Genomic DNA, 72,089 nt, shown 5'->3' with positions numbered 1-72,089 from the left:
TTATGTCATATGGTATTATTTTTTGGGATAATTCTTCTGATTCAAAAAGGGTATTTTTGGCTAAAAAACGGGCTGTTCGAGCTATGTGTGGAGTAAGTTCGAGAACCTCTTGTCGACCCCTATTCAATACTCTGGGAATTTTGACATTGCCCTCACAGTATATATTTTCTTTAATTTCGTTTGTTGTTAGCAATATTAGCTTATTCCCAAGAGTTAGCAGCTTTCGCTCAGTTAATACTAGGCAGAAATCAAATCTGCAGGTGTAATGCACTTCCTTGACTCTTGTGCAGAAAGGAGTGCAGTATTCTGCTGCGTCCATTTTCAATAAGCTACCACAAGAACTCAAAAATCTTAGCAGTAGCCCGAACACTTTTAAGTCCAAACTGAAGAGTTTCATCATGGCTCACTTCTTCTATTCCGTCGAGGAGCTCCTGGAAGAGCTAAAAAATTAAGCAAATTCCAATGTTACATTGTTGATTTTCTTTATTTAAACTTAAGACTTGTCGCCTGAATATGTTTCTTATATTTCATTTTTTCTGTTTCTACAATCGTGTTATAATTTAATGTATTGACTCGTTCCACGACCATGGAGACTTCTCCTTAATGTGGTCCCACGGAACAATAAATAAATAAATAAATAAAACATAAATAAGCATACGGGCCCTAACTGTAAGGTGGCGTAAGGTCGTCACATTGAACGGAGATTATTTTGAAAAATAGAGTTCTGTAGCCAAAGGGTGGGGAATAATGTGGTATATTGAAACCATGAGTAAAACCATCCCGCTTTCAGAAAAAAATGAACATACCTCGCAATTTATACCCTATAAAACCAATTTCGTCTTCAGTGCAGGTTCAATATATAAATAAAATAGTATTCCACAACACCGAATCTTTATTTTAAAACCTTTTAAAACATTTAATGGAAGCACAGAATATTTTAAAATGTTAATTAACTTCTGGCGTGATTAATCACAAGAAACATTTCAGAAGAGCCGATATTACGCACACCCTTAGTCACAGATATAATACGCAAGCGTCACAGTACAACCATTACAACAACAAGAAAAGATTCGAACAGCGTTATTGAAACTCATGCCACAAAGGCAACTTAAATTGCGTTTTGTTCCCACTAAGAAAATCCAAGAGTAAAAAAATAAAGAAAAATGAAGGGCAATAAAGTAATGAAAAATGACAATGAGTAAGCTGTAGACAGTGGAACAACGTCTCAATGTAGCCAGTCTCGACGCCAATCAGGAATACTAATTTGATGCTGAATCAGCTACATTTATTACTTCCAATGTGACTGAGTCACGTAGGCACATTTAATGCAGGCTTGACGCAAATATAGGGCATAAAACACTTTCGGTCATAAGGGAATCTCAATCTTTAGACGAGCCATTAATTCGGAGTGTGTCAAGCAAACCCACCATGCTGTCAAAGCGCTTGCATAATTGGTACAAGAAAGCGTTACAATAGCTCAGCGTAACGCTCTGAAGTGACAATCACTCTGATGATCTCATTTTCGAAGGAGAGTTATGACTCCCTTCCAGCGGCAGTTTATCGTAGGTCGCTGTAACAAGGAAGGGTAGCAACCGACTGGGGAAAAGAAAAGCTCAGCTAGTTCCTGATTTCAAGAAGCGTCATCAGACAGATACACGAAGTTGTATGGCCATATCGCTGACGTTCGTCAGGTGCTTAAATACGGAACATATTCCACGCTCACGCACTATGACGTTCCTGGAGAACGAAAATCTCCTCTATAAAAAGCAACATTGATTTCGTAAATAGAGATCTTGCAAAACATAGGTCGTTCTTTTCGTCCATTATAACTCGAGAGTCGTGGACAAAGGACCCCATGATGATACCATCATACTTGACTGCAGCAATACATTCGTTACAGTCCCGCACTGTCGAGTAGTGAAAGAAGTTCGCGCTTCCAGAGTATCGAACTAGATTTGTGCCTGGATTCAGATCTCAACACGTTTTCCTTACGGAATTGAAGGTGACAGACGTAAATGTAACTTTGAAGTACTGTAAGGGAGTGTTATAAGGCAGTTACTGATGTACGGGGTGACTATATACAAGGGGCCTTTTGAAGACAGTACAGTTCAGAATTGATATGCCAATCAGGCAAAACCGTCGTGAGCACTGAGGCAATCGTCCCACCGACGCACCAGGTTGAGTAAACCCGCTTTATAAAACACCACGTCCTGCTGCTTGAAGAAGTCCGTAACTGCTTGCTGCGTATTCTCGTTCGACAGGAATCGTTGACCCTTTAAGGCCCTTTTAAGGGACCATTGGCCTGATAAATGCTTGGGGAGAAACCAGGACTACAGGGCGGGTGCTCGAATGCCTCCCCATAGAGCTGGCGTTAACTTCCCCGTAACTCTCAGATCGACCAGTGTCTCTGTCGAACTGCAACCAGCACAGAGCTTGGTGCATCATCCCACAACGGCAGACAAGCTGCCCAATACGCATTTTTCATTCTCCAGTGGGTGTCTACCAGTGCTTATCCTTCAGAAGCCAAGAAAAAATAACAACACGTTGGTGTTGTTTGGATGCATTTGGTAATAATGTCGCCATAGTTCAAGTTTGCACATTTACCGTAAGAACTTGAGGAAGACACGAATGCCACACTAACTCGTTGCCTACTTGTCGGTGCTTATATACCAGCATGGGAGTCGAGCTACGTTTCATGTACGCTGCAACAACGCTCTCAAACGGAAACGGTTTGATCGTCCCTTTCCCCATATAATTACAGTTCCAAAAAACTTTAAAAAAATAAAAATAAAATAAAACCCACTCAGAACGAAGTTAAAATGTGAAAGAATATAATCGATGAAGATGCAAACGTTATGGGAGAAAACGAAAACTTTCCTACCAGACGCCGCTGTAAGCGTCATACCGTAAATGTGTTCGGCTACAAATGACAGATGAATCATGCTGCGACGACTATGATGCGAGTTGCGCAGCCTTTGGCTCGCGTTTAATCCTTACTGCTCTCCCATATTCAATTTTTGTATCGTTCTCTTTATCGGTTTTAGAAAACCAAACGAAGAGCACGCTTGGTGACACTGACTCTGGCGGGCTGTTTGAATTTGCGCACAACGGTTGAATGGTTAACTTCAGTGCTAATTATTTCTGAAACGACATAACATATCCACTTCTTTTTCTTTTATTTCTCATCACAACGTACTCTGTAACACTGTTACAGGGTACCGTTCCATACGTCTTGTCGTATAGAATCTTTATCTTTTATTCTACATTTTCATCTACCGGATACTTCTGCTTTTCACAATAAACTGCCTGGGAGAGGGTTCAATGGACCACCTTCAAGCTGTCTCTCTACGGTTCCACTCTTGAGCGGCGCGCGGGAAAAACGAGCACTTAAATTTTACTGTGGCAGCCCTGAATTCTCTTATTTCATAGCGATGATCATTTCTCACTCTACAGGAGGGTGCCAACAGAGTGTTTTCGCAATCGAAGGAGAAAACTGGTGATCGAAATTTCATGAGAAGATCCCGTAGCAACGAAAAACGCCTTAGTTTTAATGATTGCCACTTCACGCATCGTGTCTGTGGCCCTATCTCCCCTATTTCGTGATAATACAACTGCCCTTCTTTGAATTTTTTTGATATCATCTGTCAGTCCCACCTTACGCGGATCCCACACCGCACAGCAATATTCCAGGATAGGGTGGACAAGCGTGATGTAGGCAGTCTCTTTAGTAGACCTTTTGCACTTTCTAAGTGTTCTGCCAATGAATAGCAGTCTTTGGTTTGCTGTACCCACAACATTATCTATGTGATCGTTCCAATTGAGGTTATTTGTAATTGTAGTCGCAATTTTTTAATTGAGTTTACAGCCTTCAGATTTGTGTGACTTATCGCGTAATCGAAATTTAGCGGATTTCTTTTAGTACTCATGTGAATAACTTCACACATTTTTTTACTCAGGGTCAATTGCCACTTTTCGCAGCGTACGGGTATCTTATTTAGATAATTTTGAAATTCGTTTTGGTCACCTGATGACTTTACCAGACGGTAAATAACAGCATCATCTGCAAACAATCTAATAAGGCGACTCAGATTGTCTCCCATGTCATTAATATAGATCAGGAACAATAAAAGGCCTATAACACTTCCTTGGGATATTACTTCTGTTTTACTCGATGACTTTATTATTACGAACTGTGACCTTTCTGACAGGAAATCACGAATCCAGTCGCATAACTGAGGCGATATTCCATAGGCACGCAGTTTGGTTAGCAGTCGCCTGTGAAGAACGGAGTCGGAAGCTTTCTGGAAATATAAAAATATGGGATCAATTTGACATCCCCTGTCGATACCGCTCATTACTTCATGAGTGTAAAGAGCTATTAGTGTTTCACAAGAACGATATTTTCTGAATCCGTGCTGACTACGTGTCAATAAACCGTTTTCTTCGAGGTAATTCACAAAGCAAATCATAATTTCCCATCAGGACGTACCCTGTAACACCGTTACAACTTTTTCAGACTGTTTCTGACCATCCTATACACAGGGTTATTTTATTTAAAGTTCTAATTTGAAAAACGGTGTAAAAAATGAACCACTGCTCGGAATGACGTCAAATTTGAACGGAATGTTGTCGAAGCAGAGGGAAATGTTAATGAAACAAAAAGAAATTAACGAAAATTTTACCACTAGTTGGTGTTGTGAGCGCTAGAATGTGCAAAATAAAAGAGGCGAGGTAGACGGCTGTTTCTTTGTTTGCGTCTGAGAAGCTCAGCATGACTGTCTAAATGCCGGATCGATGGCTGCTGGTGAAGCTCTTTTAACGTTAACTGTGCGCCAGTAGCTCTGCAAACGTTCCTGACACTCAAGGGTACGACAAAAGGCGTTGGTCCGACGTCTGCCAGGGGTCTGGAGAAAATGATGAAGAAATTCGAACAGACAAATTCTTTTGAAGTGTAATGCAGAGGAGGGAGTACAAGATGTGGCCACAGCATTGCAGTAGACTGCACAGAGAATTGCCTGATCTTTGAAAACGGCTACGAGCAAGGCGCATAAAAAGATGGCTCTGAGCACTATGGGACTTAACTGGTGAGGTCATCAGTCCCCTAGAACTTAGAACTACTTAAATCTAACTAACCTAAGGACATCACACACATCCATGCCCGAATCAGGACTCGAACCTGCGACCGTAGCGGTCGCGCGGTTCCAGACTGTAGCACCTAGAACCGCTCGGATACTCTGGCCGGCAAGGAGCATAAAATTTTGCGAAACATCCCGCATTGCTACCCGTACAAAATTAGAATTGTTTCAGGTTGACTCGTCAGTTAGAGAAACCTTTGTTCAAGAACTTCTTGCTCGCATGATAGTGGACAGTGAATGGCCATTGGACGTTCTGGGCAGGCAAAGCCCATTTTCATCTCCAAGGACACGTCAATCCACAGAACTGAAGAACACGGGCATAGGGAAATCGCACTCAAATCAACCGGTACCACGCGATTCCGTAAAGGTGACTGTGTAGTGCGGGTTGACGGCATCATTTATCGTAAGGCGTATTTTTTCGAGGATATGAGTCCTGCGGGTCCTGTTACCTGTAGCGCCACTGGTAAACGCTGTGACAGTCTTTTTGAGCACCAACTCTTATACACCGTGGATGGGATACTATTCTGCGCAAGATAGTGCTTCTCCGCACACTGCACAACTAGTGACACAGAAGATGAAGAGACATTTTGGAGCCGTTAGAGTTATCATCTGTCGTTTCCCCATAGACTGGCCGTCCAAATCACGTTATCTTAATACGTGTGACTTCTGTAGAGGGGTTATCTGAAATATGCTATGTACCATCTCTAACAGGGGCTGAACAGAAGGCGAGAATTGCGTAATGCGTTCTAAACGTTGATGAATTTCTTATCTGTCAATCAAAGAAAGGAATATATGTGAAAATTATGTCAGTTTTGTTTTGTTGGAGAGCAATCAAAATCGATCTGCAATAACATCTTGTTCAGTCGGCCAATTTGTTCAAACTAATAATCACTGATAGCAAAAAATTATGATTAGAGTCAGAGTGCTAATAAAGTAATACTAAATATTTTACATACAATAACACTGACAAACTAAAATTATACTTTTTCAAACGTTTCATGATTTATTTTTTCTGTAAATGTTTCTATTGCTTGCTTGGACTTTCATATCATGTTTCAAATGCGCTGAAATTTGATTTTTGTTATTATTATTATTATTAGTTCTAAATTATTTAAAACAGTGAGGTCCTATAATTTCTATTTGTTAACTTGATGAGTTTTCCCGGTGTGAGGAGATGTTAGTGAGAGTGGCGTAATTTTAACTGTAGTAGTAGCAGCAGTAGTAGTAGAAGAAGGAGAGAGAGAGAGAGAGAGAGATTGGTTGGTTGGTTGTTTCGGGGAAGGAGACCAGACAGCAAGGTCATCGGTCTCATTGGATTAGGGAAGGACGGGGAAGGAAGTCGGCCGTGCCCTTTGAAAGGAACCATCCCGGCATTTGCCTGGAGCGATTTAGGGAAATCACAGAGAGAGAGAGAGAGAGAGAGAGAGAGAGAGAGAGAGAGATAGCGACCACTATTAACTATTTTTGCAACGGTTATTTCCATTTTTCAAATTATTAATTTTCATTTTCTTTAGTGATCATTTGATTTTATTCAGCAATTTAAAACCATAGTAAACGTTTCTGTTTTCTACTACGTAAAGTGATTCTGTTGATTTTGTGTGTGAACTGTTTCGGCAGCATACATTTGTTCAGATAAGATCGGTAGTAATTACTGCTCTTATAACCAAGTAGTTAATGAAAAGAGTTTGTTCAGTTGAAACGAAGACTTGTCTGAGGTGCTTTGAATAATAAAAACTTAACGATATGTTTGTTTATTATTAACTTCATATGATCTTCACTAGTGTTGCCTTACTATTACTCAGAAACGAATATTCAAAATATTATCTGGAACTGTCAAACAAAAGTGCCTCTTGTTGCTCCCGTTAATCTTCGAACAACATCCGAAATGCCCTGAAAAAAAAAAAAAAATTGCCAGCCTCACCTGAGACAGCTGCTTTTGTAATAGTGGCTTGTGGCGATAACGAAGCCCTTTGTCAAAACGACAACGAGCCGTATGAATCAAATCATAATTTGTACAATTTCAAATGACAGTGAAGGCCAATTTTCAACTTCATTCAGTGAATCAATAGAATTCAGTAACCATTAGAGATCGCCAGTTCTCTCGGATGCAAATCGTGTTCATAATGTGTTGATCGAACCTCTCTGATACTGGTATGGAAGGGTTAAAAACAGAAATCACTATAAAATGTCTCAATAATAATTGAATACAAAGTATTGATACGCACGTCAAGTGATTGCTTTTGTTTAGTAGAAAGTAAATATGGAATTAAATTTTGTCAGCCAAAACCTATAGATACATTTTTCTGTCAGCGTTCAACGCTTTAATTAATTCATGCTAATAAAAACAGCTCTTTGAGATGAAAGAAGTGACCTACTTGAAGATATCTTGACCTCTTATATCGATTGTGAAACCTCAAATGCTTCAGAATGTTATCTGTCTGAAAGTAAGCTTAGCTGTGTGCTTAGAGTAGGCATCGTGGGAATAGTTCATGGAAGCTACATCTCACAAAACCTGTTACGTCACTGCGAATACGACTTTGTTCTAACTTGCAATAAATGTCAATAATGTTTCGGAAAATTTGTTTGTTGGTGATAATTCCTTGACAGGAAACAAAGTGTGAAAACTTAAATTATGTGTGAAAACTTAAATTATAAGATGATAGCTGATAATGTAAATGTAAGTGGAAGTCTGATAATTTCGACCGGTTTTATATTGTAGCCCAAAGTATGTTGGGCTTCATCAAAACAAAATTTTACTACACGATAATTTAGGTTATAATGAACAAAGCTCCCCCAGTCTCAAGAAATTAATTAAATGTCAATTGAGAGTTCGCAGTAGTAATCAGACTAGTAAAAAGGATGGAGCATTCAAAGGAATTTTAACACTAAAGACTACAACATGTGTGATAATAGAACAGGACTAGCGCAATTCGTTGATCATGATCATGATCATATGTCGCCTAGAACTTTCATACTGTCCTTGGATGAAAGGGATTTCCTTCTGATCGCTGCGCAACTTACACAATGGGAAACAGATGTGGTGAACCTTTAAATAAACTCTTTCTTGAATAGTATCGTCTTCTGCAGCAAGTGGCGGTGAGCGGATGCTGTGGTTGTGATGTTCCTGCAGGAAGCGGAGGTGGGTTGTTTGTTCGTTTTACTTTATCTCTTGTTATATCCCAGCGACAATTTTTAGATTTCCTGGTAAACCGTCGCTCTTAAAGTAAACTTCTCAGCCAATGTTACCAGTCCTAATTTTTGGTGCTACATTGTTCGTAAATCAAGTGCAATTATGGCCAGTAAACACTGCAGTATATGTTACCACAATTACGAGTAATTAGAACGGTTGTTGTGTAATGCCTATCGTCTCTGTGGGGTCGCAGGCCTTCAAATTTTTGTCGTTTCCTAATCGTCCATTCACCACTTAGTATTGGTTCTCGACGTTTTGTTTCCTTTAACGAGCCGAAAATCAAAATCAGTTTCAACTGCGAATACTAGTCTTTAGTCCACCCACGCAACAAACGCATATAAACTATTGAGAAGGGTAACCTGAAAGTAGTCGTAAAAAGTTACCTGCAGTCTTGATTCTGCTTACTGACATTTCAGCTTCCCGAAGCTGAAAAACTCTTACTTAATAGTGGAGAGAGGCAACGAGGAAATTTTTCACTGAAATGATAACCAAACTTCCAAGAAAATGCCCATGTATTACTATAAGTTAACCCTTTTGCTCAAACACACAAGATAAACAGTGAAAGTTTATACTAAAGAGGTTCTCTCTTCAGCACCTGGCACAATTACGATTCAAAATTGTAGCAAAGGTTAATTAACAGCAGTTGCTGTTTCTATTAAGCAACGTCAATATCAAACACTTATAGTTTTGTTTGCCTATAAAGTGGAAGCTAATGGTCCGCCCGCCACACGGATTTTGGATACAGGTGGCACAGAAAAACTCAAGAATTCCGGAGAATTAAGACAATAACATCACGTAGTGTTTTAGATGTCCTTGAGGTCTACACGAAAGTTCAGATTCATTAAATGAAAGTGGAATACCAACAAAGTTCCTCTCACGAATACGTAGGCCTTTTTTTGGTACACAGCTACCCGAGGCTCGCGCTCTGATTATAACAAAGTATACGATCGCGTATTCACAACCTCCATCACTGCAGACTGGTGCGTTTTTGTTCTTCGATGCGGGGGCAAAAGAAACGCACTAGGCCTATTTGCTGCAGTTAGCAAAAAAAAAAAAAAAAAAAAAAAAAGAAACTGGTTCAAATGGCTCTGAGCACTATGGGACTTAACAACCGAGGTCATCAGTCCCTTAGAACTACTTAAACCTAACTAACCTAAGGACATCACACACATCCATGCCCGAGGCAGGATTCGAACCTGCGACCGTAGCAGTCGCGCGGTTCCGGACTGAGGCGCCTAGAACCGCTCGGCCACCGCGGCCGGCTGCAGTTAGCACACACATCTGTATACTCAAAAGGCATCGCTGCGCTGCACCAAATCTCATGTGTTTCCCAATTAGGATTCTACTCCCGTCTTATCTTTTCACCCTACTCCCGTCTTCTCTTTTCACGTATTACATTACTGTTTATGGAATATACTGTTTAAATTTGGAACCCTTATTAAAACAAATATGGCTTCTACAAATTTTTTAATGGTACTATGAGTAGTCCTTTTCCTCCAAACTGGTCACGTTCTCACTTTTGTACCACTCAGTGTAACACTGATTTTCGCAGAAACTTTGCAAGCCGACGCTTGCTTTAACCGCAGATACACGTCTGAGTGAAGCTAAATGTTATTATCTTTTCATATTATCTTGTCAGAAACCTTCAAATGGTGTGCTGCTCACATGAGTCTTCTACATGAATTAGTGAATTTACTCGTGGCACTTCTGTTGCCCTAAGCATGTCATCACTTTCAGAAGTCGAGTTAAGAATCAAATTAATTCATTTAATAGCATTGAACCTTAAATTGCTGGTGTATCCATGTACCGCCAAGATAAAATTAAAAACAGTGAACAGTAGAGGGAGTATGAATGAGAACAGTGGTGTATTTAAGTTTGCAAAATAATCACAAGTTTTATTAAACCTTTCGTACCTACAGCTTTCTGGAAAACCAGCTGATAAATCTTGCAGAAAAATGACAAACACAAGTCAGTTATTGAATGGTGTTTGATAGGCAAAGCATATATTGGGGTGGAAGCTTTACTAATTCTCCTCTGAACTAACTCCTTTTACAAGACAGTCTGACTTCGTTTGGATGAATCCACTATGAGACCACTGCATGTATCAACTGTGATCACCTATACCACAAAGTACACTTCATGTGAACAGGCAGCTGTGAATATCACTTTACAACACAACGCCAATGCAGCAGTACGTTACCCTGTCACCTTGGCTCAGGCAGCTGCAGAAAACGACGCACTGTGGACGAGGAGCGGTGTGCTGCGGCAGCAATAATGTTTGACATGTCCATGAAAGTTTGTAAATTACGTGGTCCGTCTGATTATCAGAACGCTGGAATCTTCCCTATCAGAGCCCTGAAATCCTGGCAGATTTCAGTGTGAGTTGCACCCACTCGCTGGTCTGGCCAAACCAATTTGACTCTTAGGCATGAGGGTGTGTGCTGGAATTGTCAAACGTCAGATGGCCGAGTCAGGATGATTCAGTTCACCCTCGTGACACACTATATGTCCGAGATGATACGCAGTTCCACTGTCGCTACTGTTGGAAACTGCCAAAAGCTTTTAATCAAACACCAGATACAGAGCACAAGTCTCACACACTACGGAAAGACTTGAAGTTCTCCACCAGGAGGAGGACCAGAAGACTAAGTTCTCTGAAGAATCACAACCATTTTCCACCAAGCTTGATATGGGAGCTGAATTAGCAAAACCAAACAGCCCCCACATAGCGCACACTAAACAAACTGTATTCTACTGATTGAATCTCCTCTCTTCATTGTTCTGTTGCCCTGGTACCCAACCCAGACACAGCACTGGGGCTCCCATGCTTGGGAGGAAGCCTCTTCTTTGCGTATACTGAGAGGAGCCAATAGCGCCACCAGATATCTCTTGCATGAAAAAAGAAGATTTTAGACTGGGGATGAGTCATTCTCTTGTAAGCATGGCCATCTTTTGGCAAAAAACATCTACCTAAATGGGATCATAGTCCCTCATTTATAGAGTGATCTAATCTCTCTGGGCTGAAAAATTTCCAAGTTCTGAAAGAATGCTGTTAAGCTTTGTAGACCGTCTTGCCTGGGAAATATGTTTTTTGCCGCTCACTATAAAGAACCTGACGACTTCCTAGTGTAACATTCCAGAATTCGAATCGAGAACAGCTGCCAACATGAGTAACGTAGAAGTAAATATCCTCGGAGTAGTGAAGCAACTTAAATCACTTAATAAAATCAAGTCTTCTGGTCCAGACTGTATACCAGTTAGGTTCCTTTCGCAGTATGCCGATGCATTAGCTCCATATTTAACAGTCATATAGAACCGTTCGCTCGATGAAAGATCCGTACCCAAAGACTGGAAAGTTGCACAGGTCACACCAATATTCAAGAAAGGTAATAGGAGTAATCCACTAAATTACAGGCCCATTTCGTTAACGTAGATATGCAGCAGGATTTTAGAACATATATTGTGCTCAAACATTATGAATTACCTCGAAGGAAACGGTCTATTGACACAAAGTCAACATGGGTTTAGAAAACATCGTTCCTATGAAACACAACTATCTCTTTATTCACATGAAGTGCTGTGTGCTATTGACAAGGGATTTCAGATCGATTCCGTATTAATGGATTTCCGGAAGGCTTTTGACACTGTACCACATAAGCGGCTCATAGTGAAATTGCGTGCTTATGGAATATCATATCAGTTATGTGACTAGATTTGCGATTTCCTTTCAGAGAGGTCACGGTTTGAAGTAATTGACGGGAAGTCATCGAGTAAAACAGAAGTGATTTCAGGCGTTCCCCAAGGTAGTGTTATAGGCCCTTTGCTGTTCCTTATCTACATAAACGATTTGCGAGACAATCTGAGCAGCCGTCTTGGGATGTTTGCAGATGAAACTGTCGTTTATCGACTAATAAAGTCATCAGAAGATAAAACTGCAAAACGATTTATAAAAAATATCTGAATAGTGCGAAAAGTGGCAGTTGACGAAAAGTGTGAGGTCATCCATATGAGTGCTAAAAGGAATTCGTTACACGATAAATCAGTCTAATCTAAAAGCCGTGTAACTTCAAGTAAATACCTACTTATTACAATTACGAACAACTTAAATTGGAAAGAACACATAGACAATGTTGTGGGGAAGGCTAACCAAAGACTGCGTTTTATTGGCAGGACACTTACAGAATGTAACAGGCCTACTAAGGAGACTGCCTACACTACGCTTGTCCGTCCCCTTTTAGAATACTGTTGCACGGTGTGGAATGCTTGCCAGATAGGACTGACGGAGCATATCGAAAAAGTTCAAAGAAAAGCAGCACGTTTTGTATTATCGCGAAATATGGGAGAGAGTGTCACAGAAATGATACAGGATTTAGGCTGGAAATCATTAAAAGAAAGGCGTTTTTTGTTGCGACGGAATCTTCTCACGAAATTCCAATCACCAACTTTCTCCTCCAAATGGGAAGATATTTTGTTGACACCGACCTACATAGGGAGGAACGATCACCACGATAAAATAAGGGAAACCAGAGCTCGTACGGAAAGATACAGGTGTTCACTCTTTCCGCGCGCTATACGAGATTGGAATAATAGAGACTTGTGAAGGTGGTTCGATGAACCCTCTGCCAGGCACTTAAATGTGATTTGCAGAGTATCCATGCAGATGTAGATGTAGATGTCAGGACGTTGTTATAGTCCTTCCGTATCGTCCCATATTCTAACATGAGAGTACACGGAGTTCCATGACCTTTCCACAATTTGCAAGAAAGCTCAGTTTACAGCAGTCTCTCTTAAAAGACCTCCTCCACCCAGTTTCAGCCATCCAGCCATCTTCTGCAATGGACTAGCGCTTGGCCCAGGAAAATGTTTTGTGAACCTTCCATCCCACCCTAAGCGGAAGGAGGAGAGAGTTTCGGCCAGAAGTCCCTCTGCAGGTAAAATACGCTGAACACTTTCCCAGAACTACTCGCATGGCCAGGTCACTGCGCTCGGCATTTATGGCCCCCAATTTGACTCGCTCTTTGTTCTCGGTCACCTCTGCTACAGCCCCCTAGGTACAAGCTCTCTACAGGTTACACTGCTATGAACTGGCACGAAAAAATACACAATATTTTAACATAATTTCAAACGTGTTAGTAATAACTAGCATTATGCTATTTAAGGGGAGAAAATCTACATAGAATAAGTGCGTTAAAAGAAATAATAGTACTAATACTAATAATACACCCCCCCCCCCCCTCCCCCATGAACCATGAATCTTGCAGTTGGTGGGGAGGCTTGCGTGCCTCAGGGATACAGATAGCCGTATCGTAGGTGCAACCACAACGGAGGGGTATCTGTTGAGAGGCCAGACAAACGTGTGGTTCCTCAAGAGGGGCAGCAGCCTTTTCAGTAGTTGTACGGGCAATAGTCTGGATCATTGACTGATCTGGCCTTGTAACACTAACCAAAACGGCCTTGCTGTGCTGGTACTGCGAACGGCTGAAAACAAGGGGAAACTACAGCCACAATTTTTCCCGAGAGCATGCAGCTTTACGGTATGATTAAATGATGGTGGCGTCCTCTTGGGTAAAGTATTCCGGCGGTAAAACAGTCCCCCATTCGGATCTCCGGGTGGGGATTACTCAGGAGGACCTTGTTATCAGGAGAAAGAAAACTGGCGTTCTACGGATCGGACCGTGGAATGTCAGATCCCTTAATCGGGCAGGTAGGTCAGAAAATCTAAAAAGGGAAATGGATAGGTTAAAGTTAGATATAGTGTGAATAAGTGAAGTTTGGTGGCAAGAGGAACAAGACTCCGGTCAGGTGAATACAGGGTTATACACTCCTGGAAATGGAAAAAAGAACACATTGACACCGGTGTGTCAGACCCACCATACTTGCTCCGGACACTGCGAGAGGGCTGTACAAGCAATGATCACACGCACGGCACAGCGGACACACCAGGAACCGCGGTGTTGGCCGTCGAATGGCGCTAGCTGCGCAGCATTTGTGCACCGCCGCCGTCAGTGTCAGCCAGTTTGCCGTGGCATACGGAGCTCCATCGCAGTCTTTAACACTGGTAGCATGCCGCGACAACGTGGACGTGAACCGTATGTGCAGTTGACGGACTTTGAGCGAGGGCATATAGTGGGCATGCGGGAGGCCGGGTGGACGTACCGCCGAATTGCTCAACACGTGGGGCGTGAGGTCTCCACAGTACATCGATGTTGTCGCCAGTGGTCGGCGGAAGGTGCACGTGCCCGTCGACCTGGGACCGGACCGCAGCGACGCACGGATGCACGCCAAGACCGTAGGATCCTACGCAGTGCCGTAGGGGACCGCACCGCCACCTCCCAGCAAATTAGGGACACTGTTGCTCCTGGGGTATCGGCGAGGACCGTTCGCAACCGTCTCCATGAAGCTGGGCTACGGTCCCGCACACCGTTAGGCCGTCTTCCGCTCACGCCTCAACATCGTGCAGCCCGCCTCCAGTGGTGTCGCGACAGGCGTGAATGGAGGGACGAATGGAGACGTGTCGTCTTCAGCGCTGAGAGTCGCTTCTGCCTTGGTGCCAATGATGGTCGTATGCGTGTTTGGCGCCGTGCAGGTGAGCGCCACAATCAGGACTGCATACGACCGAGGCACACAGGGCCAACACCCGGCATCATGGTGTGGGGAGCGATCTCCTACACTGGCCGTACACCACTGGTGATCGTCGTGGGGACACTGAATAGTGCACGGTACATCCAAACCGTCATCGAACGCATCGTTCTACCATTCCTAGAGCGGCAAGGGAACTTGCTGTTCCAACAGGACAATGCACGTCCGCATGTATCCCGTGCCACCCAACGTGCTCTAGAAGATGTAAGTCAACTACCCTGGCCAGCAAGATCTCCGGATCTGTCCCCCATTGAGCATGTTTGGGAGTGGATGAAGCGTCGTCGCACGCGGTCTGCACGTCCAGCACGAACGCTGGTCCAACTGAGGCGCCAGGTGGAAATGGCATGGCAAGCCGTTCCACAGGGCTACATCCAGCATCTCTACGATCGTCTCCATGGGAGAATAGCAGCCTGCATTGCTGCGAAAGGTGGATATACACTGTACTAGTGCCGACATTGTGCATGCTCTGTTGCCTGTGTCTATGTGCCTGTGGTTCTGTCAGTGTGATCATGTGATGTATCTGACCCCAGGAATGTGTCAATAAAGTTTCCCCTTCCTGGGACAATGAATTCACGATGTTCTTATTTCAATTTCCAGGAGTGTAGTTTGGTGCTGGACAGTATAGCTAACGGTCGCGATGGCTAGTGGAGTGTAAATACTAAATCAAATAGGGGTAATGCAGCAGTAGGTTTAATAATGAATAGGAAAACAGGAATGCGGGTAAGCTACTACAAACAGCATAGTGAAGGCATTATTGTGGCCAAGATAGACACGAAGCCCACGCCTATTACAATAGTACAATTTTATATGCCAACTAGCTCTGCAGATGACGAAGAAATTGAAGAAATGTATGATGAAATAAAAGAAATTATTCAGGTAGTGAAAGGAGACGAAACTTTAATAGTCATGGGTGACTGGAATTCGGTAGTAGGAAGAGCGAGAGCAGGAAACGTAGTAGGTGAATATGGATTGGGGGAAGAAACGAAAGAGGAAGCCGCCTTGTAGAATTTTGCACAGAGCATAACTTAATCATAGCTAACACTTGATTCAAGAGTCATGGAAGAAGCCTGAAGATACTGATAGGTTTCAGATAGGTTATATAATGGTAAGACAGAGATTTAGGTACCAGGTTTTAAATTGTAAGACGTATCCAGGGGCAGATGTGGACTCTGACCACAATCTATTGGTAATGAACTGTAGATTAAAACTGAAGAAACTGCAAAAAGGTGGGAATTTAAGGAGATGGGACCTGGATAAACTGACTAAACCAGAGGTTGTACAGAGTTTCAGGGAGAGCATAAGGGAACAATTGACAGGAATGGGGGAAAGAAATACAGTAGAAGAAGAATGGGTAGCTTTGAGGGATGAAGTAGTGAAGGCCGCACAGGGTCAAGTAGGTAAAAAGACGAGTGCTAATAGAAATCCTTGGGTAACAGAAGAAATATTGACTTTAATGGATGAAAGGAGAAAATATAAAAATGCAGTAAATGAAGTGGGCAAAAAGGAATACAAACGTCTCAAAAATGAGATCGACAGGAAGTGCAAAATGGCTAAGCAGGGATGGCTAGAGGACAAATGTAAGAATGTAGAGGCGCATATCACTAGGGGTAAGATAGATACTCCCTACAGGAAAATTAAAGAGACCTTTGGAGAAAAGAGAACCACATGCATCAATATCAAGAGCTCAGATGGAAACCAAGTTCTAAGCAAAGAAGGGAAAGCAGAAAGGTGGAAGGAGTATATAGAGGTTCTATACAAGGGCGACGTTCTTGAGGACAGCATTATAGAAATGGAAGAGAATGTAGATGGAGATGAAATAGTAGATATAATACTGCGTGAAGAGGTTGGCAGAGCACTGAAAGACCTAAGTTGAAACAAGGCTCCGGGAGTAGACAACATTCCATTAGAACTACTGACCGCCTTGGGAGAGCAAGGCCTAACAAAACTCTGGTGAGCAAGATGTATGAGACAGGCGAAATACCCTCAGATTTCAAGAAGAATATAATAATTCCAATGCCAAAGAAAGCAGGTGTTGACAGATGTGAAAATTACCGAACTATGAGTTTAATAAGCCACGACTGCAAAAATTACACGAATTTTTTACAGACGATTGGAGAAACTGGTAGAAGCCGACCTCGGGGAAGATCAGCTTGGATTCCGTAGAAATGTTGGAACACGTGAGGCAATACTGTCCCTACGACTTATCTTAGAAGAAAGATTAAGGAAAGGCAAACCTACGTTTCTCGCATTTATAGACTTAGAGGAAGCTTTTGACAATGGTGACTGTAATACTCTCTTTCAAATTCTGAAGTTGTCAGGGGTAAAATACAGGGAGCGAAAGGCTGTATACAATTTGTACAGAAATCAGATGGCAGTTATAAGAGTCGAGGGGCATGAAAGGGAAGCAGTGGTTGGGGAGGGAGTAAGACAGGGTTGCAGCCTACCCCGATATTATTCAATCTGTATATTGAGCAGGCAGTAAAGGAAACAAAAGAAGAATCCGGAGTAGGAATTAAAATCCATGGAGAAGAAATAAAGACTTTGAGGTTCACCGATGACATTGTAATTGTGTCAGGGACAGCAAAGGACCTGGAAGAGAAACTAAACGGAATGCACAGTGTCTTAAAAGGAGGGTATAAAATGAACATGAACAAAAGAAAAACGAGGATAATGGAACGCAGTCGAATGAAATCGGGTGATCCTGAGGGAATTAGATTAGGAAATGAGACAGTTAAAGTAGTAGATGAGTTTTGCTATTTGGGGAGCAAAATAACTGATGTTGGTCGAAGTAGTGAGGATATAAAATGTAGATTGGCAATGGCAAGGAAAGCGTTTCTGAAGAAGAGAAATTTGTTAACATCGAGTATAGATTTAAGTGTCAGGAAGTCGTTTCTGAAAGTATTTGTATGGAGTGTAGCCATATATGGAAGTGAGACGTGGAAGATAAATAGTTTAGACAAGAAGAAAATAGAATCTTTTGAAATGTGGTGCTACAGAAGAATGCTGAAGATTAGACGAATAGATCACATAACTAATGAGGCGGTATTGAATGGAATTGGAGAGAAGAGAAATTTGTGGCGCACCTTGACTAGAAAAAGGGATCGGTTTGTAGGGCATATCATGAGGCATCAAGGGATCACCAATTTAGTACTGAAGGGCAGCGTGGAGGGTAAAAATCGTAGATGGAGACCAAGAGATGAATACACTAAACAGGTTCAGAAGGATACAGGTTGCAGTAACTACTGGGAGATGAAGAAGCTTGCACAGGATAGAGTAGCATAGAGAGCTGCATCAAACCAGTATCTGGACTGAAGACCACAACAAGAACAACTAATAATAATAATAGCAATTAAAAAAGTCTGCGTGCTACGATTTGACCATCTGGCGTACAGATATCTGTTCTTACGAGTCCAGAAGGGACACACTACTGGTCTGTTATACTATGCACTTGTGGTAGACCGCAAATTTATTAATTTATAATTGTGGTCTACACTACACGACTGTACTTGGTGCTGCATCTGTCATTTGTCTGGATGGTCAGCCCCTGGTGCGCTGAGGTGCAATTCAGGATTCACAGGGGCTGTACTGCTGTGGCACCCGAGGTGTTAAGATCGGGAGATGGGTATCAAGCTTCTCAGGAAATCCTTCCTGATCCTCCAGAGCCTCGTCTCCTCACTGCTTCCAGAAGGTTGTTGTAGGTGGGTGTTCTGCTATGGCATGTCTTGTTATTATGACGTAAGGCCTCGTCTTGGTTGTCTTTCAGACATTTAGGCTTGAAGTTCATAAGCTGATAGCTGTAAGCGAGATCAGTTCCTCATTCTTTATTGTATTATAGACTGTTCCATTTCCAAAAGCAGTGTGATGGTCTGTAAACATCTTGTCTAAGGGGACACTCCCAGACGACGTGGTCCGGGTTACTGAATGCTCCGGGTGTTTGTGGTGTGCTGTCGTAGTTTAGTAAGTATCTGGACTACGGAAAACGGAAAAACGACTATCTATATGGTTACTACGAGCCCTGATTTCACTATCTTTACTTGCAGTCCTTACGTGATATGTACGTTTGTAGTAGTAGAATCGTTCTGCAGTCTGTCGCAACTGTCGATTTTCGAATTTTTGCCAGTAGTATTTCACGAGAGGGTCATCATCTTCCCTCCAGGGATACCCCTTTCAGTTCACGAAGCATTTGCGTAATACTCGCATGTTGGTCGAACCTACCGGTAACGAATCCAGCAGCACGCCTCTGAATTTCTACGGTGTCTTCCTTTAATCCAGGATCCAGCCAGCGATGACAGTTCATCTGGTGAGCCAACGGTAACTGAATTTTCTTCATCAAACGTATGGAACATGGCATGTTGTGACATAATGTAAATTTAAATATTATATTTAGAACACAAGGAGATGTTCCCAGTGCGACGACTTCCTGGCTATTATGTGCCTTAAATTTACTATGTTCAACAATCAAGATAAAGATTTACCAATTCTGGGCGCTCTGTTCACAAACTGCATCACAAATTAGCAAGCACATTGTGGGAAAATTTTCGATACTCTTGTATACTGATAATAATCACTTCTGCTGCTACCTTCTTTAGGCAATGCACTAAGTACCGTCAGTTCCGCACTTTTTTTAAAGAAACTTATTCTGAATTTTCTGACTCGTGTTATTACACAACGGTGAGGTGGCTCAGGTGCTGCAGAGTCTTAATTATGTTTATTATTGGTTCTTTATACTTCCTATTTATAATACACATAGTAATCTTGCAAAGCAAAATATAAAACATTTACAGAATTACTGTATTGGCTTTACATTATCTAATTTACTTGTTAAAATTCTGATAGATTTTTAGATACATCTAGTTGACGTTACTTACACTACAGTCTTGGAACGCTTTCCTCAGTACTTAAAATTTGAGCTTGACTACGTTACACATTAAATAAAAATGCAAAAAAGGATGTTTGTGAAGGCACATACGGCTGTTAAATGTTTCACGTTGTATCACGGAGTGCATCTTAGTTACAGTGCCAATTCCGGTAAGAAACATAACTGAAAAATGTTCAAAAAATGTGTTCAAATGTGTGTGAAATCTTATGGAACTTAACTGCTAAGGTCATCAGTCCCTAAGCTTACACACTACTTAACCTAAATTATCCTAAGGACAAAAACACACACCCATGCCCGAGGGAGGACTCGAACTTCCGCCGGGACCAGCCGCACAGTCCATGACTGCAGCGCCCTAGGCCACTCGGCTAATCCCGCGCAGTTGAAAAATGTTGTTTCCCTAAATTATAGACAGACGCTGCTGAGATCATGTGATCTGAAGGTGATAAGTATCTACAGGAAGAACTTGTCGGATCCCACTGTGACAACATAATCTTTCGGATCTCAGTGGTCTATGGCATCCACCATGATTCCCTTCCAAAACTTTTATCCTATACCGCTGGTCCAGTTCCCTAACACACTCCTGTCATACGACATTTGCCCCCCTTCTTCACTTCATGCAAGACTCTTAACTGATCACAGCGAACTATCTACTATTCACATTTCTGTTTATTTTTAGTGTTCTGTGGACCAATAATCTAATGGAAGAACTGCTATACGTTTGTTGCTGTTGTTGTTGTTGTGGTCTTCAGTCCTGAGACTGGCTTGCTGCAGCTCTCCATGCTACTCTATCCTGTGCAAGCTTCTTCATCTCCCAGTACCTACTGCAACCTACATCCTTCTGAATCTGCTTAGTGTATTCATCTCTTGGTCTCCCTCTTCGATTTTTTGCCCTCCACGCTGTCCTCCAATACTAAATTGGTGATCCCTTGATGCCTCAGAACACATCTTACCAACCGATCCCTTCTTCTAGTCAAGTTGTGCCCCAACCTCCTCTACTTCCCGATTATATTCGAAACCTCATTAGTTATGTGATCTACCCATCTAGTCTTCAAAATTCTTCTGTAGCATCACATTTCGAAAGCTTCTATTCTCTTCTTGTCCAAACTATTTATCGTCCATGTTTCACTTCCATAGATGGCTACACTCCATACAAATACTTTCAGAAATGACTTCCTGACACTTAAATCTATACTCGATGTTAACAAAATTCTCTTCTTCAGAAACGCTTTCCTTGTCATTGCCAGTCTACGTTTTATATTCTCTACTTCGACCGTCATCAGTTATTTTGCTCCCCAAATAGCAAAACTCCTTTACTACTTTAAGGGTCTCATTTCCTAATCTAATACCCTCAGCATCACCCGATTTAATTCGACTACATTCCATTATCCTCGTTTTGCTTTTGTTGATGTTCATCGTATATTCTCCTTTCAAGACACTGTCCATTCCGTTCAACTGCTCTTCCAAGTGCTTTGCTGTCCCTGAGAGAATTACAATGTCATCGACAAACCTCAAAGTTTTTATTTCTTCTCCATGGATTTTAATACCTACTCCGAATTTTTGCTTTTGTTTCCTTTACTTCTTGCTCCATATACAGATTGAATAACATCAGGGATAGGCTACAACCCTGTCTTACTCCCTTCCCAACCAGTGGTTCCCTTTCATGCGCCTCGACTCTTATAACTGCCATCTGATTTCTGTACAAATTGTAAATAGCCTTTCGCTCCCTGTATTTTATCCCTGCCACCTTTAGAATTTGAAAGAGAGTATTCCAGTAAACATTGTCAAAAGCTTTCTCTAAGTCTACAAATGCTAGAAACGTAGGTTTGCCTTTCCTTAATCTAGCTTCTAAGAGAAGTCGTAGGGTCAGTATTGCCTCACGTGTTCCAATATTTCTACGGAATCCAAACTGATCTTCCCCGAGGTCGGCTTCTATCAGTATTTCCATTCGTCTGTAAAGAATTCGCGTTAGTATTTTGCAGCTGTGACTTATTAAACTGATAGTTCGGTAATTTTCACATCTGTCAACATCTGCCTTCTTTGGGATTGGAATTATTATATTCTTCTTGAAGTGTGAGGGTATTTCGCCTGTCTCATACATCTTGCTCACCAGATGGCAGAGTTTTGTCATGACTGGCTCTCCCAAGGCCGTCAGTGGTTCTAATGGAATGTTGTCTGCTCCTGGGGCCTTGTTTCGACTCAGGTCTTTCAGTGCTCTATCAAACTCTTCACACAGTATTGTATCTCCCATTTCATCTTCATCTACATCCTCTTCCTTTTCCATAATATTGTCCCTTGTATAGACCCTCTATATACTCCTTCCACCTTTCTGCTTTCTCTTCTTTGCTTAGAACTGGGTTTCCATCTGAGCTCTTGATATTCAAACAAGTGGTTCTCTTTTCTCGAGAGGTCTCTTTAATTTTCCTGTAGGCAGTATCTATCTTACCCCTAGGGAGATAAGCCTCTACATCCTTACATTTGTCCTCTAGCCAACCCTGCTTAGCCATTTTGCACTTCCTGTCGATCTCATTTTTGAGACATTTGTATCCCTTTTTGCTTGCTTCATTTACTGCATTTTTATATTTCCCCCTTTCATCCATTAAATTCAATATTTCTTTGTTACCCAAGGATTTCTACTAGCCCTCGTCTTTTTATCTACTTGATCCTCTGATGCCTTCATTATTTCAACTCTCAAAGCTACCCATTCTTCTTCCACTGTATTTCTTTCCCACATTCCTGTCAATTGTTCCGTTATTCTCTCCCAGAAACTCTGTACAACCTCTGGTTTGGTCAATTTATCCAGGTCCCATCTCCTCAAATACCAACCTTTATGCAGTTTCCTCAGGTTTAACCTACAGTTCATAACAAACAGATTGCGGTCAGAGTCCACATCTGCCCCTGGAAATTTCTTACAATTTAAAACCTGGTTCCTAAATCTCTGTCTTACCATTATATAATATATCTGATACCTTATAGTATCTCCAAGCTTCTTCCATGTATACAACCTTCTTTCATGAATCTTGAACCAAGTGTTAGCTATGATTAAGTTATGCTCTGTGCAAAATTCTACCAGGCGGCTTCCTCTTGCATTTCTTAGCCCCAATCAATATTCACCTACTACATTTCCTTCTCTTCCTTTTCTTACTGTTGAATTCCAGTCATCCATGACTATTAAATTTTCGTCTCCCTTCACTGCCTGAACAATTTCTTTTATCTCATCATACATTTCATCAATTTCTTCATCATCTGCAGAGCTAGTTGGTGTATAAACTTGTACTATTGTAGTAGGCGTGGGCTTCGAGTCTGTCTTGGCCACAATAATGCCTTCACTATGTTGTTTGTAGTAGCTTACCCGCACTAATATTTTTTGATTCACTATTTTTATTCATTACCAGCCAAGAAGAACTTGGGTTATACTCAATAGAAGTGTTCATGGCAGAAGTGGCGAGATGCTCTGCAGATGTGGCATACGAGATTCACCACAGTGCGATTGTGGACATCCAGAGCAAACGAGCCAGCACATCAATCAGGAATGCTCTAAACGTGCGTTTAAAGGATCCATTCGATAACTTTATGCAGCCTCCCCTGCAGCCGTCGAGTGGATGGAAAACCTGGACATAGAACTTTAAAGTATAGATTCTATATATATGACTGCTGAATGACCTTATAGCAACAATTTCTATATGATAATTTTATCTTGTCTCTGAGAAGATACCTTATTGTAACAACCTGTGTATGCCTACTTTATCCTTAATTGAATGTCCGTAAGACGAGACATTATTTATGTGTTATAATGTTTGTTGATTTTATCTTTATCTGTCTGTATGTATCTAAACATGAAACCATTTGTACTTGAAAACCACGTACGCTAAAGAAATAAATAAATAAATTCATTATTAAACCTACTCCTGTGTTTGCCCTATTTGATTTTGTTTTTATAACCCAGTATTCACCTGACCAAAAGTCTTGTTGCTCCTGCCACCGAACTTCACTAATTCCCACTATATCTAACTTTAACCTATCCATTTCCCTTTTTAAATTTTCTAACCTACCTGCCCGATTAAGAGATCTGACATTCCGTGCTCCGATCCGTAGAACGCCAGTTTTCTTTCTCCTGATAACGACGTCCTCTTGTGTAGTCCTCGCCCGGAGATCCGAATGGGGGACTATTTTACCTCCGGAATATTTTATCCAAGAGGACGCCATCATCATTTAATCATACAGTAAAGCTGCATGCCCTCGGGAAAAATCACGGCTATACTTCCCCCTTGCTTTCAGCCGTTCGCAGTACCAGCACAGAAAGGCCATTTTGATTAGTGTTACAAGGCCAGATAAGTCAATCATTCAGACTGTTGCAACTACTGAAAAGGCTGCTGCCCCTCTTAAGGAACCACACATTTGTCTGGCCTCTCAACAGATACCCCTCCATTGTGGTAGCACCTACGGTACAGCTATCTGCATCGTTGAGGCACGCAAGCCTCCCCACCAACGGAAAGATCCATGGTTCATGGGGGGCCTATAAGTTTATGAAGATAAAAACATAAGTCTCTCATTACCCCCTAACGACCAACAAGGACTAGACTCTTACGCCTTTCTTGCAACAAATAAGATTCAGCGGGAACCTTTCACTACCTATAGAAGCTTTGTAACTTTTGTTCTCTCTGAAGAGGGATTTTTATTTTTTTTATTTGTGTGTGTTACCGTAACACTTCTATTAGATAATAGAACAAGGGTCACATTACATGGTAATTTATTGTGTCGAGTGATTGATAGTAATGTCTGTATAAGATATTAATTTCAAAATACCATTAACGAACAGTTTAAAAGAAAAGTGACGTCACAATTTATTGCTATAGATCTTTCCAACTTTCACTTTGAGGACCGGTGGAAAATATGAAAGTATGACAAAATCAGATCAGTTTGATTAGACGATTCGAGAGCAAAGTTTCCCAGATTCAATTAATTGTAATAAGTTTCAGTAAAAATGATGACTATTAAGGGTATGGTAACTATTCTGGCGGAAGTTTGAAAGTAAGGTCTAAGGTTAGGACCTTTCCTGAATGAAAGAGGAAGAGGTGTCTTAGGTACATTAAGTAGATGTAACAGCCCCTTTTTATCAATAAAAGTTCGTATTGTTAACTACATATCCCATAAGTAAATATACATGATCAATTGAATTAGAGATTTCTGTTCTGATAGAGAGAGACAGTCGCCATGACAAATTTAATAATTCGGGATGTCGTCAGACAGTCTAATTAATAATAATAATGAGCGTAAGGCATTGGTGACCGGTAGACCCCTCGCAGGCGGTTCGGCCGCCGCTCCACAAGTTCTTTAACGCCACTACGCCTACTTACGAGTGAATGAGGATGAAATGATAATGAAAGACGCGCGACACCCAGTCATCTCGAGGCAGAGAAAATCCCTGTCCCCGCCGGGAATCGAACCCGGGACCTCGTGCGCGTGAAGCGAGAACGCTACCGCAAGACCACGAGCCGCGGACAGACAGTATTGTTTGTCGGCGTGACATTTAAACACGAAATACAGAAGGATCTGAGAATTTCATGGATTGCTAAAAACTAAGGAGATCCTTCACAGAACGGTGAGGAAAAGAAAATGCGGGAAGTACTGACTAGAAGAAGAGGCAGGATGGCAGGACCCGTGTTGATACATCAGGGAATAACTTCCAGGTGCTATAGAGAACCTTAGAGGGCTGAAAGTAGTGGAGGAGGAGGCGGCGGCTGAGTGTGAGTGGTACTTTGAGACGAAGAGATCACAGGAGAGGAAGCATTGTGTGCTGCATCAAACCATTCATTACAATGATGACCAAATAAACGCGCGTTTGAACGTGGTCAGGTCGCTGGTGCCCGACGCTTGGTGCATTATCGCAGCGGTCTCGTATGCACTGGGGTATCCACGTGCCACCATGTCCAGGGTGAGCCGCCCTGTTAGCCCGCAGGACAGGACAGATAGCATAATTTGTGGAAAGGGGACAAAATAAGGGGCAGTCAGTTACACTCGAACATACAAACATTACAAGAGCCCAAAAAAGTTTTTTTTAAACACACAGCTTTAATCTTTGGGACTTAATTACTGGTTGAAAGCCACCGTAATTTAAAAACCGCTGAAGGCCAATAACTTAAAACGCAACCTTAATCGGAAATTTAAAAGGCAAGCCTTATCTTAAAACAGTTCTTTAGTTAGGCTGAAGTAAACAAGTTAAATTCAAATCGGCTGAAGGCCTAACATTTAAAACTCCATAACATATATATATATATATATATATATATATATATATATATATATATATATATATTGAATACCAAAGGTCTTACGTGAAGCAGTTCTTTAATTCAGGCTGAAGGCCTTAGAAACAACTCAAACTCAATATCAGCTGAAGGCGCAAGACTTAAAAAATACAACAACGTTAAATATTTTAAAATGCCAAAGGCCTTACGTGACACAGTTCTTTGGACTAGGCTGAAGGCCTTAAGAGCAAAACAACTCTAATTTAAAAAAATCAGCTAGAAGCCATGCAAGTACAAACAACAAGAACAAATAAAAAAAAAAAAACAGGGCAGTACACCCAAGGGCACTGAGATGTTCGAGGGTTGGCCTGTAATTCAAACACTAATGCTCGCTTAGGTGACACAGGCAGTTGGGCCAACCATTCACGATCCGACGACAACCCAACCGACCGAAAGTCAACAGACCCACCGACAAGATAAGTTCCACTTCACCTGACCAAGGCACAACAGGGAGTTCAACGGAACAACGTAGAAAATATTGGCGCCCGCAACCAATCATACATGGAACTGTCAAGCTACAAACTGTGCTGGACAGCAACAATACGATGAGGAAACTACACTGCCTGAAATTTACGTCAACGGCCAGGACAACAGATGCCGTCGTCATCTATATCGGACTGTGACAGTGAACTTTTATAACTAGTCTTCTGTTTTGATGTGGCCCACCTCGAATTCATCTGTTGTCTCATCCTCTTCATCTCAGAGTAGCGCTTGCATCCAATATCCTCAGTGAATGTATACCAATCTCCGGCTTCGCATACAGTTTCTACCCTCTGCAGCTGCCTTTAGTAACATTTAAATTATTGGTTCAAATGGCTTTGGGCACTATGGGACTTAACTTCTGATGTCACCAGTCCCCTAGAACTTAGAACTACCTAAACCTAACTAAGGATATCACACACATTCATGCCTGAGGCAGGATTCGAACCTGCGACCGTAGCGGTCGCGCGGTTCCAGACTGTAGCGCCTAGAACCGCTCGGCCACTCCGGCCAGCTTGAAATTATTCCCTGGTGTCTTAGCACGAGTCCAATCTTCCTATTCCTCTTTCTTGCCAGTGCTTTCCATACATATGTTTCCTCTATGATTCTGTGAGAACTTCCTCATCCCTCATCTCATTGGTCTGCCTAATTTTCAACATACTTCTGTAGCATCGAATCTCAAACGCTTCTATTCTCTTCAGGTTAAGGCTGTCGTTCGATACTGGTAGACTTCTTTTGGCAAAGAATGCTCGTTTTGCCTGTGCTTTGTCCGTCGTGGGATATTTTGCTTCCAAGTTGGCAGATTTCCTTCACTTTGCGGTCACCAATTTTGATTTGTCGCTAATATCTGCAAATCTTCATTTCTTTCCTCTTTATTGGTTTACTCCGAATCCACAGTGTGTGCTCATTACCCTTTTCATTCTATTCGGCATGTCCTGTAATTCTTCCTCACTTTCACTGAGGGTAGCAATGCCATAACGAATCCCATAAGTGATATACTTTGAACCCTAATTTTAATCCCTTTCTGTTGTAAACCTTTCTTTTGTTTCCGTTGTTGCTTCAGATAGTAGAGACGGTGGGCTGTATCCCTGTCTTACACCATTATGATCTGGCTACTTTTTCTGGTCTTAGAGGCTTACTGTTCTCTCTTGATTCTTGTACGTGTTATATATTGTATAGCTTTCTCTACTGCTAACTCCTATTTTGCTGAGAATTTCGAATATCTTGTCTCATTTTGCATTGTAGACCCTTATTCTTGGTCCACAAATCCAATGAATGTGTCCTGATTTTTATTGAAGCCACGCTTCGGCTATCAATCGCAAGTTGAGAATTGCCTCTCTGGTGCCTTTACCTTACCGGAAGCCAAACGAATCCTCATGTAACAGATCCTCAATTTTCTATCATTCCTCTGTATATTATTCTTATCAGGAACTTGAATAAACGCGCTGTTAATTTTATTTTGCGACAGGTCTCGCACTTATCACCCTCGCGACCTTCAGAATTGTGGATGATCTTTTCCCGAAAGTCTGATGGTATCTCTCTACTCTGATGGATTCTACACACCATACTTGAATGGTCATTAGCTTGCCACCTGCCCCAGTGATTTTAGAAATTCTGAAGAAATATAATTTATGCTTTCCGCCTTATTTGATAGAAAGTCTTCCAAAGCTCTATTAAACTCTGCCTTTACCACTGGACCCTCATTTCTTCTTCTTTAACGTCACGAGATAAGTTTCCCCTCGTAGAGGTCTTCAGTGTACCCTATCCACCTGACCGTTCTCTCCTCGACATTTAACTGTGGCGTTCCCACAGCACTCTAACAATGCCGCCCGTGCTTTTACTTTCACAAAATTTTGTTCTGTCGTTTCCTTCCGACGATAATTTCTTTCTCAGTTTCTCCGCACTTTCTCTGCAATCATTTCGCCTCGGCTTACTTGCACTTCCTATTTTTTTCGTCCCTATGTGACTTATATAGCTGTACTCCTGTCTATCCCTGAACATTTTTGTACTTCTTTGTTTCATCGATCAACTGAAATATATCTTCTGTTACGCAAGGTTTCTTCGTAGTTACTTTCCTTGCAGCTATCTAACTTCTGTCGTTGTCCTTAATAAAGATGGCCATTATTCTTCTTCAACTGAATTACCTATTGTGATAGTCATTATTGCAGTATCTACAGCTTACAGAACTTCAAATACATCTCATTAATCCTAAGTACAACCCACTTTTCAGATTGTTTCTTCAGAGAGATTCTCTTAATCTTCTCACTATTGATCACTGCGGAATTGTGATCCGCTTCTATGTCTGTTCCTTGGTACGCTTTATAATTCAATATCTGATTTCGGAATCTCTATTCTGTAATTCATCTGGAATCTTTCCTCATCCTCGGGTGTTCTCCAAGCACACTACAGCCTCTTGCGAATGTAGAACAGTATATTCGCAATTACTATTGGAAATTTATTGCACATCTCAATTAGTTAATCTTCTCCTCATTCCTACTACCAGGACCATATTCTCCCATAACACTTATATTTTTCACCCGTTATCGCATTAGATTATCAGCTCCTTTTACATATTGCGTTACCTGTTCAATATCTTCATATACGTTCTCAATCTCTTCATCGTCTGCTAATGACTTTGGCATATATACCTGAACCATTGTTGGTGGTGTTGGTTTGCTGTCTGTTGTCACGATAACAACCATATCACTATATTGTTCTAAGTCACTCTCTACTCTATTTTTCTATTCACAACAAATGCTGCTCACACTATACAGTTTTCTGCTACTGTTGATATTAACCTACACTCGTCTGGCCTTAAGTCCTTATTTTTCCATTTCACTTCACAAGCCCTTACCATATTTAGTTTGAGCTTTGCATTTCCCTTTTCAGATTTTCTAATTTTCTAGCTTCTCTACGACTTTTGGTCTTCAGACTTTCCAGCAGGTAAAAACTGGATAAACCACTCGCCAGTTCAAGGACTGTCGACAACGAGTGGACTGACAACATTCGCAAGGTACAGAAGCCACCTGGGTCATGGGTCCATGAGTAGCACCACTGCAAACGCTCCATGGAAAAAGGTGCTTGGTCAGGTACACTCAGGTTCCATGGTACCAGTGCGTCGAAACTGACACTGACGGTGCTGTTCCGCCCACCGACAAGGAATCATTTAAGCAGGTTCAAATGGTTCAAATGGCTCTAAGCACTATGGGACTTAACATCTGAGGTCACCAGTCCCCTAGACGTAGAGCTACTTAAACCCAACTAACCTAAGGACATCTCACACATCCATGCCCGAGGCAGGATTTGAATCTGCTACCGTAGCAGCAACGCGGTTCCGGACTGAAGCGCCTAGAACCGCTCGGCCACAGCTGCCGGCATTTAAGCAGGTGATGGAGCTATTTTCCTATAAGTAAGAGAGGGGGAGTGAATCTTATTTGAAATGAAACTGTTCCTTTTATATATAAAATATTTCAAAATTACACTGGTAAACCTCGAGGGTGTGTAGAAGGGGTCTTGAGAAACAAAATGAGGATAGGAATCCGTGTCCGGAAACAATCAACAATGATACATGGCGTCGAAGCTGTACGCCTCCCTCTGGCAGCAAGCGTGACTTTGTACTCGAACAGACCGCGGGCAGAACGTTTCGCAATGTACCTGACAGCAGTCTGGACGTCAGCTGGCGCTGAACGTGACTATGCCTATTACACCAACATTGTAGAGACCGCAAACGGCGGCAGCGGCATAGGGGAACGACAAAAGTATGCTGTAGAAACACAGCGCTCAGTCGTCGTTCGTCGTGTGCTGGTATGCTGCATCACGGAGACGCTTACTTGGGCCGAGCAGCACGACATGCGCTTTCGTGTATGGTGAGATGAAGCCCGCCCAGTTAGCCGTGCGGTCTAACGCACGGCTTTCCGGATTGGGAAGGAGCGCCTGGTCCCCAGCACGAATCGGCCTGGCGAACTTGTGTCGAGGTCCGGTGAGCTGGCCAGTCTGTGGATGGTTTTTAGGCGGTTTTCCATATCCTCGGCGAATGAGGGCTGGTTCCCCTTATTCCGCCTCAGCTACACTATGTCAGCGATTGCTGCACAAACAAAGTTCTCCACGTATGCGTACACTATCATTACTTTACCATGCTAAAACAGGAGTTACACTCGTCTGGTGTGAGACGTTCCCTGGGAGGGTCCACTGTGGGCCGAACCGCACAATAACCCTGAAAGAGTGGTTCGGTGTGGGGCGGCGGAGGGGTGAAGTGGACTGCGGTAGTCGTCGTGGGGTTTGTGGACCACTGCGGCTGCGGCGGGGTTATTGTGCGGTTCGGCCCCCGGTGGACTCCCCCCCCCCCCCCCCCCCCCCAGGGAACGTCTCACACCAGACGAGTATAACCCCTGTGTTTGCGTGGAAGAGTAATGCTGGTGTACGTGCACGTGGAGAACTTGTTTGCGGAGCAGTCGCCGACATAGTGTAGCTGAGGCGGAACAAGGGGAACGAGCCCGCATTCGCCGAGGCAGATGGAAAACTGCCTAAAAACCATCTACAGACTGGCCGGCTCACCGGACCTCGACACAAGTCTGCCGGGCGGATTCGTGCCAGGGATCAGGCGCTCCTTTCCAATCCGGGAAGCCGTGAGTTAGACCGCACGGCTAACCGGGCGGCCTAACGTACACTATTACTACACACAGTACTTGCTTCCGTACCACACTCTCACGCACTATCCGCGACTGACTACCACACACTGTTTGACCCGACAACTATCGATACCTCTCTCGTTCCACAGTTCCTACAACACTTCTGCCTGTTGCAGTCCGTTTCACACGATACATTTCATAAAACTACTTGAAAGATCACCAGAAAAAAATCTTTACATAAGGAACTCGTTTAGAAAACAGCAAAGTAAACATAGTCAAACTTCCTGTTGTACATTATACAACAGAATGAAAAATACTCTACGTCATCAGAAATATATCTATGAAGTAAAGGTAGTAAAAGAAAGGAAACAAAAATCTCGTTATTAGTCATGGCATCACACCCGGGAAGTGCCGACAGAAATACTCGAGAAGTTGCCATTTGCAGTCCGTCGACGTATGCGGTTCCAAATTGATGGGACACCTGCACACTTCAGTCGTGCTGCCAGAACCGAGATCGGACGGATGTTTAGATATCGAGGTGATCCGGTAACGCGACCACCTCGGTCGCCTGATCTGAACCCGCTGCACTTCTTCCTGTGAGGTCATCTGAAGAATATCGTTTGCAAAATCCCAGTGGAGTCAGCGGAAGACCTAGCGGCGGGGCTACACCCTGCGTGTGCGCTATCTTTTGAGCGAGTGCGGCGGTCAGTGATATGCAGGCCTCAGACATGTTACGAAGCTGGACACATGCACTTCGAGCACTGCGTTTAATTCGTAAGTGTTGAAAGCATTGTTGGAGGGAGTACCAGCGATCCGATACACTAGTTTAAACAATCGAAGAAAACAGAGTCGACCGCAATGGAACATTCAATTTTTAACGTCTGTTTACTTTGAACAACATGTTTAATTTTTTGTACCTACGGAATAAATGGTAATGTACACATTTTGGATCCTGTTGTCGGATGCCTGTTACAGTGTCTACACATATGATTCCTCTCGTTTCCTTGCATTGATGGTTCCTGTCCTCTAATTCCAATAAAGGCGCCGATATCTCGGAATGTCTGCCGTTACTCACGTAACGCGGCCGATTGCTATATACTCCAGCTGAGTAAACGGCGATGGCTCCTGCGTATGCTGATGGTCGCCCTCGTAATTTCGACGCAGTCATTCTTTGTCTGTTACACCCTGTACACTATACTGTAAAACACCATACATTGTACAGAGCGTTCCGGGAGACAACGGACTATAGATAGAAGCCCGCGTCCTACACCATCAGCCTCCTTGGCTACAGAGTATCGTACCGATACAAGACAAGGGATGGATATGCAGCAGTTAATTTCATCTGCTCCACTAGCGACTGTGCAATCAGTCGAGATCACCGAATATCAAAATATCAAAACCCAAGGGTCTCGACCTGCCCGCAGTCTATTCGCTGCTGAGGGCGGGGGACTGTAACTTTGACGCTCTGTAGCGTCGCTGGACGACGTTTCGGACACAGGTTCCTATCCTTATTTTTTTCCTCAAGACACCTTCTACATCCCCTCGAAATTTATCGGTGTAATTCTGAAATACCCTGCACAAGTCATCTTTCCTCATAAGCGAAGAATCCACGAACCTACTCTCCGCACCTTTGCACCTGCTTATTTACTTTGCCAGTAGCATACCATAGGTGTCCTGTAGCTTCGGCAGGACAATATGCAGCCCAGTCTCAACCTGTTTGTGTCAGAATCGCTTGAGGAAGACTCTACAGATCTGAAGGACCTCATGTGGCCGCCTCAAATACTGCTGACAAGGAAAGTCATGATAAAGCATCTGTCACGCAATTTTGGCTACATTTTCATGGAATGTAGCTTAAATGGTTCAAATGTCTCTGAGCACTATGGGACTTAACATCTGAGGTCATCAGTCCCCTAGAACTTAGAACTATTTAAACCTAAGTAACCTAAGGACATCATACACATCCACGCCCGAGGCAGGATTCGAACCTGCGACCGTAGCGGTCCTTAGGTTAGTTAGGTTTAAGTAGTTCTAAGTTATAGGGGACTGATGACCTTAGATGTTAAGTCCCATAGCGCTCAGAGCCATGGAGTCCGCAGCTCGTGGTCTCGCGGTCGCGCTCTCGCTTCCCGAGCACGGGTTCCCGGATTCGATTCCCGTCGGGGTCACGGATTTTCACCTGACTCGAGATGACTGGGTGTTTGTGTTGTCCTCATAATTTCATCCTCATTCATGAAAGTGGCGAGATTGGGCTGAGGAAAGTGAGCCGTGGCAAAAATTTGCTGTTTTGAAAGCGCGCCGCAGCGCGTAGTGCGAAGCAGTCGCCCTCCGTTTCTGGCGTGACGCCGCTGTGGCAATCGCAGCTTTGGTGTCTCCTCTGGTGGGAAAGGGGGAAGGTAGCCTGTTCACGTGCATTTAAGGGGCGCTATGAGCTCGCCAGTGAGTCAGTCGGTCAGTCTGGGGTCTGTCTCTCGTCCGAATTTGAGCGGCAGTGAGAGAACTGAACGAGTGGTCGCCCGGTCTGGGGCTTAGTTCCTGCATCTGAGTCTGCGCGTTAGGCCGCCAGTCTGCTCAAGTTTGCTCAGGCAACGGTCATTGGCGGTTGGAGCGATCGGTTGGTCGTTCGCGCACTGAGAAACAAGATGACTTGTCCGCCTGGAGCGTCGGCGCATGTGAGGCGCCACGTCAGTCCAGTGGGCCGCGCCGTCTAGGGAGGGGGTAGTGGCTTTGCGGCCGACACGAGAGCAACAGGAGTCAACCCACGACATCAGTTTGGCCAGGGCGAGCTGCGACGCCGTGAGACGTGAGATCGGTGCGCCTTCCAGCGTCCGTTGAAGCGGCTGGCAGCGGACGGTTCGGGAGGGCGTTTGGGGGTGCTGCGCCAGGTCTTCGCAGTTTATTAGAAGTTAAGTGATTGTTTCATTTACTTGTTAAATTCTACTTGTTTTCTTGGTGAGGTCACCAGCCGCTTTGCTTTGTGGTCGTCACACCATTCTCCTCCGTTTGCCCACCCGCAGGACGGTGGTTATTTATGAATTGGGTGGTCCGTTTTTCCCTTGTGGAGTGGGGGCGGGTTAGAGCAACCTGCGGTTCGGGTTGTTCGGTAATCTCCCTATCAATCTGCCGTATATTAATAGCTGCCTCTGTCATGTTTGTTCGAGTCGGTGTGTTAACGAATTTATTGCTTGAAGTGTATCGGCCTAATTCCTGAAATACGTTTTATCTTGCCTATCATCTTGAGAGGCGGTATATGTGTACTGTAGAGCATGTTTGACCAACCTTGTATAGTTTTATGTAAGATTGCATTTCATGGGCTTTTATTTGAATGGTCATTTTAGTATATAAAGTTACCACCCTTCCACCGTAAGACTTTCCTTAGAAGTTAAAATCAAGTTGCACCTTCGGTGGCAAGTTTATCTTTTAATTTTAGTGTTTTGTACAATTTCCATTCCTCCTACGGGGTGCATAGGTTGTGTGCTTTTGTGAATTGTTAAAACTTTTACTTTAAGGTAATCTGGTGTGTTGCAGATTTGCACCTGTGTAGTCTATCAGAGGTTGTTGTGAGCGGTCGAGCCGGCCGGAGTGGTCGAGCGGTTCTAGGCGCTACAGTCTGGAACCGCGGGACCGCTACGGTCGCAGGTTCGAATCCTGCCTCGGGCATGGATGCTTGTGATGTCCTTAGGTTAGTTAGGTTTAAGTAGTTCTAAGTTCTAGGGGACTGATGACCACAGCAGTTAAGTCCCATAGTGCTCAGAGCCATTTGAACCATTTTTTGAGCGGTCGTGACTACGGCCGTGTCAAAAGGGAGCGGCAAGGTTCTCAGCCCAAAAGCTCATACACTCAGAAATTTGTTTCTTTCTGCCTCTGAATAAATTGTAACTTGATATTTAGAGGGTGCTTTCCGTTTATAATTTTAAATCTGTTTCTAAAAAAAAAGTTTTTAGGAATAAAATTCCCATTTGTTAAAAGCAATTTCATTTTGATTTCATCAGTTACTCCCTGGCAACTACTTCCACGCTCACATAGTGTGATTAAATGTGTAATGTTCTTGATGAATCGCTAGTAAATGAAGTAAATTCTTAAAAAATGGTTTTGAAAGTAAATTCATGGTTCAGAAAGGTTGGAAATTTGTACGGGTGCTGATAACCGCGCAGTTGAATGCCCCCGAAACCAAACATAATCATCATCTTTAATGGACACGGTTCTTTCGGAAGAAAGCTTATATTTGAACTGACTCTGATCAGAGTTCCATACAGTAGGCCCTGCCCGTTTGGATGTTTACTGTCGTGATATGCGCGCTGACTTCAGCAACAAATGTTTGAGCTCTCTGAATCATCTCTTTCGTGCTTGTATCATAATTATACGGCGCGAAGTTGTCCTGAACTCAGTTTTCTAATTAGCAGTTAATCCCAGTGACGGTGTAAAGTTAATACACCTGAGATTTCTGGATAAATCCAATACCCAATGTTATAAATGAACGGCAGAATTACATTCTCACGATTCATCAGACTTCTCCAATATACGCTGATTGATGACACTGAACTGCAGCGCACGATTTCCTTTGAAAACTGTATTGCCTTCCTTTCTCTTTGACACATATTCCAGTACCCTTTTAATTTTGCTTTCAGCCTTCAGTTTACGGTATCTTTTCAGGAGTCTGTCATACGTTTTGAAACGTCTGACGTGATAATCATCGTATATGTTCTGCAGCGTTTTGTCTCCAGACCCTTTCGACTTCAAACTATTTATCAGGAGAAGGCTGGAATTCACTTTCGCTACTTCCACCGCCTCTTTCTAAACTTGTGCTATCGCTACCGCTTGCGGAGAGGTGTTCGTCATTATCATTAATGTAGCCATGATTATGTGTTAGTGTTACAACAGTAAGAGTTTCTAAAAGGTGAAAATATTTTTACGCTGTAAAGGATACCAAAAAACAGCCAATGATTCATCTTCTACACCAATACAATCTTCACGAAGAAGAGTTCGTCCTAACTTCATCTCACCCAAACGCAATACATTAGCAGGGTTGATTACCAATCGCCGGCCCATCTGACACTTCACTACATAAATAACTTCGGGAATGCAGCTGCACACGCACACACACACACACACACACACACACACACACACACACACACACATACACACACTGCACTGGCGTAGACGCAGGTAGACGTCAAATTCTGTATGGACTGTAGAGCCGCCCCTAATAGACGGCTGTAGAGGTTTGCAGGTAAACGAGTATCACCGGTGGATTAGTGAACCTTTAAATTATCCTTCTCGGGGTTTTGGTGTAAATATCTTTGTTCGAACCTAAATACTCTCCTTGTGAGTATATCTGAGAAGCAACATCCGAGATGTGTCTTGGACCCAGCTTCGACCAATCTTCGTATGTTGTAGGAGGCGGTTGATCGCTCGTGGTTTAGTCTCTTATGGAGTTCATGACAGAACGCGTCATTAGAGAAAAATGGAGTGCTTGATCACTCTAGGCAAGTAATTTAGTTTTCTCACGAGATTATCAGTAACGAATTGCATAACAAGTTTATTTTGTTTAAATAGCACAACTGATGCCTCGAAGCAGATATTAGCCTATATGGTATTATTAAGGGAAGATGTCCGCCGGCTACACCACTTTAGTGTAAATAAAGCTTTCAGAACGGGAGAAATTAGTATAATGTATAAACCTTTTAAAGCCAAGAACCCATATATTTCTTAGTTTACAACATCCAGTTTCAGGTTATCAAACATTTTTGTTGTAAACTGTATTGATTTTGAGTTGAAACCTCTCAGTGAACACAGTTAATAACAAAATTTTTTTAAGAACTGAAACCGGTTGTTGCAAATTAAGAAATATTTATGTGATCTTCGCTTTAGAGAGTTTTTAAAGTAGAATACATCGCTGCCCCTGATTTCTCAACATGAAAAAATGCAATCTATTATTATTTATTTACTACCTTGTATAAAAATATTTTTAAAATTACATTGATATTCTGAGGAAATTGCAATGTTCTGCCTTTCGACGGAAATTTTGAGATAGTTGTAAATTACATATGGGAACGTCTATTGGATATTCGTACGTTCCTTCCTACAATCTTTTCCTTTCAGTTGCGACTCTGATACCTAATTATACCTAATTACAGTTTAAATAACAATTTGTCCTCAGTTGATCCTTGCAGTAGCCCCATATCCCTATTTCAGGTAACAAGTATCTACATAAATGTGTGTGAAATCTTATGGAACTTAACTGCTAAGGTCATCAGTCCCTAAGCTTACACACTACTTAACCTAAATATCCTAAGGACAAACACACACACACACACACACACACACACACACACACACACACACACACACACACACACACACACACACACACACACACACACGCCCGAGGGAGGACTCGAACCTCCGCCGGGACCTCCAAGACTGCAGCGCCCCAGACCGCTCGGCTAATCCCGCGCGGCGGTATCTAGGACGTCTCTGACAGCTCGTTGTCTAAGAGATTGTCATCATCTCGCTTTCATCAAACGCTTGACGTCGAAAGCATCAAACTGTTTTAAATTCACTAATTAATCTTCTGTATCTAATCGCACTTTTGCATAAGTTTTTACATAAATAAGTGTAGAAAATATTAGTGTCGAGACTGGTTGGGGGGGGGGGGGGGTTACAACTGTTTTCCTCTTCCTCATTTAAGGTATGAATGAAATAAACGGAGGACCACATGAGACACGTTAGTGGCTACTACACTGAAGAGCCAAAGAAACTGGTACACCTTCCTAATATCGTGTAGTGCTCCCGCGAGCTTGCAGAAGTGCAGCAACACTACGTGGTATGTTTGAAGTAGCGCTGGAGAAAAATGACACCATAAATCCTGCAGGGCTGTCCATAAATCGGCAAGAACACGAGGCGGTGGAGAGCTCTTCTGAACAGCACGTTGCAAGGCATCCCAGATATGCTCAATAATGTTTATGTCTGGTCAGGTTGGTGTTAAGCGGAAGTGTATAAACTCAGAAGAGTGTTTCTGGAGCCACCCTGTAGCAATTCTGGGATTGCCCTAGTCCGCTGGAATGCACAATGGACATGAATGGTTGGAAGTGATCAGACAGGACGCTTACGTACGTGTCAGCTGTCAGGCCGGCATCTAGGGGTACCAGGGGTCCCATATCACTCCAACTGAACATGTACCATACCATTACGGAGCCTCCACCACCTTGAACAGTCCCCTGCTGACAGGCAGGGTCCATTGATCCATGAGGCTATCTCCATACACGTCCATCCGCTCGATGCAACTGGAAACGAGACTCGTCCGACAAGGCAACATGTTGCCAGTCATCAACAGTCCAATGTAGGTGTTGACGGGCCCAGGCGATGCGTAAAGCTTTGCGTTGTGCAGTCATCAAGGGTACATGAGTGGGCCTTCGGCTCCGAAAGCCCATATCGATGCTGTTTCGTTCAACGGTTCGTTCGCTGACACTTCTTGACGGCCCAGCATTGAAATCTGCAGCAATCTGCGGAAGGGTTGCACTTCTGTCACGCTGAATGATTCTCTTCAGTCGTCGTTGGTCCGTTCTTGCAGGATCTTTTTCCGGCCGCAGCGATGTCAGAGATTTGATGTTTTACCGGAGTCCTGGTATTCACCGTACACTCGTGAAATGGTCGTACGGGAAAATCCCCACTTCGGAGATGCTGTGTCCCATCGGTCGTGCACCGACTATAGCACCACGTTCAAACTCACTTAAATATTGGCAACTTGTCTTTGTAGCAGGAGTAACCGACTGAACAACTGCGCTCGACACGTGTTGTCTTACGTTTGCGTTGCCGACCGCGGCCCCGTATTCTGCCTGTTTACATACAGGGTGGTCCATTGATAGTGACCGGGCCAAATATCCCACCAAATAAGCATCAAACGAAAAAAGGCGCTGCCATAGGTCAAACGGATATCAACTGCGTTTTTTTAAATAGGAACCCCCATTTTTTATTACATATTGGTGTAGTACGTAAGGAAATATGAATGTTTTAGTTGTACTTTTTTTGCTTTGTGATAGATGGCGCTGTAATAGTCATAAACGTATAAGTACGTGGTATCACGTAACATCCCGCCAGTGCGGACGGTATTTGCTTCGTGATACATTACCCGTGTTAAAATGGGCCGTTTACCAATTGCAGGAAAGATGGATATCATGTTGATGTATGGCTATTGTGATCAAAATGCCCAACGGGCGTGTGCTATGTATGCTGCTCGGTATCCTGGACGGCATCATCCAAGTGTCCGGACCGTTCGCCGGATAGTTACGTTATTTAAGGAAACAGGAAGTGTTCAGCCACGTGTGAAACGTCAACCACGACCTGCAACAAATGATGATGCCCAAGTAGGTGTTTTAGCTGCTGTCGCGGCTAATCCGCACATCAGTAGCAGACAAATTGCGCCAGAATCGGGAATCTCAAAAAAACGTCGGTGTTGAGAATGTTACATCAACATCGATTGCACTCGTACCATATCTCTATGCATCATCAATTGCATGGCGACGACTTTGAACGTCGTGTACAGTTCTGCCACTGGGCACAAGAGAAATTACGGGACGGTGACAGATTTTTTGCACGCGTTCTATTTAGCGACGAAGCGTCATTCACCAATAGCGGTAACGTAACCCGGCATAACATGCACTATTGGGCAACGGAAAATCCACGATGGCTACGACAAGTGGAACATCAGCGACCTTTGCGGGTTAATGTATGGTGTGGCATTATGGGAGGAAGGATAATTGGCCCCATTTTATCGATGGCAATCTAAATGGTGCAATGTACGCTGATTTCCTACGTAATGTTCTGCCGTTGTTACTACACGATGTTTCGTTGCATGACAGAATGGCGATGTACTTCCAACATGATGGATGCCCGGCACATAGCTCGCGTGCGGTTGGAGCTGTACTGAATTGCATATTTCATGACAGGTGGATTTGTCGTCGAAGCACCATACCATGGCCCGCACGTTCATCGGATCTGACGTCCCCGGATTTCTTTCCGTGGGGAAAGTTGAAGGATAGTTGCGATCATGATCCACCGACAACGCCTGACAACATGCGTCAGCGCATTGTCAATGTGCAGGCGGACATTCCTGAACTTGTGAGGAATAACAGATATACAGGGGTGAGTCCACGATGATGTTACAAACTTTCATGGATGATGGAGAAACTTAAATGTTCCAATTTGAGGTAAGGAGCCTGAACCGCAAACGACCGAGTTATGGTTATAATGGGAATATCATTGTGATAAATGCAATAGTGGAATACATGTACCAGTACTTTTGTTGCTAAGATCATAAGGTCGGAGACTTTAAGAGGTGGTAGTATGGACGACAACATGGAAAAAAGGTTGAATAAATAAGGGGTCTAAAATGCATACCCTAAAGTTAGGGGCACTTGTTCTGAGGAAGAGATTGAACAACTGCTCATATCTTTTAAGGTATGCCGTTTAGAGACTCGGTCGTTTCCAGACTAGGGTCCCTTACGTCAGATTGATATATTTGCCCTTTTCCATCATCCCTGAAAGTTTGATTGCATGTACCATGCCCAACTACTACCCAGTCCCTAATACAGTATAACGGATTTCGTGACTGTATTAGCTATGGCTGTAATTTTTAGCGCGATGGACTGTAATAAAACTTTTAACCCGATTCCTGTAGCAGAAGAACACATCCCCAAGACTGCAGTGATAACACATTTCTGTCTTTTTTGAGTATCTTACGCATGCCATTTGGTCTAAAAAATGCCGCCTAGTCATGGCAGCTTTTTGAGGCTCAAGTGTTATGGGGACTGAATTTCTGCTGTTTCGTCTGCTAGACAATATGTCGGTATTTTCCTCAAACAGCGGCATTGAATGAAAAACGTCTCTGGGCATTGTTCGACAGGATACTAAGAAATAGTCTGATAGTAAATGAAACAAAAGTTTCCCTTCAGCAAAAACAAGTAACACACCTCGGCCATATGGTTCCTGTGGCTGGTACTTGTCCACTCAAAGAGAACAGTGCCTTAAAAACATATCATGCCCAGAAGATTGTCAGCAGCTAAGAAGATTCCTAGGAATCGTTAACGTCTTCTGCCAACACCTGCCGGAAGGAGCAGAAGTACGTGCACCGCTGGCACTTACAGGTAACAGCATAATGGACCGACAACCCATCCCATAGATGCCAGAGATGCAACATACCTTTGAAAAGGTAAACGCCAACTTACAAAAAGCAGTTCTCAGGTCTCATCGTGTCCGTGAAGCACCAACGGCAGTAATGGTAGATGTTAGCCAGCATGGTACCAGTGCAGCTCTCCATCAATGTGTTGAGAAGTGTTGCACTCCTTTAGATTTTTTCCCAGAAACTGACGGAGGCACAAACCAACTGGAGTGCATACAGCTGAGAGCTGCTGACCGCCTGTGAAGTTGCGAAACACATCAGCCCTTTTGCAGAAGCCAGACCATCCGTATTTGTAGTCAGACCATAAACCAATCATGTTAACTTTTCAGAAATTCGAGGAGGGTTGTTCTTCCCGACAGTTTCGCTAACTAGAGATGGATGCAGGACACATAAAAGGATCAGAAAATTTATATAGTTGGTGAATTTTATTTATTTTTCAGGACCCGGAACTCTCTCTTGTACGACAAATTATAATCAGCTCTGTGCAGCACTAGCCACAGCAAGCAACTACACGAATCTTTGCAAAACAATTTAACTTACCTCCAGCTCAAAGAAATACAGCTAATATGCACCAAAGACCTTACTTCGTGTGGTGCGTCTCGACCCACACGCGCAGACCAGTCATTCGTGAAACGTACGTAAAGCAGTATTTGACGTTCATAAACTCGCCCATCCCAGTACAAAAGCCACCATTAAGCTAATAACGCAGAAATTTGTGTGTCCCAACATTAAAAGAGACAATGAATCCCCACTGGTGAAAATGTGTGCAGCATGTCAACAGTGCAAAGTTGTCAGATATATACACAGGCCAGTGCGAGAATTTCCACAACGAACACGCTGTTTCTACCACGTACACATAGATTTTATGATCTGCTTCAACCACGAGGCGGTAACGATATATATTTAGCTGCTGATAGATACTTTCGTTACGCGGAGGCGACGCCAGACAGCTGAAACGACAGCAAGAACCTTTTTAAGGACTTGAATTTTGTGATCGGGCTCATCATATATCGGATCAAGGAGGGTAATTCGAGTCGGCGCTGTTCCTCAAACTGTCCAATTTATGTGGGTTCTACGACCGCCTTACCTGCAGCTACCATCCCACAAGGAACGGACTGATATAGCGCTGGCACAGGTCGTTAAAAGCCGTCCTTACGTGCCATGAGAACAGCTGGGCCGCCGTACTGCCACTGGATTTACTGGTCCTTCGCACGTTCTGTCGTGGAGAGGAGTAGGGGCCGAGGAGATGGGGGAGGGGTGGAAGAAACTGGGTGGTGATGTGGCGGAAGCACCATCTGTACTTAATGATCACAAGTCTACGTGTTGTTCTTTCATCTACCGACTTAAATTTACCGTCGTTACGTTTGCTCTTAGCTATCCTTTTTCACATTTTCTTGTTCACTTTCCGTTGTTACGGTGTATTTTTATAATCGTCCAAATGGAATCAGTTTATTTGATTACGCGAGTATTACTGAGTTATTGGCGGTTTTTATGTGGAAAAATCGTATAGGATGTATCAATTTTTAATCCATTAGTCAGTCGTTTCTTGTACAAAGCGGACTTACCTGGAAATATTCTAATTTTGGTTCAGTAATACAGTGCCAGGTGCAGCTCTTATTAATTGCAGCGTGGAATCGAGGCTGCTGGCTATTTCTTGTTTTATCATTTGATATTCATTGGGGCTCAGCGACACACAGAGCAACGGAACATTATTAGTAGAAGTCGGATACGAATTCTAGGGCTTCAGTCATTTCTTTTATACGTACTGGTAAATTAATATTTCCAGAGAATTTTTAATGGTCCAAATGGCTCTGAGCAATCAGTCCCCTAGAACTTAGAACCACTTAAACCTAACTAACCTAAGGACATCACACATCCATGCCCGAGGCAGGATTGGAACCTGCGACCGAAACGGTCGCGCGGTTCCAGACTGAAGCGCCTAGGATCGCTCGTCCACACCGGCCGGCAGGGAATTTTTATTTTAATTCTGATTTAGTGGTGGCTGACCCAAGACAGACTACAAAAACTTCAAGTTTAGACCTCTTGTTACAATCCTTACTCAATTTCCTAGAGAAGAGAGGTGCCACAACACAGTGTTTTATGTATTGGTTTACTTGGTAAGCTTATATAAATGACGAACAACTTCATTCAGTATAGGTGCTTCTTTAGATACGGAACGCTGCTGTCGTAACGGCCAATGGAATGGTCCTTCGCGCCGTGTGACAAGGTCGACGTTATAACTTCATAATACCCGTCGGGTGACAGCCGCATGCAGGCTGAGGAAGACCTAAAGCATACCAGAAGCATGGGGCATTATCTCCGAGATCATGGAGGCACCGAGATTTTCATGTGCTACCTTGTGAAGGACGTACACTCCAGAGAAGAAGTAAATAAATAATGAAACACGTATGTAACGTAGCAGCGATGGCGAGGCATTGCAGCGTCTCTGACCAGAGAGTATGCGCTTGACCGCGCGAGTGTTGCGAGCAGTTCGCTAGTTGTCGCTATGCAGAGCAGTACTCTGTCAGTAGTTGTTGCGAGCAGTAGCTCTGTTCAGTGGCGTGCAGTGCGCTAGTAGTCGTCATGCAGAGCGGTCGGTCAGGGGTAGCAGCCCAGTGCGGTTGTGTGATGTAGTCTGTCGGTATTCTGGTCAAGATGCTGAATGAGGTATTGTTAATTAAGGTAATCTTCAGATAATGTAAAGTTTATTTATTGTAATTAATCTCCAACAAGTGCCCCAATAATAATTTTTATTTCAAAAGCATTTTTTCAAAAATTTTATTTTTTATTGAACTAAAGATTTCGTTGCACTTCCCATTTCATTCCACTTCTTTTGAAGAAAAATTTCAGTAAAATCACAGAAAAAAGGAATATTATTATTTGCAATGCATTTCCTCCAAGCCGTGCGCAGGAATAAGAGCAGAAATATGACTACCAGTTACAATGAGGTAAGACTTTAATCCTGATTGTTTTACACAGGGCCAAAGACCGATATTTCGGTTTAATTGAATTTTCTTATCACTGAATAGACTTTAATTTCTTGTGAAGAACTTATATTTGAGTCAGATTGCTAATTTTTGTTTAATTGTCATTGTCAGTAGATTCCATTGTGGAGAGGTTACACTTAGCGCAATGTCCATTAGCACTCTTAAAAAGTATTGTCATTTTCATTTAAAATTTTTGTGGGGAGGTTACACTTGGCGACACCCAGTCCAGGATCGAATTTCGTTGAGAGTCTTTTGAGCGACAGTCAGATATCTGCTCTTATTTGCTTAGATATAATTAGGATTTGGCGCAACGCTTTTATTAACTTGTGACTTTCTTTCTACAGGTCAACGGCAATTCGTTGCTCTGTTGTATTTGTTTGTTGCCTTTTTGCATTTGTGCTTATTTGTTTTGTGAATATTTGTGACTATTGTAAAAATGCCGCGAAAGACTGTGAATAGTGTATCGCGAGGTATTACGAACGAAATTACCGGCTCAAACGACTTTACCGATAGGACATGTGACACGCAGTGTAATGATGACAATCCTGCGTTCACTAACAATCAGTGCATTACAACCACTAATGATGGCTTTTATCTTAATGAGGAACAAACGAACTCAATTGTCTCGTCTGTTAACTTGACGACAATTGATGACGCGGAGCGGTCTATAGTAATGAGCGCTGCCGAGCTTAACACAGCCGATTTGGAAAACTCAAGTAACGTACAGACAAATTTGTCTAATGAAAATGAACAGGATACACAAAGTACGACGGATTTATTTAATTCCGAAATAGTGAGTGACAGTGTAGGTACGACTGATAATCCTTTTTGTAAATTGCAGAATGACCAAATGGTCATACAAAGCGCGACAATTCCAGGTACACAATCAAACAGCACAGATAATGGAGTAGGTAATGTTACTTTGGATCAATTTATAGCAATAATGCTACAGTTTAGGAACGAACAGAACGAAAAACAAGACAACAGTAGTAAAGATCTCAAACAACTTAATGAACAAGTCAAACAACAGAGTGTAGATAACAAACAATTTAAAGAGAATTTCAAACAACTTAGTGAACAGCTCAGACAACAAAATGAAAAATTAGACGACAATTCCAGACAGCTTAGTGAACAAATTAGAGCCGTTGCCGCGCAGTGCCATGACACTAAGGAACAGTTGCGCGTGGAAATTGAGGCTTGTTCACAAAAAAATAGCGAAGAAATTAAGTCTGTTGCACAAGAATTAAGAGAAATGCAAACAGCCGCAACAGAAACACTCAGAGACGAAATTAGCGGAGTCGCTAAACAATGCTCTGAAAAAGCTACACAATTACGGGACGAGTTTAAAGCAATGACGGTAGAACTTTCGCGCACAGTGGACCCAAAGATAGACGCGAAATTCGAACAGCAGAACACTCAGATTAACGAGCGCTTTAATCTTCACATACAGAACAGTGACACGCGTTTCCGCAAATTTATTCAGGATCAAAATAAAGTCAAACGTCAGGTCATGGAAACAATCACGGCTCAGAGACAAGAAGACAAACGTAAAATGTTCGCGAAAGCGAAGACATACGTAGACAACAATATTGCCACAGTGTCCGACGAAATTAATACCATCAAACAGTCCAACACAGAATTACGTGACGAAATTTCTGATCTTAAATCAAAAACAGATACACACACAGTAAATATTCAAACAGTGACAGACAGATTCGAACAATTAGAACTAGCACATGATTCAGATGTCATCAAAGCTGATGTTAAAAAACTGAGCGAAACTACGCGTAAGTTGCGAAAACAGATTAATGCGTCTGATTCTAAAACCGATGATCAGGTTAAAATACTGACTGAAAAATGTGATGAATTGGCCAGTCGTATTGATGTTATCGAAAATACTAATGACGATAAATCAGACGATACTGCACCGATTTCATTTAACCAAACACCTGAATTTCAAAATTTACTGCAGACAATTAATGAGATCGATTCGTCTAATAACACGTTGCGTAGAAAATTGTCGAGTTTACAACAAGAAGTAACAGAGATGAAAAGTATTTCAGTTAATAACACATCACAGCAGACGTCACTTTGCGAACGTTTGTCAGACTCGCGCAACGCGTATAATGTGAGCAATTTACAGAGACTACGAGACATAAAATCCGAAAAGCCACGCGACTTAAAATCTGAAAAGCTATGCAACTGGAAATCCGAAATGACACAGACAAACAGACTTTCACACAAACCTGAACGTGTTCTCAAATTCAGTGACGAGAGCGTTGATAATAAGCAGTTTGCATTTGTAAGAAAATGTAAAGAATTTAATAATGACAGAACACAGGTACACGCTTTGAGCTGTATACGACAATTTGTTTTTATGCTTTCACCGGTATTGCCTGTAATGCAGACGCTAGCTTTGAACCAGATGCGACAATTTATTTTTGTATTTACAACAGCATTGCCTATAATGCAGAAACTAGAATTAACATGGTTACAACAATTTGGTTTTGGAATTTTACCGGCATTGCTTGCAACGCAAAAACTAAAATTTATTTGCAGTGCGTAAATGACCTCAGGGGATTCATTACGCTTTAATGAATATGTGCCGTAGCGAGCATAGGGCCCCGAGCTGTAGTAGTGCTGTTTCATCTTTAGTTTTCTGCACTGCTGCCTTTTCTTCTACTATCCTTTATATCTATCAAAACTGCTCTTTAACTATTGCTCTATCTAGAATTAAGAAACAATGTAATGAATACCCGATAAGACAACTTTTACCGAATGTGACAATTTTCATTAGGCACTCCAAAACCAGCGTAATTTTAATTACAGATAAAATCGTAATCATCAGTATGTGTAAAATTATTAGTAACAGGAACCACATTTTTGTAACAATAGATGTTTTTTCACCACAATAGCATGAAAGTCAGCCGCTTAGCATACCTAACCAACAATGCGGTCTGCAAGGTCAACCAGGCTTTAATGTTTCGCCGCGTGCACGTATAGTCCCAGCCCCAACAAATAGTAACGCATGGCAGCAAAGAAATAACTACGTACAGACAACACACTATTTCAACTCGCATCGCAATGCGCCGTATAGAAATTACTATCATGACAGACGTAAAAAAATGATGAGCACAATTTTCAGCGTACAATTAATAACAGTCGATCTTATGAGCAGCAACAACATCAGCAACAACATATTATGATGAATGAAACAGACAATAGGTGTCATCTATAGCGTAACACGTCAGTAAGAAATAACAGAACAGTTCATATAGTGGATATGCCACAACATTCTCCCGTAAATAATAACACGTACGATAGATTTTAACCAGATACAGCACAGATTGCATATTACAGTAACGCAAACATTACTTTTGACACGCAGAATTTTGTTCACGAGAATGTTATTTGAAACATGCTTTGTTGAATGCTCCACTTTTATCGCACCCAGATCTTACTAGAAATTTTTCCATTGCCACCGACAGTTCCAACACCGCTTTAGGCGTACATATTTTTCAGGAAATAGAAGAAGATGGCTCTACAGTAATTAAAAATATCGCATTTGCAAGCCGCATTCTGTCACCTGCTGAGCGAAATTACTCCGTTACAGAACTTGAAACATTATGTGTTGTATGGGCTTTTACGAGATTTCGGCACTTTGTTTATGGCAGACATACCACCGTTTCCACAGACCACAGAGCGATACAATTTTTACTTTCGGCTAAATTTACTCACGACAGATTAAGTAGATGGAAACTTTATTTACAGGAATTTAATTTTACAATAGTTCACATTCCCGGCACGCAAAATGTTATAGCAGACGCAATATCGCGTTCTCTCGGCAACAGTCAGCAAGACGTAGCAACCAACTTCTGCAAAACAAATTTCAGTGTCATGTACATTCAGCAAGTTGCATTTGAAAACTTTATTTCATCGTCATTACAGGACATAGCACAAGAGCAAAATAAAGACAATGTGTGGAAAGAAATTAAACACCTTTGGCAAGATAGGAAAAATGTTACGATTAGGAACCACTACACTGTACGCAATGACATTCTGTTTCGCCGCTCTCATCCTGACAGCAACAATTGGTTATTATGCATTCCTGACGAACTGGTTAACAAATTAATTTGGTACACTCATTTAAGTTACGCACATTACGGAGCACGAAAATGTTTTCTTATACTGAGACAAAACTGTTATTTCACCAACATGGAGAAACATATACGACGAGTTTTAGCGTCTTGTAAAATTTGCCAGAAAGCTAAATCAGACACCACTTCACATATTCCTCCTTTATATCCCATTGTACCTGTTAAATTAAGGCATATGGCCGCTGTAGATATTTTTGGTCCGATTCCCAGAACTAACAGAGGTTTTTGCTACATCTTTGTCGCTGTTGAGCTCACTTCAAAATTTGTTACTTTCACTCCATGACGCAAAGCTACTGCTAAAACTGTTTCGAAAGCATTTGTAAAACATTTTCTATTTCATGTAGGACATGTGATGAAAGTAATTTCTGACAATGGATCTCAATTTCGTAGTAGCGTATGGACACGCATGTTACGAGCCAGAAACATTTCTCCGATCTATATATCCAAGTACCATGCTTCTTCGAACCCCTGTGAAAGATTAATGAAAGAAATTGGTAAGCTGTGCCGAATATACTGCCACAAAAGACATATTGATTGGGATACACACATACTCTCATTCCAAGATGTAATTAATTCCATTCCAAATGAATCCACTATGCTATCTCCGTCTGTTATATTGAAAAACGTTGAACCACCAAACAAAATTAAAGAATTAGTAAACTTCCCTAAATGTCGTCGACTAAGACACCATGAAATAATTGACATTGCGCTGAACAACGTCAAACGTGCCGCAGAGCGCCGGAGAAGACAGCAAAAACAGGTTTGTACACGCCGCGAATTTCACGTTGGACAGAAGATATTAGTACGTACACACTATTTATCCAGTAAATTAAAAGGTAAGTGCAGTAAGTTTGAACTTCTATACGCAGGTCCATATCGGATTCGCAGCATCCCTCACCCCAATGTCGTACACGTCGAAACTTTGAGAACCAGAAAATCGAAAGGCAACCACCATATCTCAAACATTAAACCGTTTATTGAATGAAGACACTTTATGATTCAACACACTATGATGTCATTTACTAATGCAATTATTTCACCTGACTAATTACTGATGATTATCGTATTTTTTCTTGGCAAGTGCCCGGCAAGGTAAGGTTAGCAGCTCGCTTTTCTTGTCGTTACATATCAGACCGTGCACATTTTCCACTTTTTTTGTGTATGATTGTACTCCAGTTTTATTTGTATGTATTGTGAAATAGTTAAGATATAACACACACCAGTTGACTTTGACATTTTTTGCTTTATGACATCTCAAGATCGTGACTGTTTTACATTTTTTTTTGCTGCTGCATTGTGATATTCTCTGTACATTTTGGCTTTGAACACTGTCAATGTCTTTGACATATTACGTTTTCTGTCATGTTATGCTGTATGGTTAATTGTGTCACCATAAACTAGTCATTATCTAGTGGGTATATGATTTAAATGCAAGACATTAATCTTTGTTCATCAATTTCAGAAAGAAATGATGCGTTAAGAAATAAATTCAACAGAAATAGGAATTTCACGTACGAAATAAACGAAAGAAGATGTAATAACTTTATGAGGAAGAGTAAATGGATCAGGATTAACAAGCATTAACAAGAATATACAATACTCATCGTAGAATAGCAGTCTTAACTAATTTTTTCTTTCAGAATACAAGGTGATTGATGCAGGCTGTCAGACAGAACTACACATCTTAGTTTTAGTGATGAAATATGCTAGAGATAAGGAATAGTTGTATAATGAGTAATGAAGTGATTTTTTGCAGATGATAATGAATACTGATGAATAATGATGAAGGAAATGGTATTATGAATAATGAAGTTTTTCTTTACAGGTGATGATAATAGTGAAGTTATGATGATATGGATAATGAAGTTTTCTTTACAGATGAGGATAATGTTGAAGTTATGTATTTATGTTATGTAGTTATTTAAGTATTTCTTGCAGTTTGTTTTGACAGCAGGTGTTATATTGCATAGTAGGATGACGGAAAGTTTTGGAAAGGACAGCTATGGAACACATTTTATACACATTTCACTACCTGTTAATTCGAAGTTCACTACTTTTCAGCATAGTGTGCGTTTCTTCTTTCAGGTCAATAATCCATTTTGTATTTTTTCCAGGAGAAGCTTTTCATGATACTTACTAAACCTGTTACCTATTATACCTGTTCTAGTACTTGCATTTTTATTTTTTACCCATTTGTGTTTATCATTTATAAATGTGATCACATATACTGCCTTGTTACATAACCTTGCTACAGCTGACTCATGACGAATGACGTTAACTATCCTCATTTGCAGCAATAGGTCAAAAGCAAATAGTATTATGCCTCAGCAGTTAATTATCGATCCCAACGCAATGCATTGCTAACAAAAAATGTATTACCAGTCCCAAGTAATGATACCAGTTTGAGAAAGTTCTGAGTAATGCTGATTAGCTCTGAATAGTATGTCACTTCAGTAATGACTTCTTAATGAGACAAAAAAAAGTATATATATAAAATAATGCTTTGTCACTAGCTAATAACTGCCACTGTTTATTGTAATGAGACTACTTATAATGCCCATGATTATTAATGCTATGATTGTAATTAACTGATTTTTGATAATGACTTCGTAATGATCTGAATAATACTGAATGATGAACTATGTTTTATTCCATTCAATATTTGCTGGCCACTGAGTGCCAATAATTAATGTCAGTCAATGAACTATGTTATTAATTATGCCATTAATTAGCTCTTGTTTTCGATGTTGAGTTTTCATGTTTTGGTTAATGGCCAATGAGTGCCAATAATTTGTATCACTCAATGTATTATGTTAATGCTAGGCCAATAATTGACTCTCCTTTTCAATTAAGACTTCTGATGAACATTATTCTGTCATACTAAATATACTTTGTAACTGGCCAAGGACTGACACTGTTTATTGTAATACGATTACCCATGATGACAGCTAATGATTATTACTATTGGAATGACAAATGATTAATTAAGTATGCTATGCTTTATAATTGGGAAAGAATGTGATTGTTTAATAATGCTTTGTAATTAGGAAAAGGTTAATGATTATTACTATTGGAATGACAAATGATTAATTAACTGACAAATAATTAGTTAACTATGCCATACTTTGTAACTGGAAAAGAATGCGATTGTTTCATAATGCTTTGTAATTAGAAGAAGGCTAATGATTCTTACTATATTGGAATGACAAATGATTAATTAACTATGCTATAGTTTGTAACTGGAAAAGAATGCGATTATTTAATAGTGCTTTGTAACTAGGAAAAGAAGGTTACTGATTCTATGTAAAACAATTCATGAACATTTTTCTGTAATACTACATACTTGGTACAGAAATGTTCAATAACTGGGCTATGAATGCCACAAACTACTAATGAAGACTGTAATTGTCAATATTATGTGACTTAATGTCCTTCACCTCATGAGTTAACTACCCTGAATTACTGCAATGTCCATTTGTCCTGTTTATCCCAGTGATCATGGAGCACTATCTTTGGTTTTGCACTAATTCTACGTTGGTGTGCCTTGTAAGAGCGTGGTGTTGACACAACATGCTGTCCACCACCGTGAGCGGTGAAGACGTTATTATGGTGCCACTGTTTGGTGTACCTAATGTACTGCCAAAATGAAAACATGGAATATTACTACGACAATTCAGTGTCTTGGCTACGCTGATAAATTCTGATGGGAAAAGAACTTCAAGTTGTGTCACTTGGTGTTGTACTTCTGTGGAAAGATATGGACTTTCAGAACAGCTGTGTGCAATCTAAAGTGCTACAACCATGATGCAATCCTTCCCTTTCCTATCCTAATTCTTGTCACATAAGGAAAATAATTTTTTTTGCTAACATTATTTATGTTCATGGGTTATACATTTTTCGATTCGCTGAACTCCAGTGCGAGTACACTTATCGGTATGAGTTTTTTTTGCCATTATGTTTATTTGTTGTGAAAATGCTAAAGACATTTTTTCGGTGCGTGTGCACTTTGGACATGATTTGTTTTGCCATTATGTTTATTTATTGCGAAAATGCTAAAGACATATTTTCGATTTGTTCTGAAGTACAGTACATGTACACTCTTGTCTTTTATATTGTATATACATTTTTATTTTTATGATATGTTCTGAACTACAGTGCATGTGCACTTATATTATGTGTTAATATGTTTTGTACTGAACTTCAGTGCCTGTGCACTTTTCTCATTTTCAATATGATTTGTACTCATTTTGTATGTTCAATACTTCAGTGCGTATGCACTTATGTCATTTGTTAAGAATTTTCAGTGCCTGAGCACTTTGTTATCTGTCAAATAATTTGTATATACATTTTTCTGATTTGTTACTATGTTTTGTACCCACATTTTGTCTTTGATATATTTTGTACTTAGTGCGTGTGCACAACATTTAATTCATGTACTACATTTAAATATTCTGTAAATTGTAAAAGTTTATTAATTAAAGAAAAATTTTGCCGCGCTTGGCAAGTCCAAATGACTCACCATCGCTGCCAAATTTTTGCCCCCCCCCAGTGGAGGGTTATGAAACACGTATGTAACGTAGCAGCGATGGCGAGGCATTGCAGCGCCTCTGACCAGAGAGTATGCGCTTGACCGCGCGAGTGTTGCGAGCAGTTCGCTAGTTGTCGCTATGCAGAGCAGTGCTCTGTCAGTCGTTGTTGCGAGCAGTAGCTCTGTTCAGTGGCGTGCAGTGCGCTAGTAGTCGTCACGCAGAGCGGTCGGTCAGGGGTAGCAGCCCAGTGCGGTTGTGTGATGTAGTCTGTCGGTATTCTGGTCGAGATGCTGAATGAGGTATTGTTAATTAAAGTAATCTTCAGATAATGTAAAGTTTATTTATTGTAATTAATCTCCAACAAGTGCCCCAATAATAATTTTTATTTCAAAAGCATTTTTTCAAAAATTTTATTTTTTATTGAACTAAAGATTTCGTTGCACTTCCCATTTCATTCCACTTCTTTTGAAGAAAAATTTCAGTAAAATCACAGAAAAAAGGAATATTATTATTTGCAATGCATTTCCTCCAAGCCGTGCGCAGGAATAAGAGCAGAAATTTGACTACCAGTTACAATGAGGTAAGACTTTAATCCTGATTGTTTTACACAGGGCCAAAGACCGATATTTCGGTTTAATTGAATTTTCTTATCACTGAATAGACTTTAATTTCTTGTGAAGAACTTATATTTGAGTCAGATTGCTAATTTTTGTTTAATTGTCATTGTCAGTAGATTCCATTGTGGGGAGGTTACACTTAGCGCAATGTCCATTAGCACTCTTAAAAAGTATTGTCATTTTCATTTAAAATTTTTGTGGGGAGGTTACAATAAAAATAAGAAAGTGAGCCACTACAGACAAAACGGCAGACAAATCGGACCATTTGGCAACAGCAGCATAAAAACTGGCCCACGGCGTGACGGCAGACAGAAGACGTGGGTCATTGATTTAAGAAATGCGAGATAACCAACGCTCACTCTGTATTGACCTACGTCCCATGTGGTAAAGATTGCTTACTTTACGATGCAGATTATGGACCTGACTGGACGTTCGAATTACAGTGACAGCGTCTGGCTGCCAAGAAATATGAAGCACAGAGGTTATGAAACTTTTAAGAACGCGCTTATACGGGCTCATTACCTACATTCACTCTTAACTAATAATGAAAGATCTATTTTACCAGCAAGTTTTTCTTTCTAAAAGGCTTATATTCGTCTTTTTCAGCATGAAATAAGAAGAATGAATACAAAAGCCACAAAATTAGCGCCCATGAACGTATAGATTAGAGTGTTCAAGGAGAGTGGTGCTACGTCTACCTTTTGTGGCGTAATGGATAGACCACTGGAGCAATAATTTGAAGGCGCGGAGTTCAAAACTATAGATTTCTAATTTTTTTAATCGTCTGTACGATTTCACTAGAGTGAAAAAGGCGGCGAAATTTCGGACAATGTCTACGCAAATTATGAAATCGAGCCTGAGGATAACAAAATGACTATTTTTTTCGTTTATTTAATTACAGGGAGGCCGATATGTAGTGTTTTTCTTCAAGAAGCTAAAGTTATGGAAGGAATGGTGCCTCATGTCGGAGAAAATATCCAACCACAAAAGCAATTGTTTGGGAGCTGTTCTCAAAAGATAAAACCGAACATGAAATCATTACTAGTTAAGAGTACGAAATGTTACAGATTCGTACAGCTGTACCTAATGGTTATTATCCCGAAGCCTTTAGAAACAGTGATTACATTTTCCCAATAAGTTAACGACAGAATAGCTCGAGCAACAGTGTACAAATAAGAATGTAACGAGTACTTACGGATCTATAAGCAGCCACATTGGCTTAAGGGCAGACCCAAAACAGCAAAAATTTTTTGAACGGGTCGTCCTTCGATCTGACAGTACTCTCTCTTGTTTGGACGGAAATATGTTACTTCCATCTCAGGCATCAGTATGGGAACGGCAAGCGGAAGTCACGCCGAAGGCAGTCAGTTGCAATGGCTCACAGGGAGCATTCAGTTCGAGAGTCGTTGTATTGATGGAAGAAGGCAGGTTTTCTGTTAGAGGTACTGTCAGGAGGTGTGGTGTGCCACCTGGTACCGCAAAGAGATGCCTCAGGCAGGAAGAGACAGAGGACCTACTAGTAGGACAGAGAGCTTGAGCATAAGCTTCCCTTGCCGAACGCATAGCGGCGAGAGACAAACTCCGTCGGTTACAGTGACACAGTTTGCCGAAGTCTGAGGGAGACGGGAACTCAGAGAGGAAAGTATGGCATTCATGGAACCCGGTGTGCGATGATGTAATTTTCACTGATGAGAAGGTGAAAGTGTTTTCCATCAACAACGACGGGTCATCAGTGATTTCAAGGCCGCGAGGGACAAGATACTGTGAAAAATATGTAGCGGCAACAAGAAGAAGTGGGTTTATATCGGTTTCGTGCCGGAACTGGATTTCTGCGACACAGAATTTATATCACAGAATTGAGGGAACTATTGACAGCAGGAAGTAGGACGATGTAGTGAAAAATGTGATGTTTCCTTCACAGAGAATGCTATATAATGAGTGAAGAAATGAAATGTGCATATGGCATTATTGGCCGAGACAACCCATCTGTCCGCAACTCGTGGTCGTGCGGTAGCGTTCTCGCTTCCTACGCCCGGGTTCCCGGGTTCGATTCCCGGCGGGGTCAGGGATTTTCTCTGCCTCGTGATGACTGGGTGTCGTGTGATGTCCTTAGGTTAGTTAGGTTTAAGTACTTCTAAGTTCTAGGGGACTGATGACCATAGATGTTAAGTCCCATAGTGCTCAGAGCCATTTGAACCATTTGAAGAACCCATCTGAGGGATTCGAACGCCTGGTGCAAATCTTTATTTAACGGCACTTCGGGAACTTGCACGTTGACGATGAGGACAACACACGCACGCACGCACGCACGCACACACACACACACACACACACACACACACACACACACACACACACACACACACACACAGAGTCCCGAGTGGAGAACATTCCTGACCCGCTTGGGAATCGAACCCGGAGTCAGGTGATCGAGAGTCAGAAACGTTAACCACAAGAACACGAGCTGTTGACACAGTGATGGAAAATTCACGTTACAGGAAGGTCATTCTCAAGCGCATAATTCCGCATTCGATCAGCAGCAGCTGTCCGAGATGGGCATCAGTATCATGGGCTGGCCGCTACAGGACGGTCATACAAATCCGATGGGGAACGTGTGCGCTGAGGTATCACGAATACTGCCAGGTAACTGACCACGAAACCAACTACTCTTTCGCCCCTTGACACTCTGTTCTTGAAACCTGGGAGGAAGATGTTTCTTCTCGCAATTACGGACACGTCACAGGGTTAAAGCCAAGATGATGATGATTATTAGTGTTTTAGGGCGCACAACAACGAGGTTATCAGCGCCCGGTTAAAGCCAAGCGTGATTAAAGGTAGACATTATGGAGGTTTCTGTACAAGATATTAGAGCACAGAAAACATTTTATTTTATTTGTTCGTTCTTTTTTTGTTCAATTTTCTGTCAGTGAGTGACAACAGGAGATAACATGGCGACAGGAAAATATCATGCCTGAGATTTTTCCTTTAAGTGACCTTTTTAACTGAAACAAGTTTCTTTTAAATACGCTGACGGGAAAAAATCATACAATCAAGAAGTAATTAATGTAGAGTAACGGAATTTCGGGAATACATTTTTCTAGATAACATATTTAAGTCATCGATGTTGGAAGTTTACAGGCTAATGTAAGCGCGATAAAAGCCATTGCAAATGTGTAATTCCTGTACATTAATAACTGGTGTAACCGCCATAATGTTTGTAAGTAGGCTGTTTAGGTTTTTATGTTGGTAACGCCACGTAGCGCTCTCTATGAAAATCACTGACTGTGCTGTGAGCAGTCTGAGGCTGGTCTGCATTGTTACAATATTTGCTATTGTAGTGTTGGGCAGTTGGATGCTAACAGCGCGTAGCGTTGCGCAGTTGGAGGTGAGCCGCCAGCAGTGGTGGATGTGGGGAGAAAAATGGCGGAGTTTTGAGAGCGGATGATCTGGACGTGTGTCCATCAGAAACAGTAAATTTGTAAGACTGGATGTCATGAACTGCTATATATATTATGACTTTTGAACACTATTAAGGTAAATACATTGTTTGTTGTTTATCAAAATCTTTCATTTGCTAACTATGCCTATCAGTAGTTAGAATCTTTTATTTAGCTGGCAGTAGTGGCCCTCGCTGTATTGCAGTAGTTCGAGTAACGAAGATTTTTGTGAGGTAAGTGATTCGTGAAAGGTATAGGTAATTATTAGTCATTGCCATTCTTTTGTAGGGATTTTTGAAAGTCAGATTGCATTGCGCTGAAAAAATATTGTTTGTCAGTTTAGTGTTGATCAGAATAAGTAAAGAGCGAAATGTCTGAGTACATTCAGTTCTGCTCAGCTGTTTGAAAATCAAATAACGTAAGGGGTTTACCAGCACAGTAATTCAATAATTTTTCTAAGGGGACGTTTCATGTTGAATACAATCACACAAACGTGCACGCGTTATGTCGTACATGTGCCAGCTGTCAGTTTGTGGGTTGAGTTCCGTGTCTGTTGCACTTGCTCGGATAATACAGGGATGGCTAACACTGCTTGGGGATGACGCTGGAGTTCTCGTCCGATGGTGTCCCAGTGTGCTAGATTGGAAACAGATCTGACTATCGAGCGGGCCAAGGCAACATGTCGACGCGCTGTAAAGCATGTAGGATTACAACAGCGGTATATATACGAGCGTTATCCTGGAGAGAAAAAAAAAAGCCTGGAAAGCTGTTCTTGACTGGGAGCACAACAGGTCGAATCACTGGACTGAGGAGCAAATTTTCTGCCAGGGTGCTTGAGATATCCACGAGAGTGCTCCTGCTTTCACACTACACTGGACCTACACCTCGAATTGTGGTCTGGGGTGCAGTGTGTCCAGGCCGCAGGAAGTTGGCCGTCGCTGACATCGAGGCAAAACCGACCTTCATCGGAAAACACAACAGACCTTCTCCCCGCCCTCTAGTCACCTCTCGCTTGACGTCACTGAAGTCTCCAACGGCGGTAGTTTGAGATCAGAGGAGTTCATGCTACAGGGCTTCTGACTCAGAGCTGTCCTCGAAGTAACCAATTTGTAGCAGTCCGTTGTGTCACTGTGGTGCCAACTGCTGCTGAAATTGCTTCAGCAGACACAGTAGAATGCGCCTCAGCCACATTCCAAGCACGACGTTCATCCCTCTCGGTAGTGCCATGCGGCCGTCAGCAGCCCGGTCTTCTTGCGACCTCACCATCCCGAGACCACCGCTGCCAGCATTCATTTACAGTGGCTAAATTTTTCCCAAGTCTTTCTGCAATATCATGGAAAGAACATCCAGTTTCTCGTAGCCCTGTTACACGGCCTACTTCAAATTAAGTGAGCTGTTGATAATGGCGTCTTCGTCTTCTGAAAAGCATTCCTGATTACCATCAACTCACCTTGCAGTTCTACCTTCTAGTAATCTCTGTCCCAACAGTTCTGAAATGCAGAGCCACTCTTACGTGAATGGCGCGAAATTTGAATAGACATCATCTTTCAGCCGAAGAAACATACGTACAAACTTTCGTTTATCTTGCACAACCCCTTTTTAGTAGTGGTATTTTTTTCTCTTTATTTGCTCTCTGCTTACATCCTTAAAATGTAGTAGATCATGAGGGACGTTATTTAAGGCAATTTTTTGTTATTTCATCTCTCTCTAGCCCTCTGTTTCTAACTCCTGCATCCTCGCAAAAATATATGTAAAAAATTTCTTCTAATATTTATTCGCCTTAATTTCCCCTTTCATCTCTTTCTCTCATTCTAACGAGCTATAGCTGAGATAGATAGGCAAGCTGGATGCGTCCGTTCGTGTACAGCCATTAATGATGGGCATCCACTTTTGTCGGCTGTCCTGGACTTGATGCGACGGTTTACCGTGACGTCATAAGGACTTTCCTGATATTGACTGTGGAGAGTTACTTGAGCTTTGATCGTAATGCAGCACATTATAGATAGGGCAGTAATTTTAGGGACGCAGGAGGCTAGGCTAGCGTAAAGGCCCGTGAACGTAGCAAGACGCCAAACAAACTGTAGCTACAGCACTCACTAGCGAAAATGAAAGGATCTTAAAAACTTCAAGAACCGCTGGGAGGTCGTTGAACTGTCGAGTCGGTTGGTGTACCTCGTTGGGAACAGAATAGACTCTTGACAGTCAAACAAAGTGTATCAATTCATCAAAACTGACATCTAAGATCCAAAAGGATTGGTAAACGCCTTTTCGGGCATGGAAAGGCTACAATAATAAGTTCTGTTTCCATGTATGGGCACTGAGTTTCAGTATCCGACATCTGAAGGCGAGTGTTGTGTTTGGCGACAGAAGGTGATGTAACTAAGCGATGATATCCTTTTAGATCAAATAACTAGCTATGGGAGATATAGGTCATTATGAGGCTCGTTAAACGGTAATAAACTATGTTATTTTGTTTGGCTTACTTTTTTGTTTTGCTGAACTTTCTGATGCTCCTGCTGGGCGGTAATTTGGGGTTAAGCGATGTATAATTGTGTTTTATTTTACGACATTACAATGAAATTTTCGTGTTTGTCCTTGCTGATGTCACCTGGGAGATGACTACTTTTCATGTCTTTTAATTGTTTTGATTTTGTACTAGTTGCCTACCCAAATGTTTTCACTTAAAAAAAGAGCTATTAAGTCGCTTCTGCAGACGAGTAAATGTACTTGAGGAATTACTAAACCTGTACAGCAGTATACAGGGTTTGTGACTATTTTGGAACATATTCAATGCTCCAAGGGTCGAGATTAAACAATGAGCACTACCTGATTTCGCAAATTGCCACACAACATGGCAGTCTGTTCTAGCAATTGCTCCTCGTTGATTGATATGTAAATAGTGTGATGGCCTAGAGAAATCAGTAGTATCAGACCATCAGGCAAAACCTGAAGAAGAAGGTGCACTGACTGCGAGGCATTGCTTTGCAAATGTGCCCCCCGCTCAGCTACATGGGCCTCTTATTGCTATTTACGTCTCTTTCTGTTATTAGCGTGATGCAAACTGAACAATTTATTCAGACGAACGTTTTCGATTGTATGGATAGGGCATTGGCAATGACCGTTTTACTCACATAATCGTTATGTGTATAAATTACTTTGGCTTCTTCTGACTGTTATAGAGTGACGATACTCAATGAGGTTCTGGGTTATATAATTACCGATCAAACACCGTAAGTATTTCAATATTCTTGTAAAGTTTATTACAGCGTATTCTTGATAGATGCAATAAACTTAAACAGTTAAATGTCTCTCACGTGAAAATGGAACAAACTGTACTGTAGAAAATTGTTAAGGCTTTCGTGGCCACTTGTTGACAAACTGTCTATTGGCTTCTGTCTCGGGTTCTTCGGCCGACGTTCATCTAATGATTTTTCTGACGTTTCGCCAGCACGAGTGGCTGGCATTGTCAAAGCTTCACCCTCCATTGCCGGTGGTGAACTGGAGCCGAGCTCGCGGCCGCAGACTATATGTACCTGGCGCGCCAACGTCCGAGGGCTTCTCCGCGGTCATTTCCGGTGCGGTTCTCCTCTTGCTACCTGCGACGGTCGCTCGCTGCAGTACGGGAAGCCAGGATCTGTTTACCTTAAGGCTTTCCTCTTTCTTGTTGAAACTGTTCGCGTGTTTTTGTATTTCTACAGCTTATCTAAACAAGCGCGTGTGATAGTGCTTCTCTACAGCCAGAACTTCCGTGTCGGCGAATTTTATTACGTGGTCGGTCTCATTCAGTGCGTGCTCTGCCACGGCCGATTTCTCCACCTGCCCCAACCTGCAATGTCGCTTATGCTCTTTGATCCTGGTGTTAATTGATCGTCCAGTCATTCCGACATAAACTTTTCCGCATGTGCATGGTATACGGTATATTCCCGATATTGCAAGTGGGTCTCTTTTCTCCTTCGCCGATCTAAGACACTCTCTGATCTTCCTTGTCGGTTTAAAAATCGTCTTTACGCCATGTTTGCGCAATATACGGCCGATTCTGTCCGTCACTCTGGGAATGTATGGCAGAAAGGCCGTACCCGACATTTCCTTTTCTGGTTCCTTACTTCGCCGAGTGTTTGGCTCTGTTACACTTCTAATGTAATTTGTGGAGTACCCATTGCCCCTCAGAACAGTTTCAAGGTGTTGCATTTCTCGTTTGAGGTGTTGCGGCTCACATATTCGTCCTGCTCTCGTTACGAGCGTACTAATCATGCCTCTTTTCTGACTCGGGTGGTGGTTTGACAGTTTGTGCAGGTATCGGTCCGTGTGTGTCGGTTTTCGATACACGCTGTGTCCCAGGTTATCGCCGTCCCTTGTGACCAGCACATCTAGAAAAGGCAGTTTCTTGTCTTTTTCTACTTCCATGGTAAATGTTATGTTGGCATGGAGGCTGTTCAAGTGCCTTAGGAAGTCACCGAGCTGTTCTTCACCATGGATCCACACCACGAAAGTATCATCGACGTACCTGTATCACACCTTAGGTTTGCAAGTCGCCGAGTCCAGTGCCTGTGCTTCGAATTGTTTCATGAAGAAGTTGGCCACCACTGGACTGAGAGGACTACCCATGACGACGCCTTCCAGCTGTTCGTAGAAATCCCCATTCCACGTGAAATAGCTCGTGGTGAGACATGCATGGAAGAGCTTTTTGATGTCTTGCGGGAACATGGAACCGATGTGCTCCAGAGCGTCACTGAGTGGCACTTTCGTAAATAACGAAACAACATCAAAGCTGACCAGTATGTCGTTTGGTGCAAGTTTCAGTTCCTTCGGCTTCTCAATGAAATGTCCTGAGTCCTTAATGTATGTGTCGGTCTTCCTCACGTGTGGCTGAAGCAGAGAGACCAAGTGTTTTGCCAGTTTATACGTTGGTGAGCCAGGAGCGCTAACGATCGGTCTCAGTGGAACGTTGTTCTTATGGATCTTGGGTAATCCATACAGCCGAGGTGGTAGGGCTTCTGTGTTGCGCAGGTTTCTCTGTATGTCCGCCGGCAGAGAAGACGCCTTGATTAATCGATTCGTATTCCGAGTGATACGCTGCGTCGGATCTGCACTTAGTTTTCGGTACGTCGTCGGATCTAATAGGTCTCGGATCTTTTGCTCATAATCTTTGGTCTTCATTACGACGGTCGCATTCCCCTTATCGGCAGGCAGTACCAATATACTCTTGTCGGCGTTGAGATTCTTAATGGCTTGTACCTCTTCTTTCTTCAGGTTGCAAGCTGGTTGTTTTGCTCGGCGCAGTATCCTGGCTGTTTCAGTGCGTATTTCGTCTGCCCTTTCACAAGGGAGGGTCCGAATGGCTGCTTCGGTGTTGGCAATGATGTGCTCCATAGGTATAGTTCTCGGGACGATAGCGAAATTCCCTCCTTTTTGAAGAACAGACACTTCCTCTTCGGTCAATTGTCGTTCAGTGAGGTTGACCACTGTGTGTGACATGTCGGGAATCGCCTTGTCGGTCTGCTTCCGGCATCTTTCAAACTTTTTCTTCTGCCGCTCGGTGCAGCGCTCGAGTTCGTTCTGCATGCTCCTGTGAGTGCTGCTGTTGATCTTGTCCCAGTCGTCTCGATGCATTCTGCTACTTAGTTGATAGAAAATGTCCAGAAGTTCCTGATCCGTTCTTGCCAAGTCTCTCCGTGTTGTATGTATTCGCTCACGAGGAAAAGCTCGTTCCATGCTGTCGTAGATACGATGTGCTTGGGCAGTGGTGAATAGGCGCTTACATCTCAAGAACTTCGGTGTAGCACGTTCATCTCGGCATCGTGACAGAAAGGCGAGAGAGGACATCAGTCGCGCTTTCTTCTTCCGTCGTTGGTCAAGGCGTCGGTACAATCTGCAAACATGGCGTAAAGACGATTTTTAAACCGACAAGGGAGATCAAAGAGTGTTTTAGATCGGCGAAGGAGAAAAGAGACCCACTTGCAATATCGGGAATATACCGTATACCATGCACATGCGGAAAAGTTTATGTCGGAATGACTGGACGATCAATTAACACCAGGATCAAAGAGCATAAGCGACATTGCAGGTTGGGGCAGGTGGAGAAATCGGCCGTGGCAGAGCACGCACTGAATGAGACCGACCACGTAATAAAATTCGCCGACACGGAAGTTCTGGCTGTAGAGAAGCACTATCACACGCGCTTGTTTAGAGAAGCTGTAGAAATACAAAAACACGCGAACAGTTTCAACAAGAAAGAGGAAAGCCTTAAGGTAAACGGATCCTGGCTTCCCGTACTGCAGCGAGCGACCGTCGCAGGTAGCAAGAGGAGAACCGCACCGGAAATGACCGCGGAGAAGCCCTCGGACGTTGGCGCGCCAGGTACATATAGTCTGCGGCCGCGAGCTCGGCTCCAGTTCACCACCGGCAATGGAGGGTGAAGCTTTGACAATGCCAGCCACTCGTGCTGGCGAAACGTCAGAAAAATCATTAGATGAACGTCGGCCGAAGAACCCGAGAAAGAAGCCAATAGGCAGTTTGTCAAACTTTACTGTCTCGGCATATTGTTTCACCTGAAATTGAACGTTAGAGTATTTAATAGACGAAGTATACTTGGTATTAAGTGCCAGAATCAGAGTCAAATTATGGCAAATAAATTTTCTGTGACTTGTAAGGACTTTTTGCCTAACTGTTGTATCTTTGCCTGACAGTAATTTCTGAGCGGAATACTGGACTGGCGGCTGGGCTGGCGGGTGGTTATTAGAGTTGCGTGGCCAGTAAAGCGATGGATTCATGTGAACGATAATTACTGAGTGAATAATAGTACTGGATAGAATAGCAGACAGTAAAAGAATGCCGGCCGGTGTGACCGAGCGGTTCTAGGCGCTTCAGTCTGGAACCGCGCGACCGCTACGGTCGCAGGTTAGAATCCTGCCTCGGGCATGGATGTGTATGACGTCGTTAGGTTAGTTACGTTTAAGGAGCTCTAAGTTCTAGGGGACTGATGACCTCAGATGTTAAGTCCCATAGTGCTTGGAGCCATTTGAATTTGAAGTAAAAGAATATATGAACAATTTTGCGTCAAAATTGCGAGTAACTGGCCCACGACTGTCTGGTTATCGGTTTTATAATTTACTGTTGTTGTTTGATGCTTAAGACGAAGTAGGTACGGTGCGTGTACTAGGAAGGAATGTAAGAGTAAAATGAAGTCGTATGGCATAAATAGGTGGAAGTCCCCGAAGGTCACTTTCAGCTGCCCAATAGGAAAGGTTTCCTTCCGCCCGCAGGCATCTTCCCTTCGCGAAGTATGAAAGCTGTGTGCGTAACTGGTGTACCTATTTAGTGTAGGTGACTGTAATGGGTGTGTGTATATAGTTTAGTGTCATGTTCGAGTTGGAGATGGTGAGATAAGGGACAAAATGGTTTAAATGGCTCTAAGCACTTTGGGACTTAACATCTGAGGTCATCAGACCCCTAGACTTAGAACTACTTAAACCTAACTAACCTAAGCACATAACATGTAATCTGTGTGCGTGACACAGCACCTAAGGACATCACACACATCCATGCCCGAGGCAGGATTCTAACCTGCGACCGTAGCAGCAGCGCGGTTCCGGACTGAAGCGCCTAGAACCGCACGGCGACACTGGCCGGCGAGATAAGGGACAAGGTGAAACCCAAAGGCGGCCCTTATACTACTCTCGAAGAGCACCAAGGGGGCCGCGAGCTTAAAGTCCCCAATTCGACGGACGAATTACCATTAACTGTAACATATGCCTTCACTTTATGAGACATCGCGGAGAGGTTTGTAGATGAATCCAGGACACTGACGCAAAGGCTGGTGGTCAGGGACTTCATGCCGCCACTCGCCTTGTCCCCTCTTCTCTAGAGGCTAAGGGAAAATATCAACAACGCGCCGCGTATACGGGCGGCCACCCATCCAAATACTGGTCAAGCCCGACGGTGCTTAACTTCGGCGCTGTGACTAGGACCGTCGAAGCGCTCTTTACTCTGAATAAATGTTTGTGAGCTGCGAGATAATAAATGGCGCTGACGATAAGCGCTCAGCCACGTTTCCCCGTCACTGCTTTTGAGTGACCGTGAAACAGCTGTGCGAACACACTGAGAACATTAACGCGGGATTCTGTTTCAGTAATAGTTTGAGACTCGAGGCGATGTGTGACGCTGACGATGAGTGCTCAGTCGGGCGTCTCGTTTCTCAGTGCTTTCGAGAGATCGAAAGAGATTTGTGGGAACAGGTTGAGAACTTCGGTAGTTTTGTCTTTGAGTGAAAGTTTGAGGAGAGATAAGATGCATGACGCGCTCGATCAGAATTTCGTCGCACCTCGGTTCCAGAAGGAGTTTCCGAAAAGCGAGTGAATGCCTGATGTTCTAGAGGCGCAGTAAGTCTCGCCTCACGATCTTCATTTGAATCTTGAGACCACACATTTCTCACTCTTTTGGGCATTCTAATTTTTTAACGAAAGACTCAACCATTTTCTATGTATTTTTATTTGTAGGCAAAACGTAGTCAAAATGTAATGAGTAGGCACTCAAATTGAAAAGCAAAATCAATAAATTCGTTTTTCCCAGCCAAGAAGACAAATATAAATAGGTTCTTGATTAATGTTAGTGATTTCGACTACTGCTAATAATGCTAAATATAGTCAATCTGTCGTTATTGTAATAACAAATGTTGGATTATTATATAGTTTTTCTAAAGATATTATTATTCCTTAATAAATGATTGAGTTATTAATGTTTATAGTCTCGGTGTTCTTAAAGAAATTCATGAATATTATTATGTCTATAATGATAGTGTAAATATACCTTTCGAAGATGCAAAATAATTTGCAGAAAGCGAAATTAGTAAATCCACATTGTAATTAATCGAGAACTCTTCTGATCGCTTGCATCAAATGATATGCGGATTACTAATTATATTGGACCATGTTGGGAGCCAAAAATGTTGTGAACCCTTCTAAATTCGTTGTGATATCACATAGCATCCAAATTACCAATGAGGTCGCCCCGACGCTGGGCCCCCAAAATGTAGTGAACTGAGATATCTTTGTGATATCACGTAGCATGAGGCTAATTACCAGTTAGATCGGCCGATCTGGGAGCCAACAATTAAGTGATTCAAATAGTAAAAGGTTATGAGCTTGTGGGATTGATATGCAAATTGTTTAGATGAATAAAACCTGAGTATTTTTCCTACACAAAATTACAAATCTCAAGGCTGATTTGGATGGGGCGTGGACATAACTCAGTTGTTAAGGGGTATGAGGGAGGGGCGGAATGAATCATCTTGCCATTCTTCATACGGTGATGTCGTGATGTCGGCGGCAGGAGCTGAGTTATCACGGTGTCGAAAGGTCAATTCTGGGATGGACAGAAGAGATCCCGTGACCTCTTGCTCCAGTGCTGTCTCCCCGAATACCCCCGCCCCTCGTCATCACTCCACGGAACTCAACGACTCATCAAAATTTTCCTTCTCTCGACGTTGTGATTGGCGAAATAAATTTGCAACGCCAGTCAGTGACTGGTAGCCGTTTCGCGACCGCGCTTGCCAGTGAAGGATGGAAATTTTCTATATTACGTGGGCTGCTCGTGTGACTCGAGAATTGGGGTCTTTCTCACGGTTTTCACCGTCAAGGCTGTTCCCAACGTTGGTCGTATACTGTTCCGATGTTTTTCTGCACTTCTTAGCTGCTGTGAAAGCAGCCACACAACACTTCTTTGTAACGGGTATCTCTGCGTGGGGCCTGTACAGTCTAATCTTAATGCTTCATCTAAGATCCTCCTGGCGTTAGTGATTTATAACTACCGTCCTTACAATCCAGAAAACATTTTTTAATCAGGTTGACTTCTTCCACAGATTTTTAGTTTCGCTTGCCTCCTTATGCAAATTCTTGGCAGTTGCAAGGGAACCTTCCCATCGCACCCCCCTCAGATTTAGTTATAAAGTTGGCACAGTGGATAGGCCTTGAAAACCTGAACACAAATCAATCGAGAAAGCAGGAAGAAGTTGTGTGGAACTATGAAAAAAATTAGTAAAATATACAAACTGAGTAGTCCATGCGAAGATAGGTAACATCAAGGACAAGCCGGCCGGTGTGGCCGTGCGGTTAAAGGCGCTTCAGTCTGGAACCGCGTGACCGCTACGGTCGCAGGTTCGAATCCTGCCTCGGGCATGGATGTGTGTGATGTCCTTAGGTTAGTTAGGTTTAATTAGTTCTAAGTTCTAGGCGACTGATGACCTCAGAAGTTAAGTCGCATAGTGCTCAGAGCCATTTGAACCATTTGAACATCAAGGACAATGAGAGTCAAGGAGCACCGTGGTCCCGTGGTTAGCGAGGGCAGCTACGGAACGAGAGGTCCTAGGTTCAAGTCTTCCCTCGACTGAAAATTTTACTTTCTTTATTTTCGCAAAGTTATGATCTGTCCGTTCGTTCATTGACGTCTCTGTGCACTGTAATAAGTTTAGTGTCCGTGTTTTGCGACGGCACCGCAAAACCGTGCGATTCGTAGACGAAAGGACGTGCCTCTCCAATGGGAACCGAAAACATTTGATCGCAAGGTCATAGGTCAACCGATTCCTCCACAGGAAAAGACGTCTGATATATTCTATACGACACTGGTGACGGCATGTGCGTCACATGACAGGAATACGTTGTCAACCCACCTAACTTGTACACTTAGCGAATGGGTAAAAAGATTCTTCTATCTTGCCCGATTTAGGTTTTCTTGTGGATGTGATAATCACTCCCAAAAAAGTGATGAAAACATAAGACTTTGTCACATAAACTGAAAATAAAAAATTAAACTTTTCACTCGAGGAAAGACTTGAACCTAGGACCTCTCGTTCCGTAGCTGCCCTCGCTAACCACGGGACCACGGCGCTCCTTGACTCCCATTGTCCTTGATGTTACCTGTCTTCGCATGGACAACTCAGTTTGTATATTTTACTAATTTTTTTCATAGTTCCACACAACTTCTTCCTGTTTTCTCGATTGATATGTGTTCAGTTTTTCAAGGCCTATCCACTGTGCCAACTTATAACTAAATCTGAGGGGGTGCGATGGGGAGATTCCCTTGTAAGCTCCATCCCAGCGCTTGTGGGGTGCTTCAATTCTCGACACGTTCTCGCTTTTTAAGGCAGGTGAAAACGGCAGCGAGCAGCCAGGAGAATCATACATGTGCATTCTTGAAGCTTTTGTGTCTGTGCTCTGTTCCAGTGATTGCAGAGGTCCATCAGTTTTCGGCACCCCTCTTATTGTCTGCCGGGCTCTGCGCAATGCGTCCTGTCTTAAGCGAAGCGGCAGCATCTGCCAGATACTCCTGTATGGAGTCCGACGTTCCCCTATGTGAGTCGGCGAAAGTGTCCACCAGTAGAGGTGCCACAGTATACACTGGCCAAGTAAATTAATTTTCAATTTTTATTCATTAAGATAAGACTGTGGCACTTATTTGTTATAGACATGAACTTCCGAAAATATATCTCTTACTGAGCTAAAAGAACAAACAGCGCTATCTAGTAGTTGTTTGGTGATACAAGCCGTGATGATCGTGTCACTGAGTTAAATATCCGAACCAATAAGCTCAGCAGACTCCTAACCTCTTAAAATATCTTTTTTTCCATCATCCTTTTTTGGTGAAATAAAACCTACATGTTGCCCCAAGCTACACACAGATTTTCGTAAGCGAAAATCCCATGAAAATTTCTCTAGTAGTTTTGGACATAAGCACGTTGAAACAGACACACTCCCTATCTTACCCGCAACAGTTTTCGGCAAATAGTTTCAATGTACAGACAACGATTTTACAGTTTTATTATTAGTGTAGATAAATGAACAATTACTTTTTAATTTAAATTTATTCATGCACTCTCTCATTCTACGCTGTGTTTTGCACCTATCACAGATAATTCTATTTCGGTAAGTACTGCGGGTATGAGAACAAAAAGCATATAAGATATGAAATTTTTGAATTATGTGATGACTTAATTAGTTGCTTTTTAAGCATTTACTGTCACTTGTCGGAAGTATTTTTTTCGAGAAATATTTCTCATTAGTCGTTAATTTTATGTGGATTTTTTCATTAACGAAGTTTCATAATGTGAATCATCCTTGTAGCTACTGTGCGTCGCACTGAATTTATCCTGAGGGTCACTTTTTATCCAGTCATATAATTTCTTCCATTCCCACGTCACTGAACGTTTCGGCACTCACACCCAGACACGAAGCTCACTATTAAGAAAATTTCTGCTCATAAAGATTGCGAAAAAACAGAACTAAAAGCTACTTATTGACACTCAGTTAAAAGCAAATGCATCAGTTTAATAAATTATGGTTGCACAATATCGACACTAATTATTTACAGAAGAATGGAAGATCTGGTAGAGGCTGACCTTGGGGAAGTTATTTTGCGTTCCGGAGAAATGTAGGAGCATGCGAGGTAGCACTGACCCTGTGACTTACCTTAAAAGACAGGCTGAAGACAGGCAAACCTACGTTTATAGCGGTATATTGATAATTTTTACTTATGGACCGTCTGACAGCAACTGAATAAAACATAATTTTAGTGCCATACGCGTTTCTCCTTTATTTTCTGCAAGGCATCGTCAGTGGCCTGGCATATGTACATATGTTAGCTATTTAATTTACGTTTTTGTCACTGTGCCTATAGGTTATAAACAGTTCTGGTGGTTGGTATTTCCTATTAAGTAGTAATGTTTTGAACTGTACTTACAGGTTGCGTGGACAGTTTCTTACATATTACGCTCCTGTTGCATTTTTGGTGTTGTTCGTCTTCTTATGAATGCCAATTTACGGATTTCTTGCCACATTCCACAGATATATCAATATTTAATCAATATTTATATCAATATTTTAGTCTAGGGGTTCAAAGAGATGGCTGTGGAACTAAAATTGTGTTTTATTCAGTTGCTGTCAGACGGTCCATAAGTGAAAATTATCAACATACCGTAATACTCGTATTACACGCAACTGAGGAAGAGAGGACTACAAAAGTTGAAGATGTCTACGTTTATAGCATTTGTTGATTTGGAGAAAGACTTGACTACATACTTATTACCATATCCGCACAAGCATTGGATCACTATCCGCTAAACATTGCTGAAACTTCCATGGAATTCGGTCACTACTGGTTCATTACATGTGAAACTGCGTTTCATGCTGTTACCTTTTTCGCAAAATGTGGATGCTGATGTGGGGCGCTCAGTCGTCTACCCACTGTGTTCTGCATTTGTTAAACAGACCTTAGGTCTTATGACTTTGCAGCCACCATAAAAAAATATTTTAGTCCTCTAGGGGTTCAAAGAGATGCCTGTGGAGACACTATTCTGCTGAAGCATTCCTTTTTGAACGACTAGAGCCGAACACACGAGCTGCTGATATTGCACTCGTGACTTATCAAAACTGATGGCGACTTCGTATTAAAACTAATGAAATCCCTAATAATAACATGCTGAATTGACCCCCGTGAGCCTGCTGCCCATGCGATTTGCTCGCCCGTCTCTCGTCTGTGCGTGCAATCGTCGGATAGCATTTCGACAACGATTGCGCAAAGGCACCAGCCTGATCCATTGCGAGATAACGTTACACCACTCATTCCGCAAGGTCACCAACTCCGAAACCAGTCCAGCCTTAAAAGTCGGCGCCATGAGGTCAGTGCAACACCTGCTACAGGAATCTGGTATTGCAGGCCACATGCACGAAAACAATTTTTAATTTTACGGGCAAGCAGAATTAGTGTAACTAAAAATGTTTTTTTCTAATACCAACTAAAGCCGTTTGATGGACTAATTAAAATATAGGGCACAGTAACATCATTGGAAGATTAGCAGAAGGATCCACTGGGGAAGGAATCGCGAGGGATGATCAAAGATTCCACACATCCAGCAGATTATGAGTGATGTAGGGTCTGCTACGCATGCGGCGATGTAGAGAGAGGCAGACAGACTAGTGGAATTGTGTACTGCTACAAACCAACCACAGGGTTGGACACTAAAGAAGGAATTATTTATGAATAAGTCACAGAATACCAAGGAAAAAATCTATTTTTAAGTCGTTCTGATTAGCGTATAGTTACACGAAATGGAGATAAACATACAATGTTCTGACAGAAAGTAGCTACATCTACAAGCGATTGTACTTCCTTTTTTCGCTTCTCCTCGAAGCCTCTTCTCCCTAAAGAACATCCATGAGATTCCTTCCTCAGTGACCTCAAGGCTGTTAAGTAGGAGAAATATCAGTGGATGAAGTGCAGTTTCAAACTCGATGAACAACTATTTATTTTTCATGTTTGTATATTCCCCACCAGGCACTCAGCGTTATAGTCATCATAGCTTCCAGAAAAATTCTGTACAGCTTCTTTGCGGGCATTCTTGTGTGTCTCCATTTCGTTATAAATAATTAACCTGAAGCAGTCTCCGAAAGTCTGGAGAAACAAACACTTTCTTTCCGTTTACGTTCTGAAAAAACCAGAAGATTTTAGCAAATATATTTATGAATTTCTATTTATTTTGGTAATTAATAAATTATTTCATTAATCCCAGATTAATATGAAATGAAATGAGGAGAACATTCCTTGGGAAGACCAAACTAATGTTTAGTATATGTCTACTTCCACGTTCTAAGTTCATTCTGGTTGGTAGTTTCTTTTTGATCCAGTGCTAGCCTATATCACAGCTCTTCCATTCACACGCAGTACTTGAATGTTTCCTGTAACATCTTGTTATTCAATAAGTGTGGAAATAACTTTCAAAGCCCGATGTATGGTCCATCGGTGATCAGTATATTTCAGTATTGCGAGAAGAAACCATATGATGCATTACACATAGTTGTTGTCATTATGGGGGATCACTGCTTTGAGACTTCGATTCAAAGGAGAGAATCGACTAACGCATCATACTGTGCGTTAAATT

Source organism: Schistocerca piceifrons, chromosome 6 (assembly GCF_021461385.2).
Source record: "Schistocerca piceifrons isolate TAMUIC-IGC-003096 chromosome 6, iqSchPice1.1, whole genome shotgun sequence".
Lineage (NCBI taxonomy): Eukaryota > Metazoa > Arthropoda > Insecta > Orthoptera > Acrididae > Schistocerca > Schistocerca piceifrons.
Note: the sequence above shows the minus strand (reverse complement) of the source record.